The 64392-nt window shown below is 38.3% G+C and overlaps 2 protein-coding genes across 2 annotated transcripts; one reads left to right on the top strand and one right to left on the bottom strand.

Annotated features, from left to right (window-relative positions):
- Positions 1-7169: 7169 nt before the first annotated feature.
- COPB2 (COPI coat complex subunit beta 2) lies at positions 7170-20282 on the top strand. Its single transcript, XM_065747974.1, has 21 exons — positions 7170-7307; positions 7747-7833; positions 9483-9609; positions 10685-10833; positions 11625-11771; positions 12874-12973; positions 13100-13242; positions 13449-13648; positions 14150-14260; positions 14519-14607; positions 14685-14791; positions 15083-15226; positions 15894-16024; positions 16305-16512; positions 16736-16846; positions 17529-17743; positions 18007-18099; positions 18176-18356; positions 18487-18555; positions 19419-19511; positions 19946-20282. The coding sequence occupies exons 1-21, from the start codon at positions 7254-7256 to the stop codon at positions 20039-20041; spliced, it is 2655 nt and encodes an 884-aa protein (XP_065604046.1). The 5' UTR covers positions 7170-7253; the 3' UTR covers positions 20042-20282.
- A 256-nt stretch (positions 20283-20538) lies between these two features.
- On the bottom strand, positions 20539-24909 carry MRPS22 (mitochondrial ribosomal protein S22). The gene is made up of 8 exons (XM_065747978.1): positions 24809-24909; positions 24562-24716; positions 24249-24413; positions 23650-23793; positions 23215-23298; positions 22148-22293; positions 20870-20978; positions 20539-20653 (listed from the first exon to the last, which is right to left on the bottom strand). Exons 1-8 carry the CDS (start codon positions 24903-24905, stop codon positions 20561-20563), a joined length of 993 nt encoding a protein of 330 aa, XP_065604050.1. The 5' UTR covers positions 24906-24909; the 3' UTR covers positions 20539-20560.
- Positions 24910-64392: the final 39483 nt, after the last annotated feature.

Raw genomic sequence — 64392 nt, 5'->3', positions numbered from 1 at the left:
GCTGAAAGTTGTTATGCAGTGACTTCCAAGCATGATGTCCTGCTTGTTTATCATTGTTACCATTACTGGAGGGTGTGTAAAAGCATTTCTCTAGCTAATGAGAGAAGCTGAACTAGAAATACTAAACAATCACAGAACTGTAGGGGTTGGAAGGGACCTGTAGAGATCATAGAGTCCAACCCTGTGCCGAAGCAGCTCCCTCGACCAGATTGCACAGGTAGGTGTCCAGGTGGGTCTTGAATGTCTCCAAAGGAGACTCCACCACCTCTCTGTGCAGCCTGTGCCAGGGCTCTGTCACCCTCACTGTGAAGAAGTTCTCATGCGCATTTGTGCTGATCTTCCCATGCATCATTTTGTAGTTTAAACTATGATTTTTACATTGATACTCCTCAATAGTTTAAGTACATAATCTTTGCAAGAGGATTTGACCAGAAGACCTGAAGCCTGTGAATCCCATATCGGGTTCCATGTAAGTAATATATTGTCAAAGACTGAAGAAGAGATAGCAAAAGCTAAAAGTGTGAGTTGGTACAGCCTCACATAAAAAGGAAAGCTACCAGAAAGAGATGGTTGTGACAACGTGAGCTCCTCAGACTGGATGAAAAGGGAACACAGTACATGCTGCTAATACTGAATTAGATATGCAGCCATGTCTCTACCCATGGAAACATACCAGTTCTATCAGAAAAAGGGAAACAAAAACAGCTTGTACTGGACTTGTGTATATAATTACTTTGTTAAAACTGCCTCTGGCATTATTTATTTGATATTATTATAGAGTAAGGACAAAATCTAATACAGTTTTCACGTTTGCCTCCTGTCATACATAAGTAACTTGTTACTGTGCTGATGGGAAGAAAAAGCTTCAAAGGCAAAGACTGCTATATTTCAGTGCTACAGAAATGCCATACGAGGCTGTGACTGCTAATTGTTGGACCTACAAAGCATACTGAGAAAACATCTAACTATGCAGCTCAAACCTCAAATATTGAGAGGTCTTATCCTTTCCTGAAGAGAATCTACATTTTACAGCTAATGGGGGGATAAAAAAAAATACCTATTGACAGAGCTTTTTTTTTTTTTTTGAGAGGTGAACCTTAAGAGTATAGTTATGGATTATGGTCACATTTTGGGTTTCTAGCTTTTTCTAGATACCCTATGTAAATGAGTGTGACCTGAAAACAAAACCTAGTAGTATGGTTTGGGTTTGATGAGCCTACCACACCACAAGCCTTACCTGCACTGTGATACCATGATGAAACAATTGCTATGAAATCATAAAACAAAAGATTGTTTGTAGCTGAGCATTGGCTCACATGGGATGAGTGCTGAAGAAGAACTATGAGAGTGACAGCTACTGTTTAACCTCAATTTCCTTCCTGTTGTTTGTTAAGAAAATACACAACTGGAAAATCATTTTCTGCCTTACATCACTGCAGTCCCATAGATCAGTGTTGACAGCATTCTTCTCCCTTTGAAATGGATAGTAATGTAGGGTGTTTAAGTACTGAGGCTCATTTTAGCTCACTAAAAGTGTGATCTGAGAGCTTGGTTCTGTGTTGTCATATGCCTTGCATGCACAGCTGTTACATCAGGGATTGAGACTTTATTTTTGCATCTGGAAAACATGGACCTGCCTGATCCACAGAGTACAAACAACTTTGTTCATTCCAAGGCTATGGTCAGTTACCAAAGTCTGGCCACTAACCTTTCACAACGACTAAGTGCTTTTCTTAATCTTCCTTTTACTACTGCTCAACTCCGTGTCAACCTTGACTAGCATTAACAGAAAGCAAATGTGGCATTTTCCACTTGCCAGAGTGCTAGAGCAACAGGTCGTTCTGATGGCTGTTAAAACCATTCAATGAACAACCTTATGAAATATCCTACACTGAAACATTTCCTAAGCGTGTTCCAACCCAGTTATCAACGATAAGGTAATAATATATAATAGCAATTAAAATTGAAAACAAAATGGTATTTCTGTTCACAAATCTCATTGCAATTTTAAATTATAGCCTGAAGTAGTCTGAAATCTTAAATTGGCTATGAGGCTGATATTTCCCAGAGGAAAAGAAAAATTGTGTTTTTTTTTTTTTTTTTTTAGTTCATGTTGTCTCAAGACTACATTCAGGGCAAATTAAACTGCCTGCTGAATCAGATCTTTGAAATAGTTTGACAGACAGGTTTAATGAAAATTGACTAAGTTTATCTAAGGTCTCAAAACTCAAAAATAAAAGGAACATTAATACCAACATTCAGTTATAGTGGAAAGCATGGGAAACTGATTTAAAAAATAAAAAAGAAATTATATGCTCTACACTTGGAACACCTGAGAGGATATATACTGCTGCATTTTACTTCTGTGTTTTCAAGGCCTGCCCTTTTGCCACTGATCTTAATGGAAGTGGAATCATGCCAAAATTGTGACTATGGCCTCCAGAACATAAAATGGGAAGAAGTTAAGTGTTAATAAATCAGAAGTACTAGTGGGTCAATCAAGATCCTTCTTGGTAAATAATTACATAAATGACATAGAGATGGCACTCACCTAATGAATCAAATTTACTGAAAGAAGCTGTAGTACAAGAGGGTAAGAACTTGTGTCCCTATATTATGCACAACAGTTCCATTTACTCTCATTAATTACCTGAATTTTGTCAGTGTTCCTCATTTATAGAAAGCTCTCTTCACATTATTACCCTGTGAGTAAACTACCACCATTAATCCCTTGTATTTTCTGTTTTAAATCAGTCTGCTTAAATTAGATGCTGCTAAAAATATTGATGATTCTCCTGCTGCTGATTTAAGGAAGATGACGCTTTTTGCTCCTTTAGTACATTTTAAACAAGGGCTGACCCTTTCTATTGCAACTTGAATCTACAAGCTGACATAGGTGCCTTGTTCAGGTAAAGACATACCAAAAAATTCTAAACACACGTCTGAAGTTTGGCAGAATTTTAAGTTGGAAGGCACGTAACAAAGGAGTCAGGTGACATTATTTTAGTGACTTCGAATACAAAACTCCCAGTCCTCTCTTTATGTGCTGCAGAATCTATTTGCTTTGTATGCACTACATAATGATTGTATTTGAAGCAACAGCTATTTTTTGAAGCTCCATTTCTGCACTATCAGATGGAATTATTATGGAGAGGATGGGATTCTTTTTTCTAACATGAACACTGTACTCATAACAATTCTGCTGAGAGTTGATTTCTTTACTAGTATTTTAATTCCTTATTATCTTCACGAGTTTAATAATCTGATCTCCATACACAAGTCAGGTTTGTATCTAAGGGGAGCATGTTTTCAAGATGTTACATCCCCTGACTTGCAAAAAAATGCAGTACAGTTCCTAGGATGCTTTTAATTCAGATTTACAGTGAGCTTTGTCTCAATGCTCTGTCACCTTCATGTTAATAACACATTTTCTTTAAACCCGCTGTGTTCCATCAGTCTTTACCATCTTCCAAGTTAAGGCTGCAATGAGTTTTACTTCGATTCACTGCACCTCAACTATTAACTCTTGGCAATGAACAAGAGTTCACATTAATTTTTTATATGAAATAGATACTTTGCAGCACTGTAGAGTTGACCTAAATATATAAAAGCCTCTCTATATTCAAAAGGAAAGGACCTAGAAAGAATAATATAGTGATTTAAGTTACAAAATAAGTCAGAGAACACTTGGAGAATAAGTAAGCAACTCATAATGCAACCTCAAGATAATAAAATCAGTTCATCTCAGACATGCTTGCAAACTGCCATCCAACATGAAATGCAGTGATCCTGAATATCCCATGCTAAATATCCCCATGGAGAAAACAAGCAATGTTTGCTGAAGAAAGAGAGAAGTGTTTACGTAGCACTGGCAGCATCCTGGGTAACATCCAGGCACAACAATCAAGGCACAGAAATGTTGAACCCTCTAGACAGAGCTGCTGACTGTAACAAGCAGCAGCACACTGTCGTTACTACACCAGGTTTAGATCTAGCTAAGGACACCTGTTAGATTTTCACATGAATGAAAATCCCCAAGCATACTGGATGAGTTGCAATGTTGTGGCTCTGTTCCAGACCTCCAGATCTTATCTGAGACAAAAAGGAACTGGATCGGTGTTTCTTTGTTAGCCTTCCCTCTTTCTGTTAAAAAACATTTGGTACACTGAGGCTAAGTGATAGCTGCTCACAACCAGCATTTCAAAATGCTTCCACATTTTCCTTGGAATATCAGCAGTGTGCTATTTTGTATCTTGGAATGGTCTGTCCTGCTCCCAGAAAACATTTTATTAACATACAAATTCAACAATTGCCAACAATTTCATAGCCAAAAGGATCTAAGTTGAGATATCTATGACGTGAACAGACTGGTTATCCTGATGAGCAAGAGCCCTGCAAAGAGCTGACCGGTGTGCTGAAACAATACCAGAGCTGCTTCCTCCGAACAACAGTTGTATCTCCAGGCGCAACTCCATTACAGATACAGTGTTTCTACCTATTCACCACCCTTCACAGAACCACTATTTGTGCTTCTAACGAGAAGGCAGCTGTAGGAGGGTATGTGACACTGCATTGAATTATACTTGTACAGCTTTATTCTAGCTTCTTAAGGAAGCAAGGCCTATGACTGCACTCTACTGATAGGTAGCCATCTCCTCATCTGCCCCACATCATTCCTCTTCCCTGACCGTGAACTTAAAGATAGCAAATAATGGCAGGTGAATAAACACAAGATTGTGCACCTCTTCCAAGCGAAAGAAAATGCTAGAACTTTCCGAGGAGGAAACAGCCATAGTGCCCAGCACTTATTTACGTTGCTTAGAGAAAACTGCAGCATTATTGCACAGCCAAGCAGACAGGAGTATGAGCAGGACAAGAAGGAATGGCCAAACAGGGCAATATTTGCAAGCAGCAACATTTCTGTTCTCTGTCTAAGAAAATGTCTAGCTATTTTTCCCTAGAAGACTCTCAGTGAACTGGCAATAAAAATAGCCATTGAGTCCCATAAAGAGCTCAAACTAGAGATTACGGTTTTATTTAGTGTCTTTGTATTGACTGTCTTAGAGACAGCCCATGGTTTCACCTTCTTTATATAAATTGAAACAGTGCCTGGTACAAGATACATAGCAAAAAATGTGAAAGGAAAACACATACGTGATAACATTTTCTCTCTATACCCACTCAATTTTCAGCAATTTCTGGATCATTTTTTCTTGATTCAAAACTGGTACCATTTTCTGGGGTTTTATTTCATTGCTTCTCTCCTCCTGCAAGGTCAGCCTTGGCTTGTAGCCCATGTCTTTTTTCTGCACTTTAGTTTTTCTATTATTACAACTTCCCAGAAGAAACTAACATCAAACTAATGTCATCTTTTCCCCACTATATTCTTCACTAATTCTGTTCCTTCATCTTTCACTTATCTTTCTTGCTATCTTTGATACCCCTGTAATATTGTCATCTCTCAGCAAGGCTTTTTTTGTTTTTTCAAGGAAAAATTTACGTACTGTTCATCCTCCCTACCTAAATTCTTTAAATGGAGGTACTTTTCCCCAACATTTCTTTTTTCAGGGTTCCAGCCCATTCCAAACACCTCCGTTCTCTTAAAGTCATGAATTAGACTCCACAATCTTACATTCCTAATCATCTTCTACGTGCTGAAATTCAAGGGTTTCAAGCATTATTCTGCAATCAGCAGTACAACAAATATAAAGTGAAAAGAAAGCCTCAAGTGAAAGCAAGAAGCCTCAACTCACCCATCACAGCTGGCACTGCCCCTTCAGTCACCTGCTATCACTCATTTTCACTGGGCTCCTGTTTTTCTAATTCTAAGTGTCCGTCTTTCTGCCTTTGCTCTCTTGGAGTAAAAGCAACAAGAGTTCACGTAACCTCTCTGTCGCCCTTTTGCTGGTTTATGTCCTTTGAACTGTAAACGCTCCGGAGCAATGTAATCCTCAGTGTTTTGTCAAATGAAGCGCACACGGCTCCTAATCCTATCAAAATAAGTGTTTTCTTCAACTGAATCTCAGCGGATCTATTTTGTTATAATTCCTCTCCTTTCTAGAATTGAATTCAGGCTTGCAATCTTTAATTAAAGACGAAACTTTAACCTGGCAGCAGCGCTGGGAGAAACTTCCTCAGCACTGGCGGCGCGTGCCGCGCTTCTGTTCCCGCCACGCGTGGCAGCCGCTGTGACGATCGCCACGCGCGCGCTTACTACAGCTCCCAGAACGCCCCTCGAGGCGCGGGCGGGGCGATCCACAGGGCTCTAGCTCTCGCGATACCTGGAGCGTGATGTTCTGCTCTCGCGAGAGCGACGTGTTCGGAAGTTCCACGTCGGAGGCTGCGGGCTGCCGCAGCTCTGCCGTCGGGGCTCCCGCGGGGTGACGCGGCACCATGGTGAGTGAGCGGGCACGGGACCGGACCGGACCGTGCTGCGTTAGCGGGCTACAGCAGCGGGGCCGACCCGCGGGGTGCGCCCGAGCTGTGGGGGAGCGCTGCGGCCGGCCCTGCCACGGCACTGCGGCCCCGGGGCCGTGGTACCGCCTGTGCCGGCGGCTCTGCGGGCGTGCCGGTGCTTGGCACGTCTCGGGAAACCTCTTCGCTGGTGGTTAAAGTGTAAAGGGAGCGCTTAAGCTTTTAACCATCCTCAGTTGTGATGATTGCGCGTTTCACTCTTAAATGTATTTCTCTTCATGATTTTAGCTCTGCTTCTGTGCTGCACAAAGTTTTTTCTGAGGTGGCAGCTGGCTTCTCCGTCTGCTTGGTCTTTTTTCGAGTGAAATAGAAGGAAGATTCATTTTCTTGTTATTTACACGGGAAGGCAAGGCTGTTTGCTTCCCTGCAGTAGGTCGGTGACACTGGGGAGGTGTGCATGGAGCTGTGCAGAGCCTCTCTTTGACTCTGCCGGAGGTGCTGCTTACAGCATGGAAACACTGTGAGTTCATGAAGGTAGATGGAGCAGAGCCACCCGTAGGGATGTGGTGTTTCCAGAACTCTCTGCCCCCCAGATAAAAATGAAGGTGGATGGATGGAAAAGAGGAGTCCCCTGTTTGCCCATAAAACAAGATTAATTCTGGGGCTAATTTCGGCTTTCCTTTCTCCATCATGTTTTTATGTGCACTTTATGCTGGAATAACACAGCACTCTCCATTTTTCTTTCTCCTCTGTAGCCTCTCCGACTCGATATCAAGCGAAAGCTGACAGCCCGGTCTGACCGGGTGAAAAGTGTGGACCTGCACCCCACTGAGCCATGGATGCTGGCTAGCCTCTACAATGGCAGCGTCTGCGTTTGGAACCATGAAACACAGGTGATAGCTTTGGCTTTCTATTACTATCATTTTTTCAAACCAACCAGTGTATAAATTCTAACTTTTAACACCAAATATCCAGGAAAAATTTCCTGCTGATACGTGAGAAGCCTCTCCCTTGTACTTGTGATCTGTAATTGTGAAGGTTGTAGGAAGTGTTAGAGCTCTACTTCTCAGCCAAGTATAGCTGAAATTGGATAGCAGATTTAGAAATGAGTGGAGGTGTGAGTGGTGTCTGAAGGGAATGAATGGGAAACAGAAAGGTGAGCACACAGGCAAATATCTTCGTGGATACAGACGCTGCTTTGAAAAAGTGTAGATGCTGTGTTGTACCATCCCTTGGGGAGCTGTCAATGACAACATATTGAGCAATGTTAAGAAAATCTAATTTCAACTGATGTTTTCTCCAGTGCTGTAAACTTATTATTTTTATTTTTAGACTTTGGTGAAGACTTTCGAAGTGTGTGACCTGCCAGTGAGAGCTGCAAAATTTGTGGCAAGGAAGAACTGGGTTGTTACAGGAGCTGTAAGCTGTCTTCTTGTGATTTCCTTATGCAGCAGTAGTTTCTCTTAACTTGTTTTCATACCATTCTCTTACACATCACATAAAAATGATTCAGTGTTACTATGCAAGAGAGAAAGCAATACTTCACTATGCTTCTCCAGTAACTTTTTGCCTTTTGACTTAGAAACTTAAACTTTTCATTTCAGAGGAGAGCAAACTAATGTAGTAGCTAAATGTAATATCTATTGCAAGGTAGGTCTACGTTCAACTTCTGCTGTCAGCTGGAGTGCTTTCAGCATACAGTTTTGTCTAAACAGTAGTAGTGCTGCTTTAACTAAGTTGAAACTATTAACTTTTTAAAGTAAGATGACTTAAAAGCTGCTTTCTACTTTTGTTTCTGATTATACTCAATTTTTTAAGAGTTTTGTTCACCTCTAGAAAAATGCTCTGCTTTTATTCCTTGCAAAACAAACTCATTGAATAGTTTTATTCTGAACTTGACAGTGCATTTTTCTTGAGGGTATGAACATTGGTCATTTCTTAATATGATGTCCAAACCATATTACTGTGGTGGGAAATTGAAGTAGGAGATGTGTGTCTAAAGATGAACACCATCTTGATGTAGTGCAGTCTTGCTGAAATAATAATAATAACTACTAAATAATTTCTTGTCATTTTCCTGTCTTGTGCTGCCATGACAAAATTGGCTAAAGCAACTGTAAGTCAGCACTGTTTTCCCCTGAAGTACAGCACCGCCTCTCCTCTGTCAGCACAAGAGTTCAAAAAGCTGCATGGGGAACTGGATTAGGAACTGATGAAAGTTAGTATGTGCTCTTACCAATTTAATTTTACCTGGATCAGTTCCTCAGTGTGTTTCGTTGTGTAGCTGTGTTGGTCTTAGCTTTCCCAAGAGAGGCTGCAAGCAGCAGCAAAGAAACGGTAAGGAAAAGGCAAAGCTGCTTTTAGAAACAGGTTCAAGTCTTTTTCAATATAAATGAAAATGTGATGTTCTTTATTGCTTATTCTTCATGTTGGATCTTTTCTGTACTGATAACCTGATTTTAGAGCAGCACATGTTCTCTGCCATTCTGAGCATTATTTTCTGTAGATTTTTTTTTTCTTAAGCAGATGTAAATGAGAGAGGAAAAGGGTGGAAAAGGAAAAGAGTTTGGATAAAACTAGAAATGTATAATTTAGCACAACACCTAAGTAAAGATCTGGAAGTACTGATTATGAGAATACTGTATCTGAAATAAAGATACCTTTCCTTTTGTTCACCTCCTTCCCAGCTGAAAGATAATCAAGTTGACATCAATTTTCCATTTCTTTTAGTATAAGAGTTTTGCTTTTCATTTTCATATTAGACATTAATAATTTTCAAGGCACTTCATTTTAAATCGAAAGATTGTTTAAAATACATCTTTTTTTAAATGAGTTTTGAGTTCATGTTTATTTTATCAATGCTTTGGAGTAATACTGGCTAATTTATAGACTTCAGAACCAAATTATAATTTGTCTCATTAGGTAGATGCAGAAAATAATTTTTCTTGAACGTGTAATTGTTGGAGACTCGTTAATAGTGGGCTGTTCTGTCTAGCTGCTCTACAGTATGTTGTAGTGTATTATAGGGAAAGTGCTGTTTTAATTTTTTATTCTAATCTTTTCCACAGGATGACATGCAAATTAGAGTTTTTAATTACAACACCCTGGAAAGAGTGCACATGTTCGAAGCACATTCGGATTACATTCGTTGTATTGCTGTACATCCCACACAGCCTTTCATACTGACAAGCAGTGGTAAGAGTTGTTTGATGTATTCTGATAAGTTTTTCATCAGCTGTTTCTAGTGTACTGTCTAGATAGGGATTGCATGTTTTTTCAGGTTTCTGCTGAACAGCAGTCCTTGAGCTAGCAGCTAGCCTATCAGTTGTTATTTGTCTGCTGGGTATATTCATATTTTTTAATGGAATATCAATTCTATTTACTATTTAAAACATTATAGCTTATGTTCTTGCTGGAGAAGAACTAATCTTGTTGCTTCATAACTGCCCAATGAAAACTCAGTGTATGTGGTAATTAGTTGCCTTTCTAGAAGCTCCATTTTTTAGAAAACACCTACATAATGGCTTGGAGTATATTTTCAGCTAACAATCTGAGTTGAAGCAGTAGGTAACTCTCACCTGTTTTTCCCAGTGTACTATGGAATTCTGTTATTTGAGCTGATCTAAGCTACGTAGGAATGAAAAACCACAGTATTCCCAACAAATCTTGCCCAAGAGTATATGCATCATTTTCTCAGTCTTTTTTACTCCTGAAAATCGTACTAATGCAGCCTGAAAAAACGCTGCTAAAATAGGTGAACGTTTTGTGTGGAAGCACCAGAGTTATTTCTACTGAAGATAATACAATTGACAAAAAAAAATATCATGAAGCCAGCCTGATTGTCTCTGCTTCCTTTTCCTTTATGATCATCACAGTAGGTGCTGAAGAAGAAAGCACTTTTAATTCTTTAAAATCTGTCCATTAGTTTAAGATTAATAATTTAATGCCATAATATCAGTTCTTAATTGCTGTAAGACAAAATTCTTTTCTGAAAAGAATCAGCATATCTGTATGATCTGGGCAGGCTCATTTCTTATAACCATTTTAATGGAAAATCTTCTAGAGAAACTTGTATTCCCTGTGGTCTTCTTGTGAGGAAGGACAAGTAACCTTGCCGAATAAGAACGTATTTATCTTGAGCATTAGCATTGCCTCCTTTTAAGGACAGGACATGAAGGAACCTTTAACTTGAAGTAGTTAGCAGTGACATTATTTCAGAAGGTGTTAAACTAACTGAAGCTTCATTTTTGTGTTGTTTTTTTTTCCTCAGATGACATGCTTATCAAACTCTGGGACTGGGATAAAAAATGGTCTTGTTCTCAGGTGTTTGAAGGACACACCCATTATGTCATGCAGATTGTCATAAACCCAAAAGATAATAATCAGTTTGCCAGTGCCTCTTTGGATAGGACAATCAAGGTAAAATTCTGTTTGGTGGTGGTGGTTGTTGTTTTGTTATTAAGTAAATACAGAAAGAACGCACAAACTGATAATGAGAACAATGGGTTATAATTCTTAAAAGCAGGTCAATAGTGGAATTTTTATTGTATGAAGAAGTGTGTGTTGGCTGAGTTACCATACACACACTAGCTATGCACATAATAGATAATTCAGTAAATTTACAAGTTTACGTGACATCTCTAATAATTGAAATTAAACTTCCAGTGATTGCTGTGTTCCTCTTGGAAACTGCACAGATATTGGGATGGGATAATGGTTATACTGTTGGTGAGTGATATATACATACAGTGGGTAAAGCCTTCAACTGTATACATTTAAAAAAAAATAAAGGTTTTTTTCTCCCATTATTTGTATGTCATTTGCTATCAGTCTTTTAAACTGAATCAAGAGGGGTCTTCATTCTTCTGAGTTTCATTTGCTGTGAAACTATTATTGAGAAACTATTATTGAGTATCTTTGACTATAGGCTTACAACCATCTGGAGAGTAAAGAGTTCCACAGGTTCCCTATAAATTACCAGTATATTGGCTGTAAAAAGTCAGTTTTGATTTCATCTGGCTTCAGATGTTGAGATTAGGTGTGTATAAATATTGTTGTGATGCGATAACCATGGGGAAAATATCAGTGTGTCTCCAGCTTGACTTCTAAAAGTGCATTACAATACATACTCTTTGGCAAGGTTGGTCTAGATGATAGGACTCCAAAACCCACGTGGGGATCTTTTGTTGTTTCTTTTTTTCCCTGGAAAGGTGTGGCAGCTCGGCTCCTCTTCACCCAACTTTACTCTGGAAGGCCACGAGAAGGGGGTGAACTGCATTGACTACTACAGCGGAGGAGACAAGCCGTATCTCATCTCGGGCGCAGATGACCGCTTGGTTAAGATCTGGGACTACCAGGTGTGTGTTCAGCTTTCTGCAGTCTGTTGTGTAGACTTTGCCACAGCAAAATCATGAAACTGTGAAAAGGAGGACTTGAAAACACCAGCAGATTTTCCTTTTCCTTCCTTGGGAATGAAAGTGGGAACAGTATTTCGTGATACATTTTGCAGATGTTGTTAACTCCTTAGGCAGCGTGCTGTGAGTTCTACAGATGAACTCAGAGGTTGCTTGAACTTGATGTTACTGTGTTGTGAATAGTGTTAACTTTTTTTTCCTTGTTCATTTGCTTTCTAGACACATAACTCAGGCATGTGTGTTCACGCATGTATGCATGCTCACATGTCCTTGGCAGTTCACAGGGATCATCAGATGAGCTGTGTTATTGCCTCATTTGAATGCTGCACAGGAAAGAAACAGATTGAATCCAGGGACAATTGCTGGAACCTAGAGCTCATAAATTCTTCCTGTGTACAAAAGCATTAATGACCAGAAGGATGAGATGAAATTTGTCAGATAGGAATTTCAGGTTGTTAAAGTGTAGTGTCCTGGATTAAATCCAAGATCAGAAATTAAAGCTAGTAGTATTAATTAAAATATCCACTATAGCAATGATTGTTACACAACCGAGCTTAATGTTTTACTACCACATAAAGCTGTGTATATTAATTAACATAGTCCTAGTTGCTTCAAGCAGAGTAAGCTTTTCTTTTGCAGCTGTGAATGAACATTCTTGATGATGATATTAGATCTTTCTTCACCTATAATTGAATTCAGATGTGTTTTGCTCTGATTTTTTTATGACTTAAGCAATCCCAGCTCCCTGTCTGTCTGTAGTCTGTTGCGCTCTGAGGAAGCCTGTTTTGTGAGCAGAAAACAAACAACTGCATCGAGGGAAAGAAATAATTTTCCATTGGGGAGGAGAAATTAACTCAGTGCAATCATAGTTTGCTGATACACGTTAATGCTGCTGCTTCAGCATACTGGAAATAAATGTTACTGAAAGAAATCTGGAAAAAATGTGCTTTCAGATAGACTTTTGGATTTTATTTATTAAGAAAGGAATGTTCAAGTGTTGCAACTTGTTTAATATCTGAACCTATCCTCTCAACTCTTTCTGCAGAATAAAACCTGTGTACAGACACTGGAAGGACATGCTCAGAACGTGTCTTGTGTCAGCTTCCATCCTGAATTGCCCATCATAATCACAGGATCAGAAGACGGTAATGGTTTGTTTTCTGACACGTAAGGGATAGGGGGAACTTAGAGGAGAACGCTCTGTTGTGGTGTGGCTGCACGTCTCATGCGTTACACGGGAAGGATGAAGTATGTATGTCTTTTTTCTCCAGGAACTGTGCGCATTTGGCATTCCAGCACGTATCGCCTGGAGAGTACACTCAACTATGGCATGGAGAGGGTGTGGTGTGTGGCCAGTTTGAGAGGATCCAATAACGTGGCTCTGGGCTATGATGAAGGCAGCATCATTGTTAAGGTACAGTTAGTTATCTGAAATGAGAAGTAGTGATTCAGTGCTGTCCTGTGTAGTGTTCTCATTATAGTATACAAAGTACTGATCATTTAGCATTTTAATTGTCATTTTTAGACAAAGCCAGGGTATTTCACTAGATATGTTAAAATTTTGACTTTCTTTTCAGTTCATTCTTTCCACCTGCTAAGTTCTTTTGCTGTGCTTCCTAGCTTGGTCGTGAAGAACCAGCCATGTCCATGGATGCAAATGGAAAAATTATTTGGGCTAAACATTCAGAAGTCCAGCAGGCCAACTTGAAAGCTATGGGAGATGCTGAAATTAAAGATGGAGAAAGATTGCCACTGGCTGTGAAGGATATGGGGAGCTGTGAAATATATCCTCAAACAATTCAGCACAACCCTAATGGACGGTAATTGATTTTAGGGAAAAAAAAACAAACTTTTTTTTCCTTTATACTGGAAAAGTTAGTGCATGTGTCCTGGTGCTGACAAAGAGCCCACGGAGAACAGGTGTCTCACTGCTAGGCAGGAGAAAATCATAGTAGTCTGGGCTTCACCCATCTGCTTACTAGCTCATATTTTAAAGAAACAAGTTGCACATTGTAAATATGGCAAGAAATATACGAGCAAAATGTATAATATAGCAGAAGCAAACCAGATTTTTCTATTCTATCTCTTTTTTTTTGTTGATATAATTAGATAACCTAAATTAGAAGGAAGGAAGGATAAAGGGATATATGGTATAAATGCAGCAGAGTGAAGTGAGAAGGGATAGCAACTGGCAACGTGAAGCAGAAGAAATCCATTATGTGATGGGTTTTGGAATACACAGATGCTTCAGATAATTTATGCATTTGATCTAGTGCACTGAACGTGGATGTCTGACAGACAGCATCTTTCTCTTGCTCTAGGTTTGTTGTAGTGTGTGGTGATGGTGAATACATCATTTACACAGCTATGGCTTTGAGAAACAAGAGCTTTGGTTCTGCACAGGAGTTTGTATGGGCACATGATTCGTCAGAGTAAGTGTTGCAGATTTTTCCTTTCTGTTAATTTAAATTTGCTGCATAGAGATTTCAGTCTGTACAAACACTAAGTTGGACTAAAGACAAAAAAAAGAAAGGTTTGAATGATGAGCTTAAAGCAGTACTATTTTAAGGTTTTCTATTTCATGTTCTCTGATGCTTTTTTGAAGATAAATGCTGGGCGTTTTCCTATAGCTGTTTGAGTAGTTTGCTACTTTGGCAGACAAATAATATTTTTCACAATGCAATCTCTAGGTATGCAATCAGGGAGAGCAACAGTGTTGTAAAGATATTTAAAAACTTCAAAGAGAAGAAGTCATTCAAACCTGATTTTGGAGCAGAAGGTGAGTGTTTATTTCTAGGATACGCATGTCGATGCATGTGCACAATGCACAACTGTTCAGCCTTCGTTTTCTTGCAGGCATCTATGGTGGCTTCCTGTTGGGAGTCAGATCTGTCAATGGTTTGGCATTCTATGATTGGGAAAACACGGAACTGATCCGCAGAATTGAAATCCAGCCCAAACATGTAAGTTTTGAGAGGAAACTGAAGCATGTATCTATACGTACATGCCTACGTTTACTCAGTTTCGACTAGACTGTTTTGTTTTCTCTGTAATGGAGCCAAGCTGTCACTCATTAAGAAAGAACAACTTAAGTTTATCTCTGCCTTGTAGTGAAAGGGAAGAAAATCTTACCTATGTGTTGGCTTCTTGGTTCCTAAAGCTGCTATGAGAGTTTATGCAAATTTAAAGCGAAAAGGTACTTTCTCCCTTCACCTGGGCTTTCTAAACCAGTGCCATTGATTCTGATGACACAGATTTTCTGGTCTGACTCGGGTGAGCTTGTCTGCATTGCTACGGAAGAGTCATTCTTCATTCTGAAATATCTGTCAGAAAAAGTTGCGTCTGCCCAGGAAACACATGAAGGAGTGACTGAAGATGGAATTGAAGATGCATTTGAGGTACCTGTATTTAAAAATGGAATGTGATTAGGATCAGAGATCACTGAAGCGAGAGTTGCCAGAGTATAGCAAAGTTAGTCTTTAACAGAACACTGCTGAATTTTATTTTCGAGAACACTGAGTGTCACAGAGTATACACCTCAACAGTGAACACTGTTAAAACATTTTATTTGGGATGGTTTCAACTGTCTGTGAGGAAAGTACCAGTCTGAAACCCCTCATGACACATCTTAATGCCGAGATTCCTCTTCTTCAGTCAGTTTCCTACTGTCAGTTACAAAGGTTATTTTTAAAGCGTGTATTTGGGTAGGTGCTCCCAGAACATAGAAGCTTTCTGCACTTCTAGTAATTTGCAATCTGACAGAAGTTTGAGAACAAGTGGAGAACAGCAAAAATTTTGCAAGGAAACTTATCTTTTAATTATCTTGCTTAACACTTTGGTACTTCCTTCCTAAATTTGTCATTAATTATTGGGATAGAGATTTGTTACATTACAGTATTTTTTGTAAAACTGAAGGCGTAATTTACTTCTGCTCTAACTGAAGCTTCTTTTGCAACTTGCCCTTGTGTCTGCTGCAAGTACAGAATGTTACATTTCATTTGCAAACACAGTAGTCTTAGTGCTGTCTAAAAGTAGCTTTTTGGTTAATTCAGTCATCGTTTGCAGGTTCTTGGTGAGATTCAGGAGATTGTGAAAACAGGCTTGTGGGTTGGTGACTGCTTTATTTACACCAGCTCTGTGAACAGACTCAACTACTACGTTGGAGGAGAAATTGTCACTATTGCCCATTTAGACAGGTAAGTGCTGCATTACACTGTAAGAAAGCCTTCAGTGTTTTCTCAATAGAAGTTATGGCAAGGTAAATCCCCCACTTGCCCTGCTGTATCACTTTTGATTACATCAATATGCTGATGTTCTGGGGCAATTAATGCAATCTTGCATAGAATAAAGAGCATTACATGAAAGCCTGGGTATAGAGTTAAAAGTTCATGCAAATATTCTTGCTACCATTGGATTGTGTTTTGTAGCACCTCATAGTGGACCCATCCAAGATGAATAGTCTTTGTTTTCTTTCAGGACGATGTATCTTTTGGGGTATATTCCTAAGGACAACCGACTTTATTTGGGTGATAAAGAGCTGAACATTGTTAGCTACTCTCTGCTGGTGTCAGTGCTTGAATATCAAACGGCCGTGATGAGAAGAGACTTCGGTATGGCTGATAAAGTTCTTCCCACAATTCCAAAAGAACAGAGAACCAGAGTTGCACATTTTCTTGAAAAACAGGTAAGACAATTATTTCTTAATCAGCTGATTACATTTTGATGACTATTTCTAATTGAACTTGCTAAAAAAAAAAAAGCCACTAACTTCCTGTAAATGTAGATTTTTGTTAATTGTCTGTATTTGAAACACTGTAGTCCTTTCTTCAGAGGGCTTTTGTTAAAACATTTAGGATGCTGTTTGACCTGACGGATCAGAGCTTTAGTTTGATTTTTTTTTATTTCAGGGCTTCAAACAACAAGCTCTTGCAGTATCTACAGATCCCGAGCATCGTTTTGAACTTGCTCTTCAGCTTGGAGAATTAAAAATTGCTTATCAGCTTGCTGTAGAAGCAGAGGTAAACATGCTATTTCTGGTGATTTGTAGTAATTGAGTATGCATCTTAGAGGCCCTGTAAGAAAAGGCAGCGTGAGGATGCAGTACAGCTCTGTGAACACTGTAAATATGCCTTCAACTTCCTTACTGAAGTTTCTCTGCTTGTAATTCAGAGGAATCTGAGCTGTGGGGTGGGAACAGAAGCATGTTGTCAGCTCAGAGCAATACAGGAACTCCTCTTGGAGAGTAAGTCATTCCAACCAAGAACAAAGCCTTAATCTTCAGTGTTGAACAGAGAGAGGGGTGGCAGAACTTTGGCCTTTGGGCCTTTGTTCCACCCTTGAAAAACTTGCATCATTTCTGATGTTCGAGGAAGTCTGGCAGGCAGTGATTTGTTCCCACAGATCCTATGGAGACAGTTGGTCTCACTGTTCCTTTTGCACAATAATGATGTGATAAGGAGTAAGTTAATGTTTGTCATTGAACAGGGAGAGGGGAATGTAGAAAGGTGTCACTGTGTAATGACAGTGGTACACACAAATCAAACTTCACTGTATTTTAATGGGAACACAAGTATACTGATGGGATACAGAACATTAACAGATGAACTTAGAACTCATATTGAATGCTTTTAAAATGGTATTAAAAAATAGGAGGTTTGATTTTATTTTTTCTTTTTCCTCCCTCTCCCTTTGTGCCTTCAGTCAGAACAGAAATGGAAGCAACTTGCTGAACTTGCCATTAGTAAATGCCAGTTTGGCCTAGCCCAGGAGTGCCTCCACCATGCACAGGACTATGGAGGACTACTTCTACTGGCTACAGCCTCAGGAAACGCTAATATGGTGAATAAGTTAGCTGAAGGAGCAGAAAAAGATGGCAAGAACAATGTTGCATTTATGAGCTACTTCCTGCAGGGAAAGTAAGTAGAGAGAAATGCAGATTGTTCTCACTGGGCTTTCTGAAACACAAAGAACATCATGCTTCCAAGCAGCTAACTACAGCTAACTTAGCTCCATGGAGAAAGGCAGTAGTGTATCTTTTCAGAAAAACTAACTCTGTTTTATGATGCCTACTTCTTAAAATCTGTCCCTTTGAATTCAGTTATGTCATGGAATAAACAGCTGTAACGCAAAGTCTGACCTGAAAACTTACTGATAAAAACTGTATTTTAAAATCTGTTAGGCTCGACTCATGTTTGGAACTCCTGATTAAAACTGGACGTCTCCCAGAGGCTGCTTTCCTTGCACGGACGTATTTGCCAAGTCAAGTTTCAAGGTAACACCAAAGCATATGCAGATCCCAGTAGCAGTCAGAACTACCTTTGTGCAATGAATCTGATTTCTGTCTCCAGGGTTGTTAAACTGTGGCGGGAGTCTCTCTCTAAAGTTAACCAGAAAGCTGCTGAATCCCTTGCTGATCCTACAGAATACGAAAATCTTTTTCCTGGATTAAAGGAAGCTTTTGTTGTTGAAGAATACGTTAAGCAAAGTCTTGCTGACCTGCGGCCAGCCAGGGAATACCCCCTTGTCACTGTAAGTAAGAAGTGGGAGTTCCTGTTTTCTCTAAAAGAGAAAAATCTGAAGTTGTGCAAATGCAGCTTTAAGCAAGTCGGTGAAATCACTTCAGCGTTGCATTCATGTGTCTGCGCTTTTTATTTTTTAGCCAAATGAAGAAAGAAATTTACTTGAAGAAGCAAAAGGCTTTGAACCCTTGGGAATAATGGCACCTCAGGTCAGTGTTATTAACTGATGAAGTCCCAGAAGCAGTGCTTCTGTTGTACATAACATCTGCCCTACAGAACTTATCACCATGGTGGTTGAACTGTTGCTTTTACTGGCTGGACTACAAGTACAGCAGCTGAGTTCTGTGTTCTTAAGCCTCAGACTTTTTGACTGAAAAATTAAGAAAAGCCATTAGTAATTACATAATTATTTATTTTGTATGTCTGCTTAAGTAAGTTTTTGTTCTGTTAGAACCTTCCTGAAGTGTGTGTAATTGGAGTCCTACCACTGGATTCATCCCAAAGAAAAACTGCCTATCAAACCCCTTACTGCCTCAGCTGCTTCTAGCATTCTGAAAGCTCCATGGCTGGAACCTGGCATCTCTTATGCTCCACAGCAATTACAAAGGCTTCATAGTCATTGCTATTGTGCATGGCTAAGCACTTAAAGACTAGGAGACCCGTTCAGTTATTTGGAAATATCATAACGTTTTAATTAAGTAGCTCAGACTGATGTTTTTATCACCCCAGTGAAAGTTTCCACCTTGTGGAAGTTACCTATGTGTTATTGTACAGTTATCTTGCATTAGAAGCTGTTAATGAGGCCTGCCATATTCTTCATTTGCACTTCTTCAGTTCTTTAAATTAGCTGACACTGACTGAAGGGTTTTTTTCTGTCAACTGCTCTGAATTAAGTGGAGAAAAAAAAGAACAAACATAGTTGGCTCCTGGAGACTAGAAAATGTAATGGCTGTGAAGATGTGATTCCAGTACACTGGGGGAAATTTTAGAGGACAGCCATCAAGGCTTGGGGGATGTTCAGAGGAACTGTTGTTTACTTGATTTTGTTAAAATTAAGCCATCTTTTCATTAGAAAAAGGCAGAAGAAACAATTCCATCTCCTAAACCAGAAGTGATGAATACAGTACTGCAGAATTCTGATCTACTTCCACCACGAGATCAAAAGGTACTGGAACATATCTTAGAAAAGGAAGGAGTGTCATGGGTAAAGACTGAACTAATAATTCGATTAAAGTAGAGCAGATAATTTTACTTTTTATCTTATGTGAACCACATTCTTGAGACTTACAGTGGGAGGATCCCTTCCTTTTGTGTGCAGAAACTGTACACAGTGATGTGGAACAATACCTCCAGCCTTGTAGGCTTCAAGAAAACAAAATAACAGTTTGCAGTGCTGCACTTGTTACTGTGTTCTGTCTTGTGACTTTGTTATTCAACAAGGCATTTTTTTTTCCTAGCTGAGCATAGTTCTCATGCACTACCCGACTGCCTCAAGGTTGCTGAATGTTTCAGTACCTCATATAGAACTATACAAGCCACATCTCCTGTTATCACAACAGCTTCCTAACATGTATCCCACTATCTGGACTTCTGTCCTAGACACTTCTGGATTTGGAAGATGACCTTGATAACTTAGACCTGGAGGATATTGATACCACAGATATCAACCTGGATGAAGAGATCTTAGATGACTGAACCCAAGTTCTAGATGACCAACTCTACTACTACTTACTCCAAACAAAGGAACGAAGTCTTGTGGACTACATGCTCCAGGATAACTTGATTTTTATACAGAAGATGGACCATATAAACACAGGGAGAGGGGCAAACCTAACAACTGTAAAAAATTTGTGTATGCTGAAATTTAAGATGTAGGCCTGCTCTAAAGCATCTTGGAAGTGTTTTCATTTAAAAACAGTTCAATAAATCCTTTTAAACATTCCATTCCTATTCTATCCCATATTTATTTCAAGAAGTAAAACTGAATTATAGGCAAGTGTTTATTTAACATACATCACCTTGAAGTAGAAGAGAATGTGACTAGAGGGAGTTCATGCACAGTACCTTCTGCAACTTAAGCTGTTCCTGTACAAGTCTGATTATGTGTTGGTACCAATTTTTCTGGCATGCACAGTTATCCAAGATGTTTATTGTTGAATCCCATGCAAAGAAAGTTTACAAACAGCTCAGAGTAATGATAAACTACTGTTTATTTCATGAAGTTGTAGAAGTAGCCATTGCTTCCTGGTATGCTTGGAGGGCCAATTGTATATAGCCTTCTTTCTGTGACTCAGTTTTCACAAAGACCTAGAACCAAGGTGGGATGGAGATGAACGTACAAGTTAAAAGCAGAGTTGACTCAGGGAGCTTTCATCATTCCAATGGTTCATCAGCCAGCTCTACCCAGTTGTTATAAAAAAAACATACAGCAGTTCTGGTTAACTAAAGGAAGCTACTGACTGCTTCCAGAGATGAAAAGCTTTATCTGCTATAGTTAAGTATGCTTAAAATAGAAAAGTGTACCTTGATCAGATCTATTCCATGAAGTTTCCCTTCTTTAGCTTCTTTTGCCGACTGACATTCCGGATGGAGCATGTGATAGAGTGTTATTAAACTTGTAGCATCATCCAGTCTAAACAAATAAAGGCTCAGCTGTAGCTATTGTTCTAAATAATTTGAGTGTGCTTGCACACCACAGACTTTTATACACTTTCACCACATATACACTGTCCTTATGATAATTATGAGAGCTGAAGAGGCAGTCTGACTTACTGTAATAGCACCTTGTTCCTGAGAATAATGACCAGAAGCATGTGCAGCAAATAACATTCAGAAACTAATTCATATTGCAGTTGAAGCCTGATCTACAGCAGCCATAACTTCAAGGAACTGCATTCTAACAAATGTTAAGTGAAACAGCAAACAAGGAACCTTCTAACTCCAACTGCAGTAGCTGGCACATTTAACACAAGTAGTATTAGGAATCTTGCAACACTTAAACTGTGATGGATTTAAGACTTGAATAAGGGTTTTACTTCCATAAACCTAAATAAAGCCAGAAGTGGGTGAATGTGTAGCAGATAAAGATGCTCTAATGTCTAGTAATTTGAAGTCCCAGCATTTGAATTTCCCATTTACTATTTTGATCCCAAAAGCTTCCCTCTGTTTTCTTCATGTCCTCAGGTTTGAAAGTAGGATCTGGGCAACTATTAGAAGTTTCTAAATTCAAAAGTAAGAAACTAATATCATCGCTGCAATTTTGAGTTCTATTAATTTTTCCCAGCTCTAATGATGTTTTGGACAATTAAGTATTATCTGCTTCACTGAGCTCTGAGTGAGCTTAACAGCTCTTGTGGGAAATCATCTGTTTAAACTCTCAGTGTCTTCACTTCCCACTGTCTGTTACAGAAGTTGCAGTCGAGCACAGCTACTCAGGAATCGCTCCAAAATCCAGACTGAGTCTTCAAAGCCAAAACAGCCCAGTAGTTTACAACTGTTAAGAGTTTAAGATCAGCGATGCCCAGAGTTGGAAGTTTACTGACAATTCATTAGAAGGGAAATAAAACTTAAAAATTCAGCCACTGTAAAAGGTTAATTTCTGCAGACACCTACTTTGGTACCCTGCCACTTCAACTGTAATTTAGTTGATGCTTCCATTTAGAATCTGTCTAGCTAGAAATTACAGCTAGCCTAAAATGGAAACTTCCACGCACAAATACCATTTTTCTTTTCAAACAACAGACCTTTACATTTTCTATTCGTCCAGATAAACAGAAGATGTAGCTGACAAACACCACTTACAAGTCTCTGTTGATCATGTCTATTAGTAAGCCATCTGTTTTCTTTCTGTTTACTAGGTACCACACCATGCCTCCAAAGTGCCTTGTCGAACGTAGCAGATCGTATTTTGCATGTTTCTCAATGTCATCATATGTTCGATGATGAACCTAGACACAAAAGAGAATTCAGTTTCAATAGCATAGGCAGTTTCACGACAGTTCCTTCTCTTCACCTCTCATGTAGATTTTTTAATGAACTTTCAGGCCTCTCTAAACTGTGTCAGTAAGCCACAAGCTCGACTGTGCTCCTTTTAAAGCTTTACACGTGTTTTAATTTGGGGTAACACTGGGACAATCCAGTTCTTAGAACTCACACACACATGTGTGTTAAGAGAAAACTAAATGCCACGTATGTATCGGCAACTTCGGGAGTGAGGGACATTACCTCTGAACCCTCATCCCACTGCCCTCAAGTTATTGTAATCTATTTTTCAGTGAAAAAGAAGTAAGAGCAAACAGTTTCTAATTGAAGAAAATTGACAAAAGTTACATGTAAAGTTGCTTCGTGGAGGTTTTGCTTTCAGTGATTCAGGAAATTAGTTAATCTTTTTAATGACATATAGATGGATATATTCATCACCACTTAGTTACTAAATAGAAATATTTCAGCTGGAAGTGTACTTTTGTACCTGCTTTTGTCACAAACACTGGTTTATGTTGTGTATGGTGCTCTCAGATGCATCACTTATCTACCTGTTCTTTTCTAATCCTAACATGGTAGTCAAGACAACTCAAGCAGCACAACTTTGGTTGCATCCAGTTACAGCTACTATCAACAATTCTGGTCTGATACCAGAAGAGTATTTTCTGTATCTTTAGTTCTTTCTACACGTGTGAAAGAATATTTGAATGGGTCATTTTTCAGGAAAGAATATGGAAAGCTCATTGCAAAGATAGCAAGTGATCCATGGGAGCGGAGGGCAAGAACACACCCAATCAACTCTGATCCCCAGACAGTATTTATGCTTATAAAATAAACCTTGAAAGTTCTTCACCCATGTTTTTTTATTTTTTAAAAAGTGAACTTACTCTGATGTAGTCAGCTGAATCTGGCTCAAACTGAGCAATGCACATGTTGAGGATATCCTCATGACGGTCTTGCTGGAACACAGTCTAAAACAGCTCAAATTCAGGCAAAGGTCACATATCACACAATTGCAACTACCCAAAATTTCAACGGCAGCCAAAACATTTCTCTTCTGGGCAACACAGCACAGATGACAACTACATCTGTACTTACAGTATGACAGAACATTTACATCTACGCAATATTTGTCTGGTTGCAACTTGGGATTTTAAGTCATTTAAGCAAGTTACACTGGTAAGCAATCATTCAAGAAGCTTAAAACGCACAAAGCAAATGGCTTATCCAGAGCTACTATTCTGCCAAACAGCACAGCTTCACTATCGCAGCACAACTGAGAAAATAAAAAAGATCTGTTTTCAAAACCAGGGTGATCTTACCCCGAGGTGTTCATCCTTAAATAATACCGGGGGAATAACTCTGCGCCCTTCTTTTGGGAAGAATATCTGGATCATTCGGTCTCGCTCTTCCCAGGTTGCCTTACGCAGTACACCATTTGGCTCCCTAACCACAATGAAACGTTCCTGAAAACAAGGTAAAAAAAAGAGCACTGTATCCCACAGCCCTCTCTACATAAGCAGAATCATCATAAACATCCTTGTTTGGCTAAGTGCTCCAATACCTAAACCAGCTAACGCTGAAGGCGGACGGCAGCGAGTACCCACTGCTGAGTCGATCCCAAAGGAGAGTGGGTCCCGTGACTGCAGACAGTTTTTACCTTTCCCTCTGAGCATAAACACGTAAAAATGCAAAGCATCGCAAAGTCCTCTGGGGAATGGAGTTCTTCTCTTCTGAGAGAGGTACACCCAGAACTACCACGGAGCTGGAGCATTAACTCCTTAACTCTTAAAGCACACATGATGTCACGATGTGGAATGCCAATCCCAAAATACATAAAACCATGACATCCACTAAAACCCACTGCATGCTGGATTAAGAACGAAAAGTCCTATAAATAAAGCAATGGGTCGTTACTTACACGATGTGGAACGGCGTAAGTTATATCTGTGAACACGTATTTGCCAATTTCAGCCCCGTCGAGGACTTTATCGTCTGCCAACACGTCATCAATAGGCTCCCGCTCATCCAGCACCGGCACCATTCTCAGCCTTTCCTTGGCCTCCTCAACGGCTTTTCTGGTGGCCTTAAAACAAAAGTTGAACGCGTTTTACAATTACAGGAACCGGAGAGCGCCCTGCCCGCCGCGAGCACGAGCGGGAAGCGGGAGCGCCCTCAGGCGCCGCGGGCGGGCGGCTCCGCGCGGGGCGGCGCTGCGGGGCGGGCGGGCTCACCTCGTGCAGCTGCGCCTCCGTCAGCAGCCGGTACTTGGGCGGCTTCAGCTCCTGCCGAACCGGCCGGAAAACCTTCTGCAGGTTCAGCCCCGTCATCTTGTACAGCAAATCCTGAACCGCTTCGTCCGTAAAAGCGGGCTTCGCGTCCTTTTGTTCTGCCGGAGGATTTTACACGCGATGAACCGTGGGGGCGGGCGAAAGAACCTCCCGCCGGAGCCCGGCCCGCTTCCCTCCCCCCTCAACGTACCGCCCGCGGAGCCCGCGTCCTGCCCGAGCGCCCGCTGCACGCGCCATGCCCACAGCGCCCGCGCGCGACAGAACCGCACGGGCAGCAGCGCCGCCATCTTGAGCACGCCCCGCCCCTGAGGCGCGTCGGGAAATGCAGTGCGCGGTCCTCAAAGCGCCGCTCCCCGCATTGAGAGTCCGCCTCATCAGGGAGCTGCGCGCGTTACTGACAGGCGGCTCTCCAGAGCGGCCCTCCATGGCGCAGACTGTACAGTCCTCAAAGCCACACGTGGTGATGCGATCTGCTTGGCAGCTCCCTGTCAAACTGGGAAATATTTCATCTCCTGGAGGGCAGGTCTGCAAACAACGAGTGTTATGCTTCAGTTCTGTAGGTTTCCAGTTGTTAGGAAGTTCAGCAGGTTGCCCGCTGCTGGGCTAAGTCGGGATCTAATTGTGCTGCATTTGAAAATGGAGATTAAAGTCTTAGGGGAAATGAAGGCAGTGTGCTGTGTGTTGGTTTTAGTCGCAATAAGATTAAGCATCAATTTAAGTATGTATTTGTTTCTGATAATAGATCTTAATTGTAGTGGGCAGTGTTCTTATTTTACCTAGCTTTATTCAGTACTCAAACATGTACTGAGCTGAATTTTATATTCCATCTTTATCCTTCAATACCCCGGCCTTTGCATTATCAGAAAGGTTACAGGAAGGCATATCTTCTCATATTTATATGGGTACAATCAAGTTGAAATCATTGAGAATTAGAGTGCAAATGAATCCCTAATATTATTTTAAATTTGATTTTGTGCTTAATTTATTTCAATAGTGCCAAGAAAATTAAAAACAATGTTGAGGAAATTGAGAAGATGTTTTTCAGCTCTTGCTTGGAAGATCTCTGGAGTGAGAGCTATACCCTATAAGGGAATTGGGAAGTTATTTGGCAACTTGCCTAAAAGCCACTTCAGACCTGTTCATGAGTTTGGATGGCAAGCCAACGTCCATTTTAATTCACAGAAGTGCTTAGAAAAACAATAGAATTTATTAGACTACGTCCAGGAGAGGTTAAATTCACATTCGTTCTGTACTGGAGCAGTAACAGCTGCTGTGAGGATTAGCCTTTTGGCTGGCAGGATGAAAGGAAATATTAACTAACAGTGCTGGAGATGGCAGTAGAGCAGGTTAACGTGTTTTATGAAATAATATGAATTTACATTGGATGGGCTATATTTTATTTACGGTTTGTTGCTGTACAGAAGTGACAACTTTAAGTAGGATGTTTTTTATTGGTACACTTACAAATACAAAATCAGCTTGAAAGATCAGCGGTGTAATAACTGATAATGAAATAAAGAATCTTCCTTAGCTTTAGTTACTGTTTTGAATGCATCCCAGGACGATTGCTGTTGGAAAATTACAACCATCTGATGGGGAGTGGATGTCCCCTGTGAAACACACTGGTGGTCTAAGTCTGGATTCTATTGGAAAAGTTTCAATACAAAATCACCTCCACAGTTGGCATTAATTTCCTTTTTGTTGGTAGTTTTAGGAGAGCAAAAGGATCAGATGGCTGCTGATGCTGAACCAGTTTGGTTAAGATCTCAGAGAAAAGGAAAGCAAATGGGGAACCTAGGAGCTTGATTGTTGCTTTTCCATTTAATAAATAAAATAAGGGACTGTGGCCTGCCAGCTTTTCAGAATAGTAATTATGTATTTCAGAATAGTAATTATCAATATTGTGGTAGCAAGTTGTTAGGAGGGAAGAATTCTTTGTTGGAAAAAACACAATGCAAAAGACAAAGTGTGAGGTTTGGGAACTGTGCATCCCATTGCTGTAAGAAGAAACAGACTGAGCCCAGTCAGAGTGCCTGCATGTCCACAGCTGATGACACGACCTTTTTAAAATTAATGGTTGGTTCTCTTGTTCCTGATAAGAAATCTGGCAATCCTGTGGAACATTTTTCTGAGGGACACAATGGACCAGGTTGGAATCTGTTTTCACTAAATCTGTGTGGATTAAACTGAAGAAAAGTTATTTTTTCATTGAGAAGAGAGTGTGGAAGTAACAGAAATGATACAAACCTAATTACATTGTCTGATAAGTAATTAAATGAATAACATGTTACATGTGGTTCATTTTGGTTTCCCATCCCTGGATGGAGTAGTTTAATTTTTTTGCTGAAGTTGTTTGGGTGGTTGTAATATTATTGTCTGTTTTCAGGCGTGTTATCTGCAAGCATCTTATTTGGGAGTTTCTTTTCTTCAAGAGACAAAGTAGTATGGAATTATCCTTTAAGCACTGTAGCCATGGATTTGTATTACCATCCAAAGCCACTGGTAGCTGTCCCCCTCCAACTTCTGCCAGAATCCCTTTATTTTGATGATGGTGCTGTCAACTCTGATGATGAGTGAGCCTTTGCAAAAATGTCAAAGTGGCCATTTTCCATCCTAAACACCATACAGAAATTTGAAGCTGTTTTATTTTCAAATTTTGGTTTGATCTATGGCAGCGGGGTCAGAAGGTGGTGCCCTGTGCCACTGGGCAAAGCTTAGCTCCAAGGGAAGAGGAGCTGTAGGCAGTTCTGCAGGACAAAGCAATTTAACAAATCACAGCTAAGATGCCCCCAGAAAGTGGTGTGACTGAAATCAGCCATAGCCATTATCCTCCTACATCAACAGCTGGCTTCTGTCACGTGCTCAAAAGGCCTTGGTGAGAAGGAATGGGGGAAACTTTATGGATGCAGAAGTCTGCCAAATGTTTTTCTTCTGTATTGTCTGTTTATAAAGTATGTATAGCTTGAAGAGCAATTTTGTTTGTGCCTTGACTATTTATCATTTTTTATTTCAAATTTGAAGGAAAAAATTACAAAACTAACGAGTAGTTTTGACTATATGAAGTCTTTAATTGCAGTTTAGTTACAGATCATTTACACTGTGCCTGCATGCAATATTTTCCTGTGCCACATGGGGGCAAGATTGAGATTTTAAAGATTAAGAATGAAAGTGGCTGAGTAATTATAGTGGATAATGTAAATGACCTAGATTTGCCTCTGTCTCACATAAAGCTGACATAATCTCTCTTTAATAATGATAGATTGGATATATACAAATACTGCCTCCAGTAATTGAGATTACATACATAATTTATGGTTGGGATATAAATCCCACATCGGTTTATATTGTTTTCTTTGCTGCACTATATTGGCTTGAGCCAAAGCCCATTAAAGCCATTGGAAGTCCTTCCCTGACTTCAGTGAGCTCAGAATTAAGCCCATATTTTTCAATAAATTTCATTGTTCTGCCCCTGTAATGCTTATCTTTTATATACAAATTGTTAGGGAAAAAAAACAACACAACAGGATATATTTGGTATTGTTGAAGCCAGGTATGAGTTATTGTTGCTTTCCCCCTTCTCAGTCAGTATTCAACCTCAACCTCTTACTCATTCCACTTCTGCTTAAGTCCCGTCCCTTTGAATCCTTTTTTTGCCTCTGAGATTCTTCCACAGGTTTCCTTGTTATTTGTAATGTTTTTTCTTTGAATCTCATTGTTATTTCTTTATTATCCCTAAACTTTTTCATCTTCATCTTATGATGCTTTTAATTATTTACATTTGTTTTGCCACCTTGTTTTCTCTTTAATTCCCAAAATCAATTATTCATAGAAATGATCTTCTGTACTTTGCTACTTAATATTATGCAGCTTTTTGTTTTTGTTGTCATTGCTAATGCATACTTTTGTCTTTCTGTTACATTTAAATACTCTGCAATAGGAAATTTTTTAACCATTTTTTTATCCATACCAGATTAAAAGACAATTACATTATTAAAATAAAATGCCACATTTTCTGTAGGTGCTGCTGGAGGTTTTTGTATTGGGTTTTTTTATTATTATTAATTTTTCTATTTTTTCCCCTTTTTGGATCCAGAATTTAATATAAATTAAATTTGCTTAGGTATACCCACTGTGCATTTTAAAAAGTCATTATAAAGACAGGATCCTGGGGGTCTGACAGAAAAGCTGAAGCAGCTGTGCTCTCCAGCGCAAACAGCACATGAATCTATGGTATCTTCTCTTTGTAATCAAATAAATGAAAAGACTCAGAAGGCACATGATGTTTTTATCTCAGAAAAGCAGGACTAAAAGAATCTAGCATCAGTTTAAATCTTAGCCATTTCTAGATTCATAGATTCATAAGGTTGGAAAGGACCTACAAGATCATCTAGCCCAACCATCCTCCTATCACTATCCCTACCCAACTACTAAATCAAATCCCTTAGCACCTCATCTAAACGCTTCTTGAACAGCGCTAGGGATGGTGCCTCACCCACCTCCCTAGGCAGGCCATTCCAGTGCCTGACCACTCTTTCAGAGAAAAAATGTTTCCTCAAATCTAATCTAAATCTTCCCCGGCACATTAGTCTGTTAAAAGTGAACATTTTTTCATTTTGTTTTAAAAGTACTATGATTTGTCAAACAAACAACTCTACCTGCTTGATCTGAAGGTTGCATTTAGGCCCAGATTAAAGGGTTATTTAGCTGCTTAATGGAGGGTGTATCTCACAAGAACACTTTTCAGTTGCATTTATTCTAGTTTCTTTTTGCCAAAACAAATAAAAAAATTCCTAGAAACAAACATAGACATAAAATTAATATAGTCCAGTAGTTCTTAGACTGTTTTCTGTTTAATTCCAAGGTAAACCTGTTGACATTTATTAGGTTGCCCAATAAAGTTAACAGGAAGACTCACATCCATTTTTGGACAAACATGCAGAATAGAGTGCCAGATTTCACTAGCTGATTTCCAGAGCAGTATGGACAAAAATGATTGACTGCTAATGACTGCATTTGTGCTTCCCAAAGTGTACAGATGACAAACTGTGAGGACCAAAAGAAAGGACAGAAACCTGTACAGTTTTTCTGGCTGATCTGTTCATTACTGTTTTGCTACCACAGCTCTTTTTCCCATGTATTCATAATCCCTGTATGTTTAGTCATGCCATTCTGTAACACATGATATGATCATTAACATATGTCAGTGTTTGTACACTTAGACTAGAGTAAGTACTTAGATCTTCATGAAGACACACACTACATATCCAAATAATCTGGTGAGCTCTGGTAGTGGCTTTATAAAATGTTTCACAGGGAAAATAAAGAAAAGCAGCAGGCAATCTATTGTGCCAGGAGAAATATTAATGAGAGGAACATAAGAGGCACAGGCCAAAGTCTGTCCCATGTGCTGTGTGCTGCGTGCCCCCATTTGTCAAATGGGAGAGTAGACAAGACGCGAAGTCAAAGCACTGGTTCATTTTCCTCATTTGGAAAGGAGGTGAAAAGCAATCTTACAGCAAACGAGTAGACTGAAAATTAGGATGACAAAGTTAAAATGTTCAAGTCCAAATATTTTTTGTCTGGTCAGGTCTTTTTTTTTTTCTCAACTCCACAGTGAAAGGCAAATATCATGGTCCTCCCTTTATTCACCCTATTCTGAGCTGCCTGATTCGATCCCTTATATCCTCTCCAGCATGCATCATATTTTTTTCATAAACTCCTTCATCTTATAATTCAAATAGAAACAATGAATAATTTTCTTACAGGTTACTGAGCTGAATGAAGTCACAGAGGGGTCTAATGAATGCCAGAGCCTCTGAGAAGAAAAGCATGGAAGCAGGATCTTCTCATTTCATTAGCAGCAAGTCTCCAGATGGTGTCACGGTGTTTCAGGTAACTGTAGCCTCAAGATGCCATTTTACAGCTGGCTTAAGTTGATCTAAGACCGATCTGCTCCTTTTATTTAAGCCTTCACTTGGTTGTTTTGCTTGCTTGAAACATTTTGTTCTTCACGATAGCCACTAAACAGACTCTGATTTTCTTCTAAATTTTGAATAAAAGCACACTAGTTCAGACCACACACAAATGTAGGATCTGACTCTGAAAGCATTCACACTGCTTGTAAAAGCAAGCCAGATTCTGTTCCCCTTGTGTTTCTGCATCAGTATGAAGATTTACTAAACCTTACAATGTATTTTTGAGGTGCAGCTGGTCCACATTGTATTTTACAATAGAATGCTGCAGCACTGGGATCACTTTGTTTTTCTGTGTGTTGCAGTGCCATAGAATTACTTCCAAGTACCATTTCCTTTGTAAGCAGGCAGTACTGATACTTACAAATTAATTAGGCTAGTGCTTGGATGGTTTTGTTCAGACCCAAAATCAAAATTACAATCTGAGTGCTGAGGCTGCAGAAGATTAGGTCTGATCCTGTGAAGAACAGAGCAACGTGGCGTCAGTATTGTATAGTTTTAGAAATTCTATCCAGAACTCACTGTGCATTCCCTTTGTATGTTTGAACACTGGGGATAAAATATTTGCCATTAGAGCAAGGCATCTTTTAATTAAGTGTTTCTGTTCTGCCTCTCCTCTCATGCCTCTTTTTATGATATACAGGATCAAACTTCTAAATGATGCTACAATGTGTGATTCTGTGCAATATGCTATATGCTGTAGATGTAGTTCTGTCTCCCACTTAGGATGGCTAAATGGTGCTTACTTTGCAGTCATTCTTTGCTTTCTCTTTAATAATTTCTTAATTGCTACTCCAAAAAAAAAAAAAAAAAAGCCAAACAAACAGAGAGGTTAGTATCTACATTTTCAACAATTAGATATGGTTTTCTTGTATTGTAGTACCGTGTTTCTGAAAATCAAAGCTAAACGGTGCGTATTACTGTGAAGTACTTTGGAGTATCCTGTCGGAGTTGTCAACGTTACTCCCTGTGTGGCCACAGAACAGTAGATGGCAGTGTGGGGCTTTGGGTCAAGCGTAGGAATGGCAGTAGAAGTCTTCGATGCATGAAAGAATCCACAACTTTGAAAAATATTTGTAAAATTTACGTCCTTTTATTATGAAAACAATTAAAAAGTGTAAATGTTCGATGTTTACACTCTGAAAGAATTGCATACTTTCTTTTTCCTACACTGTGATTGCATGGGGAATATTTCTTAACATTAGATTGGTAAGTAAAACATTTACTCATTTGTTCATCTAGTGTAAGTCTCTCCAATCAATTAGTCAACCAGAAGGAAGAATATTCAATTCCTGATATCATGAGTCTGCTCCTTAATATAGAACAAGAAGGAAGGCCAGATTGCTAGCATGTTGCCCTCCTTTGTCTCCTGGAAAAACCTTTATCTCCAGTCCTGTGTCATTGATGAGAAAGCACCTTCTGCTTTTACTGAATAGTAAAAAAAGTCCTAAGTAGCAACAACAACCTTAAACCTTTGTTTAGATAGAGAAACATCTTGTAGAAAATCAGCACAGTAGTTGTTCTGTTTTCAGTGTTTAACTGATTTTGTGTTACTTCAAAAAAATGCTTTTAGAACAACCTATCTTATATAAATAAAATGTTTCTCAAAGGGCCTAATCCTGCTAGTCTTTAAGAAAAAATATCAAATGTGTTGTGCTAATGTAGTTAAATAACCTGTAGTGTGTTACTTCTCTGTGTAATATCCTACTCCTGTCTCACTGCTTTTGGTCTCTCTTCCCCAGTCTGTGTCATTTCTTAACAAAGCAAATGCAATCCCTAGCAAGGAGATGAGTTCTGTTAGTAACTGCCACAGCCAACTTGGTGACTCTGGATCACTTTTCCATTTTGTGTTTCCTAATTCCCTTTGAATTATAATGCAGATTGATTGTATGGATAGCAATATATATATATATATATATATATATATATATATGCTACTGTATATATTCCTATTTTAATTTTAGTTAGAGCTAATGATATATATTTACTTTATAAATGAAGTTTTTTAGTTTTTTATGTTATGTTAGGCATGCTTTTGACTAAATGTGACTGATTTCTAGTAGAATCCGTCATTAACTATGCAGTGTCTTTTCAATTTTTCCAAATAGCCCTACTCTTTAAAATGCTTCTTGGTCTAGCATGTGCAGTTCTGTCATGTGTTTAGTAATGTTACTGGTCTCATCGTCCAGAGATGCAAGCAGAAATAATTTTTAGAAGAATGAGATGGTGATAAGACTTAGATGTGTCTCTGTATGACTTTGCACACAGGTTATTATTGCTGTACAAACAAGGGAGATTTTTAATGGTGAAGACTCCTTGAGAGTGTTACAGATAGAAATTGTTCCTAAGACAGCAGAAAGCTTTGAATTCCCTCTGTCAGTTGGCATTTTCTTGGTGGGGCAGGAAGGCAGATGTGCCTGGGCTTCTTGGGGCAGGGTGAGTAAGGGGCTGTTTAATACTCTTTTTCAGTGAAACTAATTGAAGGACTGTCCATGGCTTGTAGCTCCTGATGGGTCATAGAACTCAGTAGAGTAGGATAAATTTAGTGCTTATTCTTTCTGTTATTGTAGGAAATGCTACTTTCTGTACTGAAAAAGAGAGGTGTAGCAAAGAGCAGAGTTGATTTTTCTCAGCTTCTACCTGTTCTTTTCCATCCCACTAGAGAACCTAGTACTGTCTTTTGACAAACAGCAACAGCCTTTCCATTTTGGAAATACATCAATGCTTAAGGCCATTATTAACGACCTTTCTCTGCTTCCAGTTTATTTTTTGCAGTTGGGTCTTCTGCTCCACTTTCCCAGCTGGTGGTTTGTTTTGTATTATTTTGACGTTTTTGATCCCTCATGCACATCCCTTTCTCCATCTATGTTTCTCTTTCTCTCCCCTTCTCCTCTTCCTGATAGAACAGCATACCCTTGTGGCAGTTAGTTTTGTTTGATTGGGTCAACACCTGTATCTACAGAAAATATTTTCTTTGGGTACTTATATCCACTGTGTATAAATATGAACAGTTACCTCAAGAGGCCATCATCTTTCCTTTTTTAAAGGTGGAACACAAACAACAAAAGTCTTTTCTCAGTGGAGATGAAATCTGGTGCATTTTACAGTTTGCAGACTGATTAGCTGTAAAATTAAAACTGACCATTTTGGAGAGCAGCACTAAGTAAAACAAATATCACCAATCATTCATGAAAGAAGTTTCCTCAGGTTTGAACTTAGTTTGCCTTTCAGTAATTAAAGATAAAGTTGGAATCCGAACAATCCACAGAGCTGCCTCCATCCTCTTACAGAGCAACCAATATCTTAAAACAACCAAATACAGATTATGAGCTGATGCTAACTCCAAATTATGACCCCCTAATTCAGAAAACAAGTGTTTTGTTCTTCTCTCTGATGGGAGCAGCAGGCATATCCCCTGCTGGGTTAGGAGGTGATGAACTCTACCTGCTCTGACCAACCAGGTCACCACTTCTTTGTGCAGCAGGCCAGGTCATGGGAGAAAAACCAACTCATTGACTCTGCTGGGATTCCACTGATAGGAGCCCCTGCGCCTGGCCAGACTCTTTTCTTTGGTGCCCAGCAACAGGAAAAAGAGGTATTGGGCACCAACTGAAACATAAGAAGTTCCATGAGAAATAACTTCTTCACTTTGAGGGTGACAGAGCACTGGAGCAAGCTGTCCAGAGAGGTTGTGGTACTTCATTCTCTGGAGATATTCAAAACTGCCTGGACTCTGTTTAACTACTGAAGGGAACCTGCTTTAACAGAGGGTTGGACTAGGTGATCTCTTAATGTCCCTTCCAACCCTTATGATTCTATGGCTAAAACATATCCCTTCCTGCAGTACTATCCTCATCCTTGGCACTGACAGGAAAGAGGATACTGAACTAAAGGTGCATTGTCAGAGGAGGTGTCAATGCCTCAAGAGTCCCAGCACATGGAGAAAAGCCCTTCAAAATATCTTTACAAATCAGATCATTTTAATAGTAGTAAGATTAAGTGCTCTCCAGTCTCCTACCTATGCTTTCAATGAGAAAATGGCCAAAAAATATCCAAAGCCCTATCTCACAGAGACAGGACATCCTGAGCAGGTGGAATTCCTTAAAAAAATTGAATGGGAGCTTTCAACAGTAGCTCTGAGTATGTGTTTGGGGCATCAAGCATGCATGCTCATGCATACACATACTGTGAAAATTTACACAAACTTCTAAAAATAACAAATAAAACAAGGTGTGCATGTTTTGCTAGAAGAAATGTATTTTGCAAAGAAAACAAAAATAATTTTATTCACTCCGTTGTGGCACAAGGCAGGATCTGGTAGAGAGAAAATTTCAGGATGTGAGTGACCACAGTTGGAGGTTTTACAATGAGTGTTCAGGAAGAGATCCTTGGAGCATAAAATTAACGTACATGAAGAATACACTTAAGCCATGTGTTAGTGAATGTCAACAAATCTTGAAATCAGATAGGTAAAAAAAATGCTCTGAGGAAGCCAAGGGGCAATACTTAGAAAGGAATGCTTATGCTTTCTCTCTTCCTAGAAAATACAGATAAGAAATTCTGTAATTTCCTAAATACATAGCAAAAAATAACTACTGTAAAATACTAGTGAAAGATGGCAATTCTTTTGAAGTTAATGATATAGAATAATATACTGTGGCTGATGACCTGTTTGATAATAATAAATATAAAGAAAATGTTAAATATATTGTGGAAAAATTATCTACTATCATGTTTTAAAACGTGCAGGATAACATATTTAATAAAGCAAGAGACTTACTGTACTGTAACTGGCATAGTGTAGACAAGAATACTGTAATAGTGTAGATAGGAATAGTGGTAAACCATATTATCCAATTATTGATTGAGTTAATTAAATGACACAGGACTGCCAATAGCTCATAAGTTTTCGCACAAAAATAGTATTATGAAATGCAAGGAGGGAAGACAGCATGTTAATGCAGCTTTTGAAAAGTTGTGTTCTATACCTTGGTTCCAGCTCAGGCATTTTTTACTGCCCGTGTCTGACCTGCTTTGCACTGAAGGCCAGAGAGGCATGTGACTGAGAGGAGTGAACTTCCCCAGGCCATTTAGTCTGCTATTTCAGCATAGTATGGCTGCTGAAATACACAGTGCTTCTGAGTATCTGGAAGCCTGTCAGTAGATAGTCAAACTGATGCTTACTCTACTCTTCAAGATATATTTTAGTATCTCTCCTCAGCTTTCATTGTTTTTATTCATCAAACAAATGGAACAAATCAGTGAACAATTACAAGTAATAGCAATATGCTGAGGGTGATGCATACCACCTTTCAAATGCAGGGTGAATGCTTATAAGAAAAAGGGCTTCTAGTAATTATCACAGAAAAGCAGAAGAAAAATTTCTATTAACAAAGGTTGACTCATGATAGGAATATCTTGATTATTTTATAATAAATGTAATTATTTATTTTACCTAGAAGTTTCTAAGACTATCTTACAAATCATGTATAAGTTTCACAAGTAAGTACGTGGACTCCCAGGAATTACTTTTGCTTTTGCACATAACGTTGTCAGAGAGTCCTCTGTTCAACAGCAGTTAACAGGGAAGAATTCAGAAAAGCAAAGTGTAATTACTGCAACAGGAATTTGGCCAGAATGTATCCCTTATAATCAGACTTCATTTCCTTATATTAATTAAGATAATTCTCTGACTATAGCCAGCCCAAATCAATATGAAAGATGAGGGAGTGGAGCATACCAGATGAGACACAGGCATCTTTAAATAGCTGTCCTCAGGATTCCAGGAATCAGATTTACACACAGAACAACAGCATGTGGATTTGGTGATTTTTTTTTTTTTTTTTTGTGGTTTTGGTTGGTTGTTGTTTTTTTCATCGTTATTTTTACATTTGCGATTGCTGATCATTTCTAAGGTGTCAGTTTTCTAGGAGGGATAGCAGATGTCAATTTTCTGGTCAAGAGAATTTAGATTTTCAAGGGATGTTGTGAAATAATAAGCTATTCTTATGATGTTTTAACACAATGACATTGTTGTCAAAATCCTTTAACAGCATGGCAAAATATTTATTCAAAACTCCTTGCATTTTATACTTATATGGTAAACAATGTAGCTTTCTTATCCCCTGTGGACGTGTTTAGATTTATGCCCATGCTTTGAATATCCTGGTCATAACCACAATGGCACCTTCGTCCTTTCTTATTTTTCAGCTTTAGTGCTGTGTTCCCAGAAATCTTTGTCATAACTAGAAGCCAATTGTGCTTTATGCTTTGCAAAAATACAGTTAAAAAGGTGACTAAATTTGGTTACTATTGTAATTAAGAAATTCTTGTATTGCTCCTATTATTACAGTGCATAGCAGTCTTTCTGAGATGCCCTAGACAGGATGACTAAAACTTAGAAAGGACAGCACTGAAAGAAATCATAGATTCATGAAATGGTTTGAGTTGGAAGGGACCCTAAAGTTCCAGTTCCAACCCTCTGCTGTGGGCAGGGCTGCCTCCCACTAGATCGGGTTGCCCACAGCTCCATCCAGCCTGGCCTTGAACACCTCCAGGAATGTTTGATTTTGAGTTTTGTGTGATTATTGAAACTACAATAAGATAAATACTTTGTATTTTTCTTCTCCTTAGTGAATATGTGACAAAGTTTTTCTCGTTTTTATTTGCAAACTTTGCAAACTAGTTTGAATCCCTATGCCCAGAAGTTATCAAACCAGGTAATTTCCAATTTTTACAGGTCAATAAGACCAGCATGTGTAGAATGAAGTGCATTTAATACACAGTGAAATAAAGTAATGAGGAGAGGTAACACTAGGGAATATGAGTATATGCACATGACATTTATGTGAAGTTAAATGGATCTGAATTCATGAAAATAGAAAATAAAAGCAGAAAATGCACATAGAACAAATATTTCATGATCTTTTACTTATGAGGAAATTTTTGTAGAGACTTGACTGATTCACATCCTACACTCTGCAAAACAAATTTCTAAATACCTAGGAAGGTTCATAATGTATTACACTAGAGGAAGGTTTTCATGGATTGGAGCAATAAATGGCAGTTAGGCATATTTTAGTGAAAGCAACTCTTACATGATCCTTGTGAGTCCCTTCCAGCTCACAGTATTCTATGATCTACGCTATGGCCAAGAGCACTAGAAGAACTTCAGCTGGAGACATCAGAATTTCATCACTTTTATGCCTCAGGTTGGAAATCAGTTTACTGTCGACCTCTTTAGAGTTAATATGGATTTAAGCAGGGAAATCGTGTCCAGAACATCTTTGCACGAGTGTCCTTAGAGCCCGTATGAAATCTGTTAAGGAATCTACAGATACTGTGTGGCCCAGAGACAATGTACCACAGTGACCATCAGTTACTGCTGTTCTCCAATCCCTGTGCTTGTCAGAGAAAGGAATTTTAAAGCACATTGTCATTTATTATGTTGCGTTTTAGTGCTGTACCTCCTTAGGTTCTGTGGGACACTTAATGTTATCTGTTAGAAGATCAGTCATGACTTTTTACTGGGAATGTACCAGCAGGTATGCATAGGAGCTAGTTAAGAGGATGAAGGCTGAATACTGAGTCCAAACAGAAGATGGTTCTTTGGCACTCTATTAGAATCTGCTTGATGCCTGGAGGCAGGTTAGCTCTTGGGATATTCATATGCATATGCAGCCAAGGAGGAATACAGGACAAATGTGAGCAACAGACCTACACCCTGCAGAACAGTGAAGGAAATTGTAGGGATATCTTCTGCTTCCAGTCTGGAAAGGCTTATACTGTACAAACCAATATGGCTGTTATGTTACAAAACTTTAATTTTGAAGTTGGATTTTTGAGGATTTCAGTACTGAGCCTGAAGCCCAGGACACAAGCTGTTATCTTGCTTCCAATTTTTTTCTGGATGTGTGCTACTTATGGGCCAGAAGAGAACTAGCGTTCACTTTTTCAAGTTAGGACTTTCAGTGAAATGATTGTGTTCTAGAAATTGCCAGCAGGTCTGATTGAGAGCAATGCTGGATGTATAGCAACTGAGTAACTCTGAGAAACAAGATGCTTCACTTTCAGTACTTAACTATGGTTTCACGTCTTCTACAAATTTAAATATGGTTTATACAGGCAGTTAATAAATGTTATGTTTTAGGGATACATGGACAGAGTCATATGTTCTTTGATGCCTTTCATTTTTTTAAGATGCTCAAAGAGATTGGGTTGTAGTATTACATTATGACTGTGGAGCTAGAGTCTGATTCCAGTCTTCTCTGTCCCTGAAAATGAAAGTTTAAGCAAGTCGTTCTTCAGTTTCAGATTTGGTGCACACACTGAAATAAATCACTGCCTTCTCTGCTGCTAAATTTTGGTAAATTTAGCAAATTTTCTTCACATATATCAAACTGAATATAACATTTTTATAGCCTGCATTTTCTATTGTGCAAGATACTTGTTTCAGTTGTTTATTGACTATAAATAATTAGAAGTTTAAAATGCATTAAGTATTCAGCATCTGAACATCTCTTAGCAACGCTGAAACAAGTAAAAATAATTGCTACAATTTAATCACCATATTGTCTGTCACATAGGAAATGCTATCAAGTAAAGCCTCGTTCAAGATATACAAGATATAGTGCAGTGATGCTGAGGACAGCAACGAGTTATCTTGTAGAGGTTGTTCCCCCTGTAGGTATAGCTCAGATCATAATGACTATAACTGGATAGTCTGAGAGCACTGTGCAAGTGACTGAAGACAGAAGATGATTGTAGGTTAGTTATTTTAATGTTGTGCTAGTCCTTAGAGAATGGGCGTGTAGTAGAAATGCTCAGTCACAGCCTGAAGCAGTGATGGAGCACCTGGTGGGCAGGCAGGGCCAACCCAGGGGAGCTCAGGTGCATGCAGTGTACCTGAGTGACCAGAAGGGTGGGGCTTAACACCACCCCTTCCCAGCCCTCATTTAAGGGTTGGCAGTGGAGGTGAGGGTATCTTGCTGGAGATTCCTATGTACCTGAGGTTTTCTGAAGGTAAGCAGATTCTTTCCTTTATTTCTGTGCCCATAGCTGTTGCATTTGAGCAAGTCCTCCCTTGCTGCAGCCTGGGATCTTGCTGCTCTTCTGTCGTGCTGCAGAGTGGAACCCTTTTTGCAGCCACGAGGACCCAAAAGGGTATGGGCTCAAATCTGAGATATTAAGCTGTACTGGCCTGTATAATCATAGTAGAATTGTTTCTTTGTGTTAATGTTGTAAAGCGTGGCGAGAGAAAAAGCAGTAGGTATCTGTAATTCACACCACTGGAGGCTGGATTTTGTGAGGAGAATGTTCTGAGTGTGAAAACTGTAAAGGAGGTTTTATGAAATGACGTGTTCTACTTTCCACTTTTTTTTTTTCCATTTTGTAAGAAGCAGGAAAGTGGAGTGTTGGCTTGGAGTAGAAATAAATAGCTCCATCCTAATTCCTTCTGTGTAGCAACTGGGCTGATCAGTGGTAGAGTTCATATCCTTCCTTATTCCCTCTCTGTTCCCTTCTGGGAAGGTATTTGTTGCCTGCAGTAGTACTTGGACTCTTATTGCCTAGCTTCTGTTTTAGATAAGATTGCTTGATCTATATTGAAGTGTGACTTTGCTGTTGTTTAGGTACAGAAGTTGTACGGGTAATGTCTTTGCTTTTTGTGTTAATTAGTGCATGCTACGCAGGTATTGTCGAGATGCAGGCACAAGCTGCACTGAGAGGAAAGAAAGCCTCAAACAATCAAAGTTAACTCCACAGGACTTTGTCAAAACCATGTGGGAATCTGTGACAGATCCCAGATTAAATCCCAGATTTCCTGTCTCCTCTACTTGTGCTTTAACTACAAGTCCCATCATTTCTTAGCTGAGGGAAGTGTTGTCCAATATTACCTATCTTTTTCTGGTGTACTGTTGCTTCAGTTTAATACGCTAGTTGCTACCATATGTTTTACACACTAATTGCTAGTTGCTACTATATGTTTTATATGCTATGGCAGTTCAGTCCTATGATGTTCCTTCATTGTGTTTTGTGGGTTATGCACGCATACTGTACAGTGAACGGTATTAATGCTGGGTACCAATACTGTTCAGCATTTGAGCAAATAATGAAAAATGAAGCAGAATCAGTAATCTTCAGCCAGTCTTAACATTTCTAATGCAGCAAGTCCATGGGATTTCATTACATTTTCTTGTTTTCTACACTGTATATAAATAACTGAACAGAAACATGAGAACAAATGGCCTTTGCGAAACACATTTGTTTAAAGCATGAAATGTAGAGTAGTTATTAAATGTAGTCACTTCATATGCAAAAAATCTTTAGAATTCAGTAGGAAACTCAAAAAGCAGTAGAATTGCTCTACAGTATAAAAATGAAAAACAACTCCCAGAATATTTTTGAGTGCTTCCTTTCTCAAAAAAATAAGTAAAAATAAGCCATCTCAGTCCTTGTCACACGCACTATTTGTACTCTCAGTCAAGTTATGCTAATGTCAGCAAAACTGGATAGTAAGGAAAGGTTACAGTAGGATGTGGCAATAGACTAAAAGTGACTCAAGGTGGTCATTAGAATGTGATTTTTCAAGGGGGTCAGATTCTGTTGGAGAATAAGCTGCAGTTTGTCAGTTAATCCCTATAGGCATCTTGAAGTCTAGCCCACTAATTAATTCATTGAATTCACTTAAATGCGAAAAAGACAAGCAGTCTGAGTATGTTAGGCAGAAAATTGAAACTTAGAGATTTTATGTGCTCCTGTTAAAGTCTGCAAGCAGTTTTGATGTTTGTTTTTCAGACTGTACTGTTCTGTTTCTCTATTTACAGTAAAGATAGTTAGAACACAAGAAGTAAAGAAGTGCAGAACACAAGTCCTGAGCACCTGGTGGAAAAGCAGGGTCAACCCAGGGCAGCTCAGGTGTATGGAGTGTACCTGAATAAATGGAAGGGTGGAGCCAGGATCTACCCCTTCCCAGCCCCCATTTAAGGATTGGTTGTGAAGGCAAGGGTTTCTTGCTGGAGATTCCTGCGTATCAGGTGTGTGTTTTTCATCCACATGAAGCTCTGATCCACATGAAAATGTGACAAATCCAGGTACTGAACTCAAGTGTAAATTAGAATACTGTTGGATGGTTATCAAACTATTAAACTGTAACAAAGCATTAAGAGTTTTCATACAAGAGAAAACTTTAGCTTTAATATGCCTTTGAGTAAGGATGCTGTGGTTCTAAATTAGTTTCTCATTTTATGAGAGAGAAATCTGTAGACATTTTACTGGTCATCTCCTGGTGCTTTATATCAATCTTACTATTTGCTATTTATATCGTATGGAGAGGGCTAATAGTTCACAGCCATCTCTAAATAAGGTGTGAAGTACCATCCAGTCTTAAAAACATTTTTCCACAGCTGCTTTATGTCTTTACGTCTGAGCTGGGGATGCTACATGGCACAAGCTCCCAATCTAAATCCTAATGGGCATGGAAATAATTGTGTTAGTCTTTGTCATTTTTTATTGGGGTATATAGGAAGTCAGTCCTGAATGGAGGCAGAGTGTGCTAATGCTCAGAAACTGGTTCTGTGTGCTGAAGAGCTTGAAATATTTAACTTTGTGGTTGATACAGTTGGGAAAGAGATATGGTAACATGTAAACTGGTAAATGGTTAAGAAATGATGTGCTTTCCTACTACAGAAGGAAAATTGCAATGCTTTACAAAGCCATAGTGATATGAGTAGCATATATTATTTTGATCAGCACTTAAACAAGTTCAAGGCATATAAAACAGCTTATATTAGAATTGTACATCTTTCCAGGAAGTATTCTACATTTAATATAGTTACTTATGGTGATTCTGTCTGGATAATTAAACTGCTTGTAACAGTGGTGCTACTGAGAACCATTAGGTCTTTACCTTCTTTTGCTTTCAGTAAGACTGGCTTCTTTGTAAAGAGCAGCTGTTATGTACTGAGACTATCTGAGTTCAAAAACATAATCTGAAAAACTCATTGATCTGTAAGATCAAGTCAAGAAAGCTGTTTGGTTCTATGAGACCCCTTTTTTCTGATTATAGAATTAAAATATCCCTATTAACAGCTGGGTGCATCTGGAGAGTTATACAGCCACATTTTCTTTCTTCATCTCACGACAGTAGTTTGTTTTTTGCCTTGTATCAATTTGGAAAGAAAATAAAACTGAGATGAAAATATCTTTTTACATTTCAATTCAATTTCCCAAATAAACTGGACTAAGATGCTTTTCAGGAGTAGAGACTGAAATATAACAATTGCAGCCACACACAATTTGCAAAGTAAAGAGAAACTCAAATGTAACTCTTTGAACAGAGGTATAGTCGTGTACATGTAGAGTATTAATGATGCTCATCAAATTACATCTTTACTGCTGTAATTGTTACTAATCAGCAAAGCATAACACAGCTGTGGGAGTTTGCTTTTATATGTGAATTTAAGTAGCTGGTATAACAGTCAGCACCAGAAATACCACAGTGGTGGTTACTGCATACTATCACAGCCGTTCTCAATTTATAAGCTAAGATGGCTCTATTTTTATCTTGTACATCTCTGTCCTTTTAGTGCATTCAGCCTCTTGGATGCATACTTCAGAAATTAAGGCTGACTCTTGTTTTAACACCTTCCTGATTTGAGGAGCTGGTTCTGCTAGGTAAAATAGAGCTAGACTGATAATATGTTGCTGAAAGTAACATGAATTCATTCATAAAGTTTTATCAGATAATCTCCTGAGTAGCAATGTAATCCAGTTTGTATCTGCTTTGTGAATATAGCAGGGAGTTGAGGAAATCATCTCTCCAGTTTGTCAGGACATACTTTTCAAATGTGAAGGTAAGGGTTCTGTCTTCTGCAGGTGGGTGCAATCACTGAACTGATGAGTATTATGTATTTGGCAGCAGTTGAGGTAGTGCAGCTGCAGTGTTTTACTGAAAAGCCTGATAGTCTGCCTGTTGCTTGAGCTTACTCGTTGGTGAGTTTGTTTGTATGTCAGTACTTGCAGTTCAGGATTCTTTGAGGCCTTATCAGCATAAACTATATGGAATCACAGTAATGTTCTTTTCCCCAAATATACATTAGGTTCTATGATCTCTATATAGCAATCTTCTGATGCTGGCAGGTAGGAGGGTTTTCTTTATTTTGCATGGTAGTAATTTTTCAGCCTTAGCACTATAATAATTTTATAGGGATTTATCATCGTGTGTTTGATGCTTTTTGTAAAGCTGATAAACGTGAACATAGGATTTAGGATGGAAAAAAAACATTCTACTTTATAATTTATATCTTGCTTTGTGAAAATAGTTAACTCAATTATTTGCTAAGAGGGTCAGGAAAGATTAACGTGAACTGCAAAAATAATCAAGAACTGTTCATATCCCAAAATAGTTCAGGCAAGCTACAGAAGACCTTTTTTACTTGAAGAACTTGTTGGCCTAACTTCTTGATAATTCTTCAGAAATATAGAAATGGAACCCTTTATATTTATTTGAAATAGGTAAGAAATCTGTATTTCTGTTTGTGTATTTAAAAAAAAATACATGCTTTTGCTTGGCTAGATGTTTTGGAATCAGAAGAGGCATTTTTAGTTTCACTCTAGTGAGAGTTTCCTTTTGGCAGGATTTGTAGTTTCTAGCTGATGGAGGCCTTCTTACAGAACTCTTCCTGGAATGTTCTTGATCTAGAATTGGAGTTTAACGTTTGCATTAATTTAGAAATCAGTGTACCCTGAGAGTGCACGCAGCCACAGTGGCAGCATGAGTAAAATCCAGAAGACTGTTCCTTAAATGGGAAGATCAGCCCCAGTCCTTCTTTTGCCACTGTCTACGCTCCATCATTAGTTTATCTTCAGTGTGAGGGAGAAACTAGATGAGAAACAAGACAGAAACAAGGTAACAAAGCTACTAACAGGCTTTTTTTTTTTGGAAGGTGTTATTTTCTCAGTCCATGCCCTCCTTTATTTAAGGAGAAGCTGTTTTGTGCAGCATCCCCTTTCTCTAAGCTTATTAAATTGATAATTGAAAGAGCAGGGCATATCTGCTGAGTCAGCTGCTGCCCTGTTATAAAATGGAACGAGGGGAAAAAAAGCAAAAATACTGTTATGTAGAGAGTTCATTGCAGAGTCAGTTCAATAAAACTTGTACTTCCCAGTTCTGGCAAAGCTTTTGGACATTTCAAAGGGCTTGATAAAAAGCAATAGCCTTGTCTCCCACACATTAAAGCTTCATCAACGACATTATATGAGAAGAAGAAAAACCTGGCACAACAGTAAAGCAAAGGGTAAGGTGTTCCTTAGATGGGTCAAGGTGCTCTAAGTTCCTCTTGCTTCACTGAAATAACAGCATTTTTTTCTGGCAGCAGAACATCTGTACCCTCTGTCTGTGTCGAAGAAGCACATCTGTTCACAGTTATGGGTCAGTACCCGTACAGGAAGCATAGTTGTGCTGCACTTAAAGATGCTGGATCATAGCTCTCAAAAAGCATTTTTTTAAACTCATTAAATTAGTGAAGGGACAGGAGAATAAAGTGAATGCAAATCAGATCTGTGAGACTTTAAAAAATGCAGACAACAGCTTTCAACGTGATGAACTTCTGGGTGGGATATATCATCAGTAGTAGTAGGGGTTTTGTTCAATGCTATGTATTTTTAAGTCAGTTTAGTTAAAAACCATAATTCTAAGAAGGAAAAATAAATACCACAGGAGAAATACAGTTTGTATTGATAAGGGAGTGAAGCACATAATGAGCCTGGTGGGCTAGCTGATCCTATGAAGCTCCTAAAAACATTTTTTGGAGTTGTTTCTGTCTTGACAACACACAATTGTCAAGATTTCCCCTCTCCTGTCAGTTAGCTCCTTGGGAATACTTTTAACTTGAGAAGTAATATTGAAGCATACAGCGCAGTTTGCTATACAATCAAAATCAATTTGCTCCAGTGGGTGTAGTAAAGAAGATACCTTATTTCTTTCGGTTTTCTTACCTCTGGAGTATTTTCAGAGAATTAACCTGTTTTCTCAGTCCTTAAATACGCAGTCCTCTATAGATGCATCTGTCTAACTATAATACCTTCCTATAATGAATATATCCTAACTCTGCTTAAAATGAAAATATCAGAATGATAGTGTCATAAAAACTTGTTGTTCTGTGGCAGCAAAGGCATGGAAAAGGGTGATTTAAAAAGCTAAAATTTAAAATAACTATTTTCTAACATTATCTAATGACTTGATTCAAAGGAATCAGTGGATTGGTTTCAAACACACAAAAATGGATATAAAGTAGACTGACTGATATTTTCCATTAGATTGGTTCTGTGTCTTGATAACTATGAAGGTGACCTTCTCTGCCCTAAACCCATTTAATGTAGTTTTATCACTTTAAGAATACCAGCTGTTAGCACTGAACTTTAACTGTAAAAATGTCCCACTACTCTGCTCTTAGAAGTATTAGAAGTACAATGTTTGTCGTCTAATAGAAAGGAAATCTTACTTCCATTTTCCCTGTTTTCTCAAACTGTAAGTATTTCAGCATTTAGAAGGATTTTGGGGTGCCTGTTCTTTTGTTTACTCCAAGTTCTCTTGTGAAACCGTTGAAGAAAGATCACTGCTGCAGAGAACAGCTCCTAACACATCAATTGCTAGTGCAAATTGATCTGGTCACTTCTTCATAGAGAAATGTGACTAACACAATGTCACAATGAGTATTTATTAAATATTAATTTGTGTGGGCTGGAAGTGCTGTAAAGCTTTAGGAACTAACATTTAAGATATGACTAGGGCTTGAAAATGTCTGACATTTACATTAATACACAATCCCAGCAATCTAAGGGCACTAATGTTCTTGCACAGAAGTAAACCCCTACCTCTGGAGCATTAGGCAATGCACTGTGTCGCAGTGAAAACTGTTTCTTTCTGTGTTGTAAGAATTTTGTGGGAGTTGTCCATTGGCCAGCCACATAATAGACATTAAAGTGTCACTACATGGCATTAGACAAACACATCACCTGATGTAATGGAATCTTGGGGTTCCCTAACTCTTTTAAGCAGACACAGCAAAAACACACATCTGAGGCAGCTTACTCGGTCATCAGGACATGATGCTGGTCTTGAAGTCATGAAGAGGCTAATGTTTATATTTACCGATCTGTCATTAACAAAACTATATAAACAGGTTTTTTTGTTTGTATATATGATTATATGATGCTTTCCCCTCCATCTAGTTCTACAAAAACTTGAACTCTATATTCATAAAATTTGTAAGGGTAAAAGTTTTTACATTTCTTGACTTCACAGCTCAGTCCTTATAGGATGCTTGAATATCAGCTTTTTTTTCTCCGTGGGTAAAATTTTGGAGATATTCGAAGTGCATAAGCAGTAGAAAATTAATGGTAGTTATCTGAATGAGGCGTGATGTAAAACTTACAAATAGGTAGTACTTGTAAAAAGTACTTTTATTTACAACAATTTGAGTAAGTGATAATAGAGCTTCAAATGTAAAACAGAGGGATGGAGAAGGGAGAGCTTTCAGCACATGTTCTGTGATTTTTGTATTCTGTTTTTGTAATATCCATTTTAAATCTTCAGAATACTTAATCACTAAAAACTGGCTTCAAACATTGCTTTACAAAGGCCTCTGTGCACTAGGCCTGTTAGTCGTGTATATGGATTGCTTTCTAGTACTGAAATCCATTCTCTTGCTCCTCTGCTGTTTAATGTTACATGCCATTGAGTCTCCAGTGTGAGGTGCAGGCATGTTTGAGCATGCTTAGTTCTACATGCTCTGCTGAAGTCATCAGGCATTAGAAGTTAAAGCTAACCTTGTGGTTAGGCTTTGGAAAGGAGTGGTACTTCCTCCAAGTAGAAGGTTGTCAGTGATCACAATAGGAATAAAGGTTACTATCTGCATTAACAATCTTATCTCAGAACTAGCAAATGTAAAATCCCTGTGGTAAGTGAAGCATGGTTGATTATAATATACTTAATGTCCATGAATTAGGCTAAAGACCTGTGTAAGCAAACACAAGGTTAATTGTATTAGTGTACAGCTTATGTTCCTTAATTTTTATTTAAACTCTTATTCAATAAGATATCTTTTGGTATCTTCTGCAAGATGTGTACATTATGATTCACAATGGTTACAGTAAACAATGGTCCAGAGATTTAGAGTAAGAAGGCTTCATGCTTGTTATGAACTATGGTGCCAATTATTCTCAGATACTTAGCTGGGTATTTATTAATATAAAGTTTATCTAATTGACAAATAGAACAATGATGTGAATAACATTGTAGGAGTATTAGACTTGTTCAGAAAATGAGATCAAAGTTTCACGTGGTGTAATGTATGCCCACGTGACTTGTATGATGTTGATGCTTTGTGTTAAAATGCATTGAGAAACCTGTGAAAATACTCTGCAGCAGACATGGTAGAACATGTAAAAGAAGGCTGGCAAAGGTTTTGAGGGCAGTTAAAACACTAGACTATGATTTGTGTTAATGTTTTAGGTTAGAGGGAAGTTTATGATTGTTGTATTGAAGGATTTTTCCCAGGGAAACTACTGCTTTTGTGGATAAGTATACACCTGACAAGTTGCTGTTCACTCTAACAAATTATTTTGTTGATTGATAGCTCAGTTAATTTCAAAAGAAGCCTTCTTACCACTGATGCAGCTGTGAATTCTAATCAACTGAAGCAATTAACTGCTATCTCTGAGGGTGCAGAGGAGCCAACTGCATATCCAAACGTACTGAAAATGGATTGTTGCAGATAACTGGGAAGTGTGAATTCATGCCTAACTTTAACTCCCTGTAACATTCCATCAGATTCCCTTAAGTTCCAATATTTGCATATTAACTTTTGTCTTGTTAGATCAAACATGCTGTTTTTACACTGAGTTGTATTTAATTTAGTAATGGATAAATGGGATTAAGGGAAAAACATCATGTTTGATTTCGCTTTAATCAAAACAATTTCACAGGAAGAGAATACTCAAGTACTCCATTCTGAATGGGCATCTAAAGGTAGCTTGCAGCAAGCTTTCTTGAGCTTAACTGGTGCTGGATAAAGGTAGACTAGCAGATGAGTAAATGACAGAGAAACGTGTTCTAGTGCTTTTGTCCTTTGTGAGGAGGGAAACAGTACCAGACCGCATGTGGTCATTATATATCCCCTGGCATTTCTTTTCCTAAAATAGCATAGGAGTGTTAAACCTAGTGTCTACTAGTTAAATGTAACTTACCAGTATTAACTTCCTTTTATTTTCAGCTGGTTGACTTCTTGTTGTAATCAGGATGAAGCTTGCTTTTTATTTCCTGTCATAGACCTTTAAAATGCAGGCATACGGCTTTTCTTTTTCAAGAAAAGGTAGAAAAGAAGTGGTAAACTTAAGGGATCTTTGAAATTTTACTAGCAATATTGATGGCCAGTTGATCTTCTTTAATTTGAGATCAGTTTTCAAGGCTACACCAGGTTATCTGGTAATGACTTGTTTCTTCAATTATTACGTTGTAAAGCCCAACGTGGGTATATCAAGCCATACTAGAATAAATTTTTATAATCCTCAGTAGGTGGAACTAATCTGGCTTTTGGAATAGAACTGAGAAGAAATAGTTGTAATCTAATCATTACTTTTCTGTATAAAACACATGCTTAGGTTACTAGGCTATACACCTCAGTTTAAACCTAGTTTAGGACTGCTTTAACAGTCTAGGAAATAAAGATAAATCCACTGCTAGTCTCAGCTTTGTCAAAGGTGTAATCTGTTGTGCTTTTAACTTGGATGGAATGAACCACTTTGATCTAGCCAAGAATTTGGCTATGCAGTTTTGTCATTGATGTCAGTGGGTTCCTGCACATCTTTAGCTTCTGCAAGTTACTCAAGGTTCTTGGATCCCATTGAAATATTCCCTTTAACAATATTCTAAGTGATGGCTTATGCTCGGTTCTGTCCAGTTCATAGTTCCTGTGAGGTCCTAAGGACAATAGTAGATATTAACAGACCTGACCATCATCCTTCAGGGCTTCTGACCGCACATGAACATCCCTCACCCACAGGATTGCGCGTCCCATTCCAGCTTAGTAACACAGGGGAAAGAGAGCAGTATTGGGAAGGACAGGCATTTAAGGTCTGGCGAATATAGTCCTCATTCATCTAATGTTAAAATTAACTGCTCTTGGATCAGCACTATGTTGTTTGTAGAAGTTGTTTATCTGTTTTCAGTGTTTGAAGATAAAGACAGTTTTCCAGGGGAAACTCAAAATTATGCAGACAGTTTATTCTGGAAAGTTCCACTGATGGCAAGTAATTTACCTTGGTGCCTATTTGCTGTCCCACTGTCCCATTATGTATTATTTATTATCCTGGCATCAAAACTTTCAAGACCAAAGAAATAATAATAATAACTGAAATGCAGCTTTTTTTTAATTCCACCTAGCAAAAAAGAGGACTATTTTAACTTCAAAATATTTGGTTAAGATCTACTGTTCTACTCAAGTAAAATTCTCAGTGTTTGCCAAGAAGAAACTCAGCCCTGTAGAAGAATATAAAGTTTGGAACGAACAAAAAGTCAGATAGGAGTAGATGCTATCAGAACTACGTTTTTACTTGAAAAGAGCATGGAGAACCTTTTGTAGTGTTTGTACTAAACTCCAGGAGGACACTGGCTGCTCAGAAGTATTATAGGTATGCATTGCCATTGTCTCGCAGTGGAAGAGTGACTGCTCTCAAATGCCACTGTGCTTTTGATTTATTGTAAAATTTTGTGGTACCAAGTATGTATGGAGATGAACAGATCTTGGTTGGTAGTCTTGAAAATATGATCACTTTTTCTTTAGGTATTTTTATAAAATGGTCAGTTGTTTGGGTAATAATGTCAGTCCTTCTCAGATTACATTGAGACACTTTCTGATCCTGTGGTGATGATGGAGTTGTAGGGGCTGGAAGGGACCTCTAAGGATCATTTAGACCAGCCCCTTGCTGAAGCAGCTCCCTAGACCATGTTGTACAGGTAGGCATCCATGTGGGTCTTCTCCATCTCTGGAGAATTAATTACTATGTCTCTAGGAATAAATTACATTTCACGATGTCTCTCTGAAGTAACTTTATACCAGTTCTAGATGGGTAAACCAAAGCACTGATAATTAAATGGATGATCTGAGACAATTCCAATGTGAAGAATCTAGATCTCAATCTTAGTTACAATTTCATGCCTAAACCACAGAATTGTTCTTTATCTTTTTTAGTAGCACATCATAGCAATTAATAATTTTGAATAAACATATACAATGAATCCAGGATTTGAGAAAATAAGTTTTATACTAAACTTCTAACACTGTCCACGTGTTGTTGCTTAAAATCCAAACAAAATGCAAAGCTATTTTTCTGTTTCAAAACAAGACTGTAGATAGATGCCAAGCTTATCTTTTCTCTTTGCTGAAAGGAGAAGCACTTTTGAAATGGTGATTCTGATGTTAAGACAGAATGCTCAAAACATTATCAGTCCCTCTTGCAGATACACTGTGTAGCCCATTTGTTCTTTTAGATGGTTCTTGTCAGAGCAAGCACAATTTGAGTACAGCTCAGAATCTACCTGAAGCTCTGCTTTGCTTGATTTATCTTGAAATAATTCATTTTGATGGTGGCATGGAGTAATTTTTTATTTTTTTTCCCCCTGGGACTGGTATCTGTTTCAAGCTTCACCTGTCCTGAGATAAGGTGTAAGATAATAAATAGGAGGAAACCACAGAATTCATGAATTTAGGTCTGAGCAGAGTAACTTGAGTCAGAGTGACTAACCCAGAGAGCTGAAATTTACTCTGAATCTTAGAAACCAGTTTGGAACCTTACAATCCTAATTGAACACGTAAATACATGACATGTATCACAGAACTTCTGAAATAATCAATGTGGAACTGAATCATTTTGTTCTACAAAAAGGATAGTTTCCCTGTCCTTGCTTGAATTTATTTTATACTACGTTTGTTTGAGCCTAAGCTGAGTTTTATGTCAGAGTTGTCATTGCAAGCTATGACGGATTATTGAGATGAGTATCTTTAATTTTATTACAGTATTATTTAGTAGGACAAATGCACTCACATACTATTGATTTCTGGTGCTATAGTGTGTCACCTTGTAAGAAGTGTTTGACTTAGAGTTCTTTATTAAAAATGAACGTTAAATTTTGTATTGATTTATTTTCTGTCCTTTCTGATCTTTTTCTCTGCATTTCCCATATATTTATTCTTCCAAAGGAGTCCAGGTTTAATAGTATTTGATTAGGCATGAGTCATGCTTTACATTTGTAAGCCAAGTATAAAATGAGTGTTTCAGTACATGAAATTGGTTTTGCCCTATGTAATTTGTATTCCTGTAAAGACAAAGCCTGGATTCAAATGTCTGTCTTATGATAATTGTATCTAAAAATTCAGTTTAAAAAAAGTTAAATTTTAATTTTTTAAGCCTTTCTTCCCCCTCAGGTCAGTAATGCTGTTCAGTATCATCCATCACCAACAATTGACTGGGCACAATCTTAATAACAACTGATAACAGTAACTATATCAGTAACAACTTTCTCCTGCCTTTCTAGCCAGTGAATATTGTTTCTTGGTTTTTCTCTATCTGTATATGACAGTAAAGGAAAACATAGGATCCTACTTTTGACTTGCCATCCTAATTTCTTCTTTTGGTTAAAATGTGGGGACGTGTGTTGGACTTAAATTCAAAATATCTTATACAAAGCCCAGAAAATGTACTGGTTGGTCCCTCTGAGGCAGCTGGAGTCAGAATTTCAGTTGTTCCACTGTTCTTAACATTTTTTTCTCTTCTCTAAAGATAAATCTGTTCTTTTTGTTCTGAAGAGGGGGAATGGGGGGGTTTAAGGCTACTTCTACCCCTTTACTGCTGATGATTGTTTATATTTGCTAAAATGTAGGCATTTGCTTAATCAGGGATTTAAAAGCCCATAGCAGAGGCCCAGTCGTGCACTCTCTCTGTGCTGCTGATGGGAGTTACTTGTGGTCTCTCAATTCTCAATTTTGAAAATGGTTCCTGAATCTTCATCTCACTTTCACTCCTTCTTTCTGGCTACCTGAGTCTGCAGTTCTACCTTTATTTTCTGCTCTTCCAAAACTGCTAGTAGATATATAAAACATCTCTAACTTCTAACATTCTGAGTTAGTTTCCCTCTTAATAATGAAAGGCCTTTACATGTTTTGAATGAATATTGACATCAGTTTTGACAGTCTTGGTTTAGTGTTTTCTTGGTAAATATCCTTGAGGGAAAAAGAAGTGCAATGTGTAGTACTAATGTAGGCTGAATTCTGTGAGGATAATTATGTGCTACCTCCTGCTGCGTTGTCCCGTACAATGTTCCTTGGCTGTCATCTCTAACCAGTCTTCACTCCTCATCTGAGGCCATTCTTCCTTTCAGAGGTGTCTGTGATTCTTCACTGAGTGACACTCTTTGCATAGTGTTCTGGTAATGAAGTCTTGGATGTTCAAAACTGCTGAATTATTCTCTGCATCACTCCCATCAAATTACAACAGATCTAAAGCACATCCTGCTCTAGCTTATCACATAGATTTGGTGAGCTTTCACTGGTGAACTCTGCTCTTCTTAGAGGTAAGGAGAAACTGGAGTAAACTTTTTCAACTCTTATTGAAGTGATCTATTTCATTCATTAGTGTGGCCACTTTGTGTAAACTGATGATCTTTGAGCCTGCCTTTTTCCTTGACTGCTGCCCATGAAGCAATATCGACTGTTAATAACTGAGTGTCATTGAACTGAGACAGGTGATCCAGTATGATCAGAGAACTGATTTGTTTTGCTGATTCAAAAAAAAAATCAGTAGCTCTCACATTCCTGCTTAGGCTGACCAACTCATGAAATGTCATCTTCTTAACACATTAATGATACTCATGTTCTAGTGAGTTACATTAATCCTAGTTAGCATTTTATAATGGCTTCTACAAAATTATTCAAAAAAAAAACTTTTTGATCCTTGAAGAGTGCAGGAAAAAAATGAAGCATCTTTCAGTAACTATGATTTAGCCTCTGTATCAGTAAATGGTCCTTCAGAAACTGCGATATCCTTGATTCTGTGGCACCTCCCCTTTGTTTCATGGTTGAGATGAGAGCTTTGTAGCTAAATCAGAGTGGGAAAGGCTGCTTTGTTTTCCTTAGCCAAATCAGTAGCCTTGTTTTCAGAACAGAATGTCACTGATGGGAATAACAGTTCTTTTTGGTGAGAACTGAACTGGTTCACAGTGTAATGATTGTGATAAATGTCGCCTCTGTGGTTTCGCAGAACCAAAACAACTTGGTATTTCCAAGCAATTAAAATGCAAGCAATGAAGATTACATGGTAAAAAGAAGGAAAAGGGGGAAGAAAAAAAAAGGAAAAAGTAAAATGTAGATAACTGAATTGCAGCTGGGGCTGGTCACATTCACAGCATAAAATGTTGGCCTAAGTCCCATGTGAACCTAGAAGGGATGGACTGGCAACTGATAATGTAGGGGAAAAAAGGACATAATCTTCCGATTTGAAATTTTTGGTCCCACTGATGTGGCATGGGCTCATCTCTTTGTCTCTTACAGAAAGCTGAACTGCTTTGATATCTTTGTTTCTCTTGCTACTTACTGAAGGCAAGGGAGAACAAAACAGATTTGAGAATAGCACAGCAAATGATATGGTGGAATGTGGAGGACTTGCTGTTTGAGTTAGTAATGTTTAATGGCTTTGTAAATAGGTAATGGGTTAAACAGGAAAAAACAGCTTGTCAACGTGTGTTTTACTTCTGGCATCGTACAGATCTATGAAATCATTTGATGTGGCTCTGCCACAGTATTAGAAGTATTCGATCTGTATTGGAAGGATCTGCTTCAGCATTCTGTGTTTCCACTGTAGGTTTCCACTGTAGTTTTCCCTAGGATAAGGGATTGCATTGTAAAAGTGGGGATATTGGTATAAATCATTTTTGTTCCAGTGGTTTCCATGGAGTGGACTGCTTCTTATGTTGGTTAATGGCCTAGGGCACAAAGGTGGTAGAAACTGAGGGATGCAGGGGAATATTCCAAGACTTTCAAGCTCTGAAGAAAGAGGAAAATGGAAAGGAATTTAGAAGATGTAGTTGTACTGCATTTTAAGAGTATTTAATTGTGGAATCATACCTGATGCCATTAGGAGGGGATTTAATATTCACACAAGTGAACAGTGAGTAAGTCTAACCACGTTAGTGGGCAGAGTGCTGAACTGTGTAAGAAAATGGTAATTTTGCAGAGAATGTGCTGTCAGCAGATGGGAGGAGCTAGCACAGGCTAGGAGACGAATACAATTCTTCAAATGAATGCCAAAATAGGAAAGAAAATAAAAGAACAACCTTTGTGGAAAAAGGCAAAGAATACTACAAAACCATAATACAGGTCACAGAAAACTGTCAGGCTAATAATGCTCTCCATCAGTTAAATGTGTGTGATGAATGATTCAATAGCTGTGAAGTTGGTGACATAACCTAATAGCAATAAAGCCTTTAGCAGTTACCTGTATATTTAAGCTCGCTGTGTATTGTTACATGTGTCATTTCACTGCTTTATTTCTATCTAATTCAAGATGTTAACAATCTCTAACAGAAGCTAGGTAGAGAACGCAAAGCTGATTTTTTTGTTAGCTTATTGTGAGGAGGCCTTTTAAACACTAATAATACATTTTAGCCTCTGCATAAAAATGGAAAACCCCACTCAGCCTACTTTAGTCACTGCAACACCACAAAAACAATGAGTGATGCCAGGGTATTTTGGAAACACAATAGATTGACTAATTTGTTTCCTCAAACTGACTAGGTAACAGTAATGACCTCTTATCTCATTAATCCTGGTATTTTACCCTTCTGTTACATATGTACATGTATGTTTAGTGACGAAATAGTACCCTGAAGAAAATAACAAGCAGATAAGCCTAAGAAGAAAATACGTTTTTCTGCAGGAGTTCTCAGTAGAAAAATACCTAGAAAGAAGTACAAGTAAAAGTTAATTTCCAAATTCTTTTCTGGGTTTTGACTGTTTCTAGGGCTCCATATAAGCACCCCTTAACTTGTATTGGATATGAGTGATTTACACAATGATAATCTGTACAAAACAGTCCCAGAGTAGCCTAGAATTTTAGTTTAGAATTCTTTAAGGTGATTTCAGGGAATTTCTACCAATACAAATATCTACAGTTTCATTTATCATAAGCTTAAGCAAATATTTTTCTTTGGTATCATTCAGAGGTACAAATTCCAGAAAATATCCCTATAACCCTGTGGCTGTAAGACTGGATTCCTGGTGCTTCCAAAAACTCTTTATGAAATAACTACAGAAGTTGGAAGTGTTTCTAATGTGATTGCTGGCCAATTTGTTTCCATGGTACTGTCCTGACTTTTCAAACACAAATAGTTCCTTTGGTTGCATGACTTGAGATAAACCTAGTTTTCAGCAAATGCTAAGAGCAGCACTGTGCTATTGATACACCAAGAGAAGCTGTGCTAATCCTGCAGATCATTTGGAGACCCATGGTATCTGGAAAGTTTGCTAATTTGTGTGTGTTTGAGCCATAGCTTGAGAATTGAAAGGAGTTATTGTAATGTCCAGAAAAAACACCTTAATACTGACAGTGTGAGTTTGAGGAAGCGTGACTTTGTTTGGGGTTTTTTTTTTTCCGGCATTTTATTTTTGATCTGAGTGTTTTAATAAAGTATGAAACATGGAGGCAAACTGAAGTCTAAAGGTGAGTTTTTGAGACTTCTTGGGTATCTGATCAGATAGAACTTGATATCAAAGTGCTCCTATTTATTTAGTATCAGCTATTCACAATTTTCAGTATTTTTCCAGGATGATATTTTTTCTTTTATTAGTGCCCGTTTTTAGAGACCATGGTTACTGAAAAGTTGGAGGATCATTCATGTTGACACTGAGAACACTGGAAAAGGGAGTGAGACATTCCCATGTGTGCTGTTCCCAGTAACTGATAATGTTGATCTGGAGAACTCTATACCCAGTGTGCCAACCCACTCTCGAGATCTGCAGGTAGTGATTTTCTGTTGCAGTATTAATGTTAGTGAATAGACCCTGACCAGCAGGGACAGATGGGTAAGCAGGATTTGTAGAAGCTACAAGAGCAACTATTTAGAAATTATGCCAGCTATAAATACAGCACATTGGAAGTTAATTTACAATGTTCAGCCTGTCCAGCCCACTTTTGTGTCTAGGACCTATGTTAACATTATGCACTTAAGACATTATATCATTACTCCTATTTTAGTGCATTTCATGCCTATAGATTTAATATAAACAGAGGTGCTGACAGGAGCTTCAGTTTAAACAGGTTTAAATGTGAATTTGACTTTATGATTTTCATCAGGGAAAAAGACTAAACAGTTTAAGTTGATTAAATTTTCTTAAAGCTGCAGCTAAATATAATGAAAACCATTTGTGCTTTTTTTTGAGGGGGTGAATAGGAAGAACGAGTGTCTCAGTGTTAGTGACTGACAGCTTCGTGCAATGAATTCTTTTCCTGTGAAACAGACTCAAAACAGTTTCTATTTTTCATAAAATTTTTCAACTTTCAGTTTTCTGAGCTTCAGAGTTAAATGGCCTGGCTTTGCTTACTTTTACTAGAGCTTTGTGTGCTAAATTACTGAAATATGGATTATGCTAAATGTTCAAACTGTGGATTTTTTTTCATTGAATTTCTTTTTTTAATAACTTATGAAATATTCTGAAAACTTAAAATCTAGAGCTTTAATTCAAACTGAGCACCTGTTTAAGCATGGTCCTACTGCCGTGCATGCTCAGTTATAGGGAAAAAGCCATTCTGGCTTACTTGGAAATAGTTAAGTCAGTCAGGGTCTGACTGAAGTTGTAAAGCATTTACTAGAGATTATTCTATCAAGTGAGAAATAAGAGGTTCTAAGAGTTTTGATTAGAAAGGGAAAAACATGACTGATGTGTTGAGATGAATCTGGGAGAAAAGCTTGTCAAATTTTTCAAGTTTGTAGGGACACATTTTAAGTGCAATGCTTCAGACATTGCAATGTTCTGCTTATGGCCAGTGCTCACCCTCAGTTTTGCCTGCAGGAAAATATGAATAATAAACAGTGGCTTTTGTATGATTTTACTTTATATCATCAATATTGGGAAGTCATATTGAAAATCCTAGGTGCCCACTTTTCTTGTTGAGTCTTAAAACAGACTGGGATTTTCTGATAGGGAAATACAGATCTAGCATTGTGGTAGAACACAGCAGTTTAGCTAAACAAATGAGGGGCTCCAGGGAAGAGCTAAATGGAAGATGTTGTGAAGCTGCTTTTGAACTTCTTCTGGAATTCTGCAACACTTTTCCATGGAAGAAAATTATATTGTCATATACATAATTCCTTTCTGTATAGATAATATAGGCTGAATTTTGTCTGTTTGATTCCATTCATCATTAGGTTCAGGAAGCCTTCTTATGCAGGGAGTCTCTACCAAATTCAGGCTGTATCACTTCCATCCTTCCTGCTGTTTCTCCCTTAGGGACTAGTGAGTCTTTCGGTATGTAGGCTACTAAGATTATTTTCAGCACTGGAGTAAGGGAGGCGGCAGCACTTTGAGAGCTCTTTCTGGAAGAGGCTGACATTTCAACTTGTTTTTACTTTTAACTGGAAGCTAGAATTGTGTGATTTGTCAGATAATGCAACACCTTGGTTGTTAAATGGGAGAAAACTGGATTTGATGATGAACACCTTGCTAGATAAGAAATAGACTGGATGGTCATACTCAGAGTTGCAGATTGTGGCTCAGTGTCCAAACGGGGACCAGTGAGGAGTGGCATTCTTCAGGGACTAGTGTTGGGACTGGTGCTATTGAACAGCTCTGTAAATGATGTGGACAGTGGGATTGAGTGCATTCTCAGCAAGTTTGCAGATGGTACCAAGCTAAGTGGTGCAGCTGAAATGTTAGAGAAGGGATGCCATCCAGAGGGACCTGAACAGGCTTGAGAGGTGGGCCTATGCCAACTTAATGAAGATCAGCAAGTACACATGCAAGGTTCTGCACTTGGGTTTGGGAGATCTCAAGTACAAATATAGACTGAGTGAAGAATGGTTTGAGAGCAGCCCTGAGCAGAAGGATTTGAGGGTGTCAGTTGATGGAAGATTCAACATGAGCCAGCAGTGTGCACTTGCAGCTTAGAAGGCCAACTGTATCCTAGGTTGCATCAAAAGAAGCATGACCAGCAGGTTGAGGGAGGAGATTGTGCCCCTCTGTTCTGCATTTGTGAGACCCCACCTGGAGTACTATATCCAGTTCTGGGGCCCCCAACACAAGAAGAACATTGAGCTGTTAGAGTAGGTCTGGAAGAGGGCTGTGAAGATGATCAGAGGGCTGGAGCACTTCTCCTGTGAAGTCAGGCTGAGAGAGTTGAGGCTCTTCAGCCTGGAAAAGGCTCTGAGAGGGCCTTAGGCCTACCAGCACCTGAAGGGAACGGACAGACAGTGGATCGGGCTGACCAGTGCCCATTTGTAAATACCCCCTCCTTGAAGGCTTTCAAGGCCAGGTTGGTTAGGCCTTTGAGCAACCTGGTTTAGAGGGAGGTGTCCCTGCCTATAGCAGAGTTGGAACTAGGTTATCTTAAAGGTCACTTTCAATCCAGATATTCTATGATTCTGTTCTACCAACTGTGGCTTCTCCAGGCTGTGTCCTGTTATTCCCTTCCTTTAATGGTGTTAGTATGATATTTTTGTCCATGTAAATAGGTTTCATTTACAAATAAAATTTCATTTTTAGGAAATGTACTGAGGTTTATTTTCAAAACCACTAGGTCATCTTCCACAATTTCTCAATCCCTTGCTTTTAATGACCATATTTCAAGAGGTTATTTAACCCTCTTCTATTTCAAGTTTTTAGAGTAAACTCAAATTTGAGAGATATGAATTTGATCTATCCCATTGATATGTTACTAAGTGATAATAGCAAAAAAAAATCAATATTTTTTTATCAATTTAATGAATGCTTGCATAAATAAACTTCACAGTGGAATATGGCTAATACCGAGGCTTTCTGACTAGCAATGTGCAGCTGATAATCTGTACCACAGGCATCACAAGGAATTGGAATTGGTAAATACAGTACTGCCCCTACCAATTTTAATTTGGAAATTAACACTGTACATTTGGGGCGTATATCTTGTTGAAAACCAAAACCTGAAATTCTGCATAGATTTGCATTAGGGGAACTTAGGGATATGTTCTGATATTGAAATGAGAAAATGTTCAATCTGGCAGTGACTGAAATTGAAGAAAAGCTTTTGCTGGGAAGTAATTTAGCTGCTAGTGTTTGAGTGTAAACATCCTCCAGCAGAATGTCCCTATCTATTTCACAGTGTTTCCCTTGACTGCAATTTGTGAATGGATCTAGGAACCCTCAGGTTTAAAAAAGCACCCAAGAACAGATTTATGATATTGTCAGCACCGGTGAACTGCAAGCAATAATAATTTAAAGTGTTATGACAATATAGCTAAAATTAAGGTTCTTGAGTGTCTTCAGCCTCAGATAATCTTTTAGATCCTTATTTGCCACAATGTGATTTAAATTATAATCGAGGGGAACACTGTATCGAAACGCAGATACTTCTGTCAGCTTGTCACTGGGGAGGGCGTTTGGGATGCTTGTGGCAAATGCATTTTTACTTTCTGTATTCATAGTTGTACAGTATTTCCTATTTGTTAATAGCTTCCGAATGACAGGGAGAGGATGGCAGCTTTGATCAGAGGTATAAATTTGGAGGCGGAAAATTGAATATGTTTGTTAACTGTGTACCTACAATAATAAGTGCCAGTGGTGTGAGTCCAATACTTTCTAGACTGTACCTAACACAAGTCTATTTTCTTTTAAAAGGAAATGTAGGAAAACTTAAGCTTTATTTTTATTTAGAAAAGTTGACTCATCCTCTTCTGTTCTTGCAAGTTACAGAAATACGCTTACTCAAAAAATTAAGCCTTCCTGACGTGTTTTTAGGAATTATTTAATATTCTTGTCTCCAGTGTGCTATTCTATAGGAGAGAAACTCAGAGACAAAAACTGTGTCATTACAAGATTGTTTTTATAAAGCTAGCTTCAGGAAAAAAAAAAAGATTAGATATCATAAACTGTCAGTTTTCAGTGCACTTGCAACATTTTGCTGCAGACTTATCTGACATCTTCTATTGGTGTTTAGAAATAATACAGTTCTCTGATGTTGACTTTGGAAAAAAAAGCTTTCCATAATTGACCAGTTTAAGTTATGATTATTATTGTTTTCTGTGTAAGTGTTAACTTTAGTAACTGATGTGTTTCAGTAGTTGGCCATCGGTTCCCTCTGACATAATGAGAAGTGACAAAGCTATATGCATCATTTTCCATTCATCTTTTTGTTAACTGATTATGCAAATCTTGTGTTTAAAGCAAGTTTAGAATGTTAGGTGAGCAAAATAGATTTGTAATGAGTGTATATAAATAGCTGTTAAAATCAAGTTCTTCTAAAGTTAGTTATGGAGGAAATAAGAGAGCATGCAAGCTACTTTGATGAACAACAGGCTCTCAAACTGTTTTTTGTTTCTTTTTTACCAGGTTAAAAACTTCTGATTAGTTCTGTCATCTTCTAATATTTTAGGCCATATCTTCTGGCACCACTTCCTTCATTTTTTGGACATTTTTTGAGCATAAAATAAGACTGTTGCAGCTTCCATACTTGCCAGGCCTACCATAGGAAAGATCCTTGGGGATAACTGTCTTGGAGTATTTGGAAACATATCCCTCTTGTGTCACTGGATTGCAAGTTTCCAAGGATATCTTTGGATAGCTCCACTATTAGATTTATTCATAAAGTCAGAGAGGTCACTGAGTGCATGGGAAAGAGGATCTGTAGAAACAGCAAAGGCAACCATCTGTAATGATTCATTCCAGCAAGAGATTTCAACCTAATAAAAATTACTCTGGAACCAGTGCTTGGACCATTGCCATACAGCTCTTTCAGGTATTAAAACTATATAACTAACAGAGCTTTTTGTTCTCACTATATATCTAATTCAATATCCACCCTGTTTTACTGAAATTGATAAATTTGATAAAGTAGCTTAGAAAGATTTTTCTGGAAGCATCAGTTCCTGAACTGTTTCAGTGTTTGGTTGAGTAGCACATGGACTGCAGAGCTACAAAGAGTAGGCAAAAGTAAACGGTCCTCCCTGCTGCTTCACTTGAGGGAGTTTCCATGAAGCTTACTAATGTGCCCCAGATCACTGCAATAATAACATTCATTCTTTTAGAGACTGAAGATGCTAAATACCTGTATTTAATCAAGGCTTATTGTTTAGTAGTGGGATCGGTTTGTATGTTTGGTTATTACTAGAGACAGTGTGAAGAATCTGGCACAGTAACTTAAGTGGTAAGTGGATTTTCTCTTCCATAAAATGACCATCTCTCTGTAAGCTATCAAAACTGTGAAAGCATGCTTGGAGGCGCACCAAATATAACATTGCTATTAACTTCCTCTTAGCTTAGCCATAATTGCTTCATGATCTGGAATGCACAACTCAGACTGGCTTTACTGAAACAAATATCTTCTGTTCTTGCAGTGTATAATAAGAATAATGAGCAAATAACAGAAATCTTTCTTATTATAAAGAAGCTTCTCTTTCTCTGAAGATCTTCTAGTGGAAAGGAATAGATAGGTTTTATAAGGAGTGATTACCAGTACCCTTTGACACGACATTAAAAGTTTGTTTGAATCGAATCCACTTGCTCATTTATAAAATATGCAGTTAACTAGATTGTAAACAAAAGGCAATAAACAGCTGGGCACTTAACAATTAGCAGTCAAATTGGCTGTAACTACTTTTTTTACCTGTGTATGAGAAATCAGTTTCATTGTGTATCTTATGTATATTCCTGTGTTCACAGAACATGTTACTCAGTGTGCTTTAGAGCGTCTTCACATCTTCCATACCTTCCCTAATAAACAAAGGCCACATAAACTGCACTGCAGCCTTCCTTTCTAGATTCTTTTCTTTGAAATTTTATAATAGGTCTTATTTCTAAACATGTGCTGTATCTCATGTAACCAAGCGTAAGATTGGAAGGATGGCAGGGGGCATGGATTTTTTTAATTAACACTCTCACAATCGTGGATTTTTTTCGTTTTTACATGTTAGTACATTAAAAACTACTAAACCCATTTTGAAACATGGATTGGATGTTTTTGCTGGTGGTTGCCATAAAATACTCTGGCAATTAATGCACAGTCTCACTAAAATTTAGTAGAACTGAGTCTGATTGCAAGCCCTTCAGATACAGAGAGCAGTTGTATATCTGTGATACTTAATAAATATTGATATTCAAAGTAAACTTGGGCTTCACCACAATTTGTGTCCTGTATCTTCTGCCTAAGCCAGGACAGGTGTGCTGTGTGTAGCAGAAGACCTTCAGAACCCTGAAGGGCTGGTTTTACTGCAGTGTGTAAATGTACGTTGCAGGTTGTTTTCCCCTCAGCCTGTACAAACCCTTTAAGTACATACTGGGCTCCAGATATGTCTTCCTGCAAAATGAGATATCCCAAACAAAGGTAAAGTTAGTGCCTGTGCAAGATGGGAATTGCCTGATCTGTGTTTGGACGTAGGAAGTGTGGATATGGATGTCTGAGCCATTCATCTCTGTTCCTGTTCAGTAAGTGAGAGGAGCTGTTCATCTGTTTCAGATGTCTGCCTCAGTATGAGAGGAATTATGTCCTTAAAATGTCTGATTATACGTGTTTTGCTTTTAAGAACCTCCTTCTGAGGAGGAAGATTAGGATATTTGTGGAGGAAGGGGTTTTGTTTTTCTTTCTTGCTTTTCTAAATACAAAAATGAAGAGGAGGGAGGTGTGATGAAAAAAACACCTGAATTTCTGATCAAGAAACATGTTATGCTGTATTGATATATAGGGCTACCTGATCCAGTGATGTAAACCACACAGGTAGGGAAGTGTGATAATAAAATTATGTTGACCACGGAATTAAAAACATTATATAGAATTTTATGACCTGTGAGTCCATAACAGTATTTATGCTAATTTGGGAGGGAACAATGAAAACAATTTAATAATATTGTTAATAGTTGTGTCTAAAATGGCATGAGGAGTATATTGTATCACAAACATAAGGCAAGAAACATGATGAAATCTACAAGCTCAGATATACATGTGCAATGCTAGTAACTGCAGGGTTTTATTTTATAAGCATTCACTTAAACACTGCACAACAAAAATGTAACACTTCACTATTGCTGTTCTCACATTTCATAACAGTGCACAGAGAATTCAATTACAATCTTCCCCAGAACTTATACTATGTCTACACTGAAGGGAATATATAATACACTGTTCTGCTGGCATTAAGTAAACTGTCACTTTCATGTTTGTTGGACTCAGGAACAACTGTTTTGAAAAGGATCCCACACTAACACTTGGGCTGAGTAGGGGCAGTATCAGGAAATACACTGTTACATCTTGGTTTGAGAAGAAAAAGAATGTGTGTTTCTGGTTCTGATTCTTCCTGCCAGTCCACTTTGGTGCAGGGTTTCTAGTATCCTTAATAAGTATTAAAAAAGAATTTCCAAGGGATTTTTTTATTAACTTAATGAAGTCTATGTATACCTCAGCTCCCCTGCCTTCATGGGGTTTAGTGAATGTTAGGAGTCCTCTTATCTCATGCTCAGGGTATGATGTTGATGTAGGATTTCCAGAGAGGTTTAAGCTGTTTCTGCTTCTG

This window comes from Cyrtonyx montezumae, unplaced genomic scaffold (genome assembly GCF_038088225.1).
Source record: "Cyrtonyx montezumae isolate F1298 unplaced genomic scaffold, pur_monq_1.0 scaffold_5, whole genome shotgun sequence".
NCBI lineage: Eukaryota > Metazoa > Chordata > Aves > Galliformes > Odontophoridae > Cyrtonyx > Cyrtonyx montezumae.
Note: the sequence above shows the minus strand (reverse complement) of the source record. Positions and strands in the feature narration are given on the sequence as shown.

Coding starts and splice junctions, on each gene's coding strand:
- COPB2 (XM_065747974.1), top strand. CDS start 7,254: ATGCTGGCTAGCCTCTACAATGGCAGCGTCTGCGTTTGGAACCATGAA. Junction 10,834..11,624: donor CTTTGGATAGGACAATCAAG/GTAAAATTCTGT, acceptor TTCCCTGGAAAG/GTGTGGCAGCTCGGCTCCTC. Junction 12,974..13,099: donor AATCACAGGATCAGAAGACG/GTAATGGTTTGT, acceptor TTTTTTCTCCAG/GAACTGTGCGCATTTGGCAT.
- MRPS22 (XM_065747978.1), bottom strand. CDS start 24,905: ATGGCGGCGCTGCTGCCCGTGCGGTTCTGTCGCGCGCGGGCGCTGTGG. Junction 24,414..24,561: donor CGGAGGCGCAGCTGCACGAG/GTGAGCCCGCCC, acceptor TTTTGTTTTAAG/GCCACCAGAAAAGCCGTTGA. Junction 22,294..23,214: donor ATTCAGCTGACTACATCAGA/GTAAGTTCACTT, acceptor TTTTGTGTCTAG/GTTCATCATCGAACATATGA.